At 45.5% G+C, this 72,089-nt stretch overlaps 2 protein-coding genes and 1 pseudogene across 3 annotated transcripts; all 3 read right to left on the bottom strand.

Annotated features, from left to right (window-relative positions):
• Window positions 1-6,645: 6,645 nt before the first annotated feature.
• Window positions 6,646-8,343, bottom strand: LOC123405779 (flavone O-methyltransferase 1-like). Its single transcript, XM_045099340.1, has 2 exons — window positions 7,853-8,343; window positions 6,646-7,539 (listed from the first exon to the last, which is right to left on the bottom strand). Exons 1-2 carry the CDS (start codon window positions 8,236-8,238, stop codon window positions 6,867-6,869), a joined length of 1,059 nt encoding a protein of 352 aa, XP_044955275.1. The 5' UTR covers window positions 8,239-8,343; the 3' UTR covers window positions 6,646-6,866.
• An 18,946-nt stretch (window positions 8,344-27,289) lies between these two features.
• Window positions 27,290-28,986, bottom strand: LOC123404414 (flavone O-methyltransferase 1-like). Its single transcript, XM_045098372.1, has 2 exons — window positions 28,497-28,986; window positions 27,290-28,183 (listed from the first exon to the last, which is right to left on the bottom strand). The coding sequence occupies exons 1-2, from the start codon at window positions 28,880-28,882 to the stop codon at window positions 27,511-27,513; spliced, it is 1,059 nt and encodes a 352-aa protein (XP_044954307.1). The 5' UTR covers window positions 28,883-28,986; the 3' UTR covers window positions 27,290-27,510.
• A 17,442-nt stretch (window positions 28,987-46,428) lies between these two features.
• Window positions 46,429-47,822, bottom strand: LOC123404503 (annotated as a pseudogene). Its single transcript, XR_006611836.1, has 2 exons — window positions 47,423-47,822; window positions 46,429-47,110 (listed from the first exon to the last, which is right to left on the bottom strand). The product of XR_006611836.1 is annotated as a flavone O-methyltransferase 1-like (transcript).
• Between the last annotated feature and the right edge of the window lie 24,267 nt (window positions 47,823-72,089).

Below are 72,089 nucleotides of genomic sequence, written 5' to 3' on the forward strand. Positions count from 1 at the left end.
AAGGGGGCATTGGTACCGGTTGGTGGCACCAACCGGTACTAATGGCTTTGCTATATAAGCCAGCACTTGTGAAAATTTCGTCAGTTCTTCGATCCCTTCGACGACGCCGCCAAGCTGCCCGAGCTTGCCGTGCCTCTGCCGCGTTCCCGACCACGCCGCCCTTGCCCGGCCCGACCACGCCGTCGTCGCCCTACTCCCCGACCATGCCGTCGTCGCCCCTACTCCCCGACCACGCCGTCGTCGCCCTACTCCCCGACCACGCCGTCGTCGCCCCTACTCCCCTACCCGCCCCGTCGACGCCGTCGTCGCCCTTTGCCCCGTCGATCGCCATCGCCCCTGCCCCGACCACGCCGCCGTCGCCCCTGCCCCGACCACGCCGTCGTCGCTGCCCTCTACACCAACGCCGGCGCCGTGCCTCTGCCCCTGCCCCGACCAAGCCGCACCTCTCCTTGGTCTGGCCGGCGCCGCCCACCCTGTCCTGTCCTTTGTTTTTTAGATTATATGATGTTTTTTTTCCAAATTATGTGTATATGTGTGAGCATATGTATGTGTGTATATCTGATTATATGTCATTTTTATAGATTTTTTGTTCATATAAATGATGTTTTTTTTGCATTTTTATAAAAATGTATATATGTATGTATGTTCTCTGTGCATATAAAAGTTAGATTTTTAGTATATTTGGGTACATTTTAGGTTAGTTTTATCTATATATGTTTTCTGATTTAGTACATTTTAGGTTAGTTTCATTTTTAAAAAAGTTTTATATATTTAGGAAAAGAAGGAAGAGAAGGAAGAAGGAAGAAGAAGAAAAAGTTTTATATATGCACAAGTTACATTTTTAAAGAGTATTATACATAGCTAGGAACATAACGAAGAAGAAGAAAAAGAATGAGAGGAGAAAAAGGAAAATAAGAAGAGGAAGAAAGGAGAAGAAGAGGAGAGGAAGAAGAGGAGAAATAAATAAGAAGAGGAAAAAAGAAGAAAAAGAAGAGGCGAAGAAGAAAGTAATAGAGGAGAAAGAAGAAAAAAAATAGATTTCTATTTTTTTCTTCTTTCTCCTCTATTACTTTCTTCTTCTCCTTTTTTTCTTCTTTTTTTCTTCGATTGCTTCTCTTCTATTCCTTTGTTCTTCTCCTCTTTTTATTTCTTTTTTTTGTCTTCTTAATTTTTTATTGGGTATGTCGTTGTCGATATACCCCCTCCCGATCGAACTTCAACACGAGGGGGGTACCGATATACCCCCTCCCCGATAACATTATTTTCCCATGTATTTGTATGCCGCGTCGTTGTCAATATAACCCCCTCCCAGATAACTTCGACATGAGGGGTGGTCGATATATATACCCACTCTCGACCGTGATAACTTATACCACGGGAGCACCCCCCTCGGCCATCTCGCTCGACCAAAACTCTCGAGGACACCCAACGATGGACGGGTATGTCGTTCCCCTCGCTCCAGGTGTCTAGCGTCGTCGCGAATCATCCGGGCGGGATGGTGCCCGGTTATAACGATCTTGGAGATTACTTGCCCGACGATGCACATTTTGATTTCTTGGAGGTGGACGAACACAGATACGTGTACGGGAAGCCTCTCATCAAAGATGAAAAATCTCTAACAACGATGATGCGAAGATTCCGTAATTGGTATATGAAAACCTGCAGAGAGTCTGAGGGGAGGAATATTTTGACGTTCAGAGTTAAAGAGGAGCATGACCTCGTTGGAATTGATCTGTTGAATGTTCCATTTGAGGAGTTCTTCGAGTTTTTCAATCTAAAGGTCCTCGATAAGTCAATGATCCCTTGCTACTTCCTGTAAGTAGTACTACTTCTGTCATTAAGTCTCTGTATATAGGTCAGCTCTTTCATTGCATGTATCTTTAATTATTCTCACTATATTATGCAGATTGAAGATTGCCGAATTGAAGAAAAGACAAATCGGTGATATTGGGTTCATTAACACAAATCTCATAGATGTATATATGGTTAAATTTCAGGCCAAAGATACCGAGGCCAAGCTGCTACAATCGTTTATATTAAATCAAAACAAAGCTATAATACTCTTCCCTTACAACTTCGAGTGAGTGTTACTGTCTTGTGCATATTCGGTTTCCCTTATTAGTCGAGGTTATAGTAATGTAATTGATGAGTTATGCATGCGTCGCAGGTTCCACTATATTCTCCTAGAGATTACGCTTGAGCAGGGACTAGTAACTGTCTTAGACTCGAGACGAAAAGATCCAAAGAAGTACGCGGACATGACTGAAATTCTAGAGGAGTAAGTTAAATCTATCATTATCGCACCATATCGGCAACTTCAATTTGTTCATTTCCTGATATCAAGTAATTGTTTTCTTTGTCTGGCAGGGTTTGGAGTAAATTCAGCTCAAAAAGTCCGGGACTGCCAAAGAAGCTGCAGTTTAGACACCCGAAAGTAAGTACTATAGTAGCATATATGTTCCACGCATCTCCTAGTGATTCAAGCGCTAGTTTCATCAATACCATTTAACATGCTTGCTAATTATCAGTTTGATTAACCTCTATTTCTTGTAAAGTGGTTGTGGCACGAAGAAGGGACTAATTACTGTGGATACTACATTTGCGAGTCCATCCGCCACACGACTTGTGAGCGGGGCTACTCCGAGAAACAATATGAAGTGCGTAAATAATTATATTCACAATTTTATTTTATTACCATCATTTTTGTTCAGTTTCTTTTACTCATATATATGTATTGACCCCCTCTTCAAATTAGATATTTCGGATGCGAGATGAACTCCTAGCACCAGATCGTATGCGAGGAATTCAAGAGGAATTGGCGGCATTCTTTCTTGACCACGTGATCGCTAAAGACGAAGAATACTATGTGGACCTTGCAAGGTTCAATTTTAATTAGAAGATTATATTGTAAAAGATACTTATATTGTATATATGTAGCCAGTAACGTCGGATAGATATACGAGAACTTGTTGTTCGACCAATCTCTCAAAGAGGGAGAGGTGGTCGATATCACTTCTCTTTATATGCATCTGTTCATGACGATCTTCTGTTTCCTTCATTTGCTTAACTAGCTAGCGTGTCTAGTCCTCTCTATACGTATAGTACGTAGCGTCGACAAAGCACGGAGATAAGAAAGGAGACTTCTCTCTATTAATTAGCATGCTAACACAATATATGAAACAACTAAATTAACCAGCTAAAACCCCCAAACCCTCCCCCCCTTTCAAAAAAAAAACAAAAACCCCAGCACCTGATGCTGACGCGTGGATGCCTGTTGTTCCCGGTTGGTGGCACTAACCGGGACCAAGGGGCCTCCTGCCTGGGCTCGCCGCACCGGCCAAGTGGAGGCCCATCTGTCCCGGTTTATGCAAGAGCCGGGACTAAAGGTTTAGGGCATTAGTACCGACACTTTATTCCCGATTCAAAAACCGGGACAAATGGCCCTCGAACCGGGACAATAGGTCTTTTTTCTACTAGTGCCCTCCTGTATATGTGTAATTGTTGGCTTAATATACACTGGTGGAAAAAGGGCCTTTGGTCGCGGTTCGCAACTGCCATTAGTCGCGGTTGCGCAACCGCGACCAAATAGGCGCGACTAAAGGCCCCCCCCCTTAGTCGCGGTTGCTTAAGAACCGCAACTAAAGGCCTGTCCACGTGGGCGCCAGGCGGCCGTCGGGGCGGAGGACCTTTAGTCGCGGTTCTTCTGGCCAACCGCGACTAAAGGCCGCCGCAGGTTTAGGTAGCCCCCCCCCTAAACCTGTTTTCTGTTTAATTTGTATTGTTTTATTTCTTTTGTGCTTTATTTTAATTTTGAAGGAGTTTCACATATTCTACGGTTACAAATTTTATCACAATGGGGCAAATAATATACCATTGAAAGCTACAAAAAATGCAAAACCTTTACAAGTAGTTTTTACAAACTTTTTTCCGTAGTTTTTACACACTTTTTTCCGTAGTTTTTACAAATTCTAAGAACTGAGAGAGGCGCGCGCGCACAGTACCGGCCGGCCGGCGGCGTTGAGGGCGGGCGAGCGAGGCGGCGCGCGCGCGGTGGGCGAGGGAGGCCGGTGATAGCGGCCGGCGGCGCCGTACGTGGGCGAGAGGGGGCAGCGTCGAGGGCGAGGGCGACGGCGGGCGGCGAGGGCGACGGCGGGCGGCGTCGAGGGCGAGGGCGACGGCGGCAGGCCTTCGGCGCGGCAGAGATCGGAGAAGACGAGAAATGGAGGCGACGGTTCGGTCCCTTGTATTTATAGCCCCCCCCCCTTTAGTCGCGGTTGGGGAGGTGACCCGCGACTAAAGGGTAACCTTTAGTCGCGGTTGGCCAGACCAACCGCGACTAAAGGGTTTTTTGGCGGGTTTTTGTGTTCCCGCGCGCAACGACCTTTAGTCGCGGTTGGCCAGGCCAGGCCAACCGCGACTAAAGGTATTTTTCAAAATACTTTTCTTTTTCAAAATCTTAAAAATACAAATAATATATAGGGGATGAGATTTAGTCGCGGTTGGCGTGGCCAACCGCGACTAAAGGCCTTTAGTCGCGGTTGGTGTGGCCAACCGCGACTAAAGCCCCTCACGTGCACCAGCTGGCCACCGAGCGCCCTGGGCCCAGGCCTTTGGTCGCGGTTCGTCTTCCGAACCGCGACTAAAGAATTCATTAGTCGCGGTTCCTACAGTTTCGCGACTTATGGGGCTGGACGGAAGCCTCTTTTTCTACCAGTGATATACATGCAGTAGGAGCATATCCTACTGTCTTACATTAAAAAAAAGAGAATAAACACATAGGGAACATGTCTTCGATCTTTTCCATTTGGATGGAATACCTAACCGTCTTGTGTTTTACATATGATACGTGCACACTTGACACGCGATTAGTTAACATAGTGAGTTGTCATCATCAGGAAAACACTTAAGCTCGAGAATGCCTTAACAGCATCCCAACAAGCGCACGGCGAGCAGCACCGGCGAACGGCGACCCCAGCGATCGTGCGGCCCCGACGAGGTTGTCGTCTACCCTACATCGATGGTGAGCTGCTACGGCAAGCGGCAAAGACGACCGACCACGGAAGGCCGCCGTCTCCCCGTCCCCGCGCGCACGAGCACCTCTTATCCACAGCTCCGCCAATTCCAGCGCAACGTCTTCAGCTCCAGCATTTTGCCAGCTCCGGTGGAGGACGTGCATAACTGGGAAGTCGAGGCACACCCACAAACACAGGGGATGTTGAAACCAACATTTAAATTTTCTATGTGCTTCAACCGACATCATAATTTGCTATAACCAACATCGCATTCTGCTATCACCGGTGCAGCACTTTGCAACATCACCATTATTTTTTGCTACAATCGGCGTTCAAATCATTGTTGCAACCGTTGCTGCATTTTTCTACCGCCAGCGAGGAATTTTGCTACATCTATGATGACAGAGCTTAGACCGGAGACGGTGGCAAGATGTTTTGCTGCAATCGTATTTTAATTTTGCTACCACCCGTGAGGGAATTTGCTACCTCCATCATGGCAGAGTCGCGACCCACGACGAAGGAGACGATAACTTTTACTACAAATGTCGTGCTTTTTTGCTACTGTAGACATGAAGCTCGTCAGCGACCGACGACGACGACAATAACCAACGGCGAGGGGCGGCGACTAGGGACGACCGGTGTTGAGAGGAGATGAGGAGGGGAGGGGAGGCGAGGGGGCGGCGCCCTCCTTCCTCTCCCTTTCTTCCGTGCAGGAGGTTGAAGATGAGGTGTGTGGGAGGAGGAGGATGAGGTGTGTGGGAGGAGGAGGAGAGATTTGACAGCTGCACGCGTGCAAACCGAACGGATCTGGACTGTCTTGGTAAAAAATTGGGCCATCACGCCGGCGTAGAGCGTTGCCCTATTTTATAGTATATATTTAGAACTAAAGAACACTCATGCAACAGTTTATTGGGGCGTTACAGCTTTCGTGATAATCGTGAGCTTTCATGAAGCTTTTTCTATCACCGATTGAAGTTTTTGCATCTATAATTGAACCTTTTTTGTTGGCAATTGCATATTTTTTCGTTGCACGGTATCCTGGTTGAAACTTTTGCATCTATGGTTGAAGCTTTTCTAATCGACAGTTGTAGCTTTTCTGGTTGACGGTTGTAGCTTTTTTCTTTTCACAGGTTCCGGTTGATTCTTTTTTAATATACAGATAAAGCTTTTTCTGTCAACGGTTGCATAACTGGTCGGCCCCAGCTTCAGTCATCTCCGGTTTAAACTTTTTCATGGTCGATTGCAATTTTCTCAGGTGCCGGTTGCAGATTTGCGTGTTACACAAAACTAGTTGTATCATCGATGCAGCAAAAGGTCAACATTGTTTCCAGCAAAATTTACCTTCGGTTTCAAGAAAAAATATGTCCGGTTATAGCACTGTTGGGAGAACAGTTTGAGATGCATGGGGAGGTAAGGCGAATGGAAAAGAGTGACAAGACGAGACGAAGAATAAGCCAAGAAAAAAAGAAAATGCGCGCGGAAAGATAAACTTCAGGCCTATCGAATGCATGTGCCAGTCTATTCCCCGCGTGACAGAGGAATCGAGTGAGGGGCGGCCGGCCGAGTGCTCGGTAGGCCGTCCGTAGGATAACGTTTCTCTATACAGAAATTTCAGCTGCGGAGACACAAAATATTTGAAGACAGTGGACAAATATAGGTTGCTCTTGCTTCCTTATTCCAACACAAGATACAAACATAGACTCTTGAGTTAACACCCGACACGTACGGTCGACTAAAAACAAGCCATGACCAAGAAATCTAACAAAATGGAGGGAATTTTTTTTGTGATTTTTTTTATGGCAAATGAGGTGGTAGAAAGCAGCTGCAGGCTCCCAGTAGAAGTGATAGATCACTCTACTTGGTGTACTCCATTGCCCAGAAGTTCGCAAAGATGTAGCTGGCCTTGACGCCTGTAAACCCTGCAGCCTTGGCTAGCTTCTCGAAGTCCCTGAGGTTCCTTTCCTTGCCGCCGGGGCTGTACGCCAGCAAGCTGGCGTCCACACAGATTAACCCCTGCGCGTTGTTTGTCGCGTCCGGGTTCACTGGCAGGATACATTCCACGTTGATCACCTTACCATGCGCGGGCAGTGCGTCGTAGCAGTTCTTGAGGAGTACCGCACACTCGTCGTCGCTGAAGCAGGGGAGAATCCATTTCATGAGGATGGCGTCTCCGGACGGCACCATCTCAAACATGTCGCCGCCGACGTGTTCGACGCCGGGGTAGGGCTGCGCGTCGGAGATTACGTGGGGAAGGTCGAAGTTGATCCCCTTTATGCTCGGGTACTTCTTGGTGATGGCGTGGATGACGGCGCCCACGCCACCCGCGAGATCCACAAGGGTGTCGATGCCGTCGAAACCAGTATACAATTCGAGAAGCTTCTTGGTGATGATGACCGAATGGTCCTTCATGGCCTCGTTAAAGAGGTGATTGAAGTGATCATCTGTGCCAGCGTAGTCAAACCACGACGCTCCGAATGCCTTGGTGAATGCACTGCCACCCTCAAGGACCGCGTCCTTCATGTGACACCTGCAAATTAATGAATTAACTTCATAAGATATCGCTTCTGATTTATATATGGTAGTTCGACAAGAAAGTATGATTTACATGCATGAAAAACAAATCACTAGAAACTTGTCTTTAAACTGAATATTACTCCCTCCGTTTCTAAATATCCATACTCTAAAACATGTCTATATAAATCCGTATGTAGTTCATAATAAAACTGTAAAAAGACTTATACTTAGAAACGGAGAAAGTAAATTAAATGGATGTTTTTTGTGGCGGAAAACTACTCCGGCTTTACATACTGTGCGTACTGATAAGCGAAAGTAGCTCTCACCAGGCCTCCATGAAGAGCTTGTTCTGGGCAAGGAGGCAGAAGGGCGCCATGGAGACACCGTCCTCGTTGGGAGTGAGCCACTTGCACACCGGCTCAGCGCCATACCTGCGGGACAGGCTCCCGTCTGCGCACTCATCCACTAGGCACGAAACGACCTTGTATGTTGCCAGTACCCGCAGCAACCGATCCACCATGGACGCCGCGTCCGGGTTGGACTCCGCTTTGGACGGAAGCTTGGCCGCTACCTCTTCCGGCGTCAACGTCTTCCCACCGGCGCCCACCAGGGTCTCCAGCAGGCCCAGCTCGATGCAAGTGCGAAGCGTCATCGGCAGGACAGCCGACGAAGCCAGCTGCAGCGCGAACATCAACGCCTCCTCGTTGGCCATGACGCCGGCTGGCTAGCTAGCGTCTGCTGTTGGTAAGCGTTACTGCAAACCTTTGTGGTGAGAGGACGGCTAACTAACACTTGATGATGTTTGACGCTTTGAGTTGGAACGGGGTACTACTTATAGGAGCTTCCGTGGTCCCTCATCACTTCCGGCGGCAAGTGGGGGTGATGTCCAGTCACAGTCGGGATCCTGTTTCTCAACGATGGGTCCAAGTGGGGTTGTTCGAGGGGGCATCCAACGATGGGTCCGATCATGAGATCGGAGGATCTGGCGGTAACACTACTGAGACAAAAAAGACTAATAGTACCATTTGTTTTATCCATATCAGTAGAGCTGCCAGTAGCGTTACGTTAGAATTAAATGGACTTGGTCCATGTACATCTATGCGATGTCTAAAATCCTGGTGGGCTTATTCGACCACAGAAAACATAAGCATGTTAGCTATCCTGAGCTCCCTAAGCAATGTAGATTACTTACTCTCTACTTTACGCGATGATGCAGCGAGCGAAACATGGGTTGGGGGGACGGATAGGTGCCCATCCATGTATGCTACCACGGGCAGCAGGCAACACATAAAGGCATGTACAATATCCTATTTATCTATAATACATTAAGACACATAACCACGAGCAAACATGTTCATATGTGGGGCATATACCCGATCTATAGTATTACTGTAGAGTCTAAATTTTTATAAGTACATTATTACTGTAGAGCCTTAATTTTCATAAATATTTCATACAAAACATAAGGATAATTTACTCAATATTTATTAATGTCCGGAGCACAAAATTGAGAGCATAGTAAATGCATTTTACTACTAAAATTTTATTTAGACTAGTCATAGTGAAGAGTAACATATACTAGTAACATACAAATTTCTTTCATAGTGGACAATAAGACAAGTGTTGTGTCATGCAAAAATTTATTTATTAGATTATAGACTCATATTCTTGGAATATGTCATGTTACAGTAACTAACTAACTTACTCAACTTACCACTCTCATCATTAAGTCATTGCAACATAAGTAAATTTGCTAAGTTGAACTGTATGTTACTCTTGAAGTTACTTTCACTATGGGCTGTCTTACTATTTTATGGCAACTGTAATAATATCAAGAACCTGATCTCGGACAAAAAATTACAACTACAACTATTTGATGAAATTCTATCATTGGTACCTAAAAAATAAAGATATTCTAAGAAACATCTTGTATATTTAATTGGATTTTCTCTTTTACTAGCAAAAGGGCCCATGCGTTGCAACGGGAGAAAGAAATACCACACGACACACGTTCTTAATTTATAAAAAATGTCTATAATTTGAGAATTTATAGTTACGATACAAATAAAGATGGTCTTATCCTAAAAAATGCAGTTCAAAATTTCACGGGTCTTCTATTTTAACACGGCTTGCATGTAGATTTAATACGTACAAAGAATCAGTCAAGTGACTTTCAGTTTCATCTTAATCCTGATTTTGTTGACGTGTTCATCCCCAACCCGAATGAGTACCGGTATGAAAGAAAGACGAAACTTATTTATTAAGATTGCACCCTAGATAGTATTTTTATTAAACGTTTAACAGATAAAATGATATCATATTTAAATTCTACATATTTTTCTAATCAAATTCCATGTATAATATGTTAAATTTGGAGTTACGGTTTAAAAGATATGAGTATTTAAAAAAAATATTTAATATATATCACGAGTTTAATGTCATAAACAGTAAGAGCTTTTCTGTAAAATCACCTCCGTGGGTTTTCCGACGGAAGGGATAGCATCTTTATTATTATTATTAGGTAAAGATTAGTTGTCCAGGAGAAGTTTCCTGGAATTCAAAAAAGTTTTTAACTTTTGATAGCCTATAATGAGTTGTGATACCAGGCACATATTACCGAGTTATCATCAGGACCTTATACCATTCTCCCTCCAATCTTGTATACAGGGGCCAAGAGCTACTCTAATTGGACATGTTAATTCCTTCAGATAAAAGTCATTTTAGGGAATTCTATATAATTTGGGAGAAGTTTTCCTGTGAAGTTTTATTCCCAGTGTCCATAAACATCTTTCCCAAAAAACTGTTTTATTTCTATTTCCCATTAAAATAGCCATCGACTCGCAAGTCAGTTTTATGGGCGACATTGCCCGTCACCATTTCCATGTGAGCTAGATGACCATGACATACCCCTGAGGATAATGCTAGAGAATTTGACATAAATTAAGAAAATATGCTAGCATCCATGCGATGTATAAAATCCTAGTGGGCTGGTTCCACCACTGAAAACATAATATGTTAGCTATCCTGAGCTCCCTAAGCAATGTAGAATACTTATTGTACACTTTACAATGCTTTTCACTGTCATATACATTCAAACAACATATACTAGATACCTATATCTGGAGATCACAGGTCTACTATTCACAATTAAATGCCCCCACATTTTGCTGGACTACCATGCTACTTGGTGTTACAAACACATTATTATGGTCGTGTCCGACATAGATGCATGGTTCAGGAATATCACTATCAATTTTTATGTAGTCCCACATGCTCCAACGTCAGCAAGCATACCAAATGCAAATGAACCACAGAGAACTGGGTATTTAATTGTACAAGAAGCAGGTACCAATGTACTAGTAAGGAGCAAAACAGTGCACTGCACTGACAAATCGTGTGGATCTGCGAACAAGCACGTGAAGATATTTATTTAAAACGAGCCACGCTATCACACGCGATGATGCGGTGAGGGAACCATGCGCTGCGGCGCAGCGCTGTCCCGATCGGGATGGATAGATGCCCACCCATATGTGTGCTATCATCGGCAGCAGGCACACACATAAAGGCATGGACAGTACCAAATTTATTTATCATACAACAAGACACAGAACCACGTGTATACCCGATCTATAGTATCAAGTGGCAGATCAATGCGCTTAAAAAAAGTGGCATATCAATAAGTACATTATTACTGTACATTCTAAATTTTCATAAATATTTCATACGAAACATAAAACTAATTTACCCAATATTTATTAATAACCGGAGCACAAAATTGAGAGCCTAGTAAATGCATTTTATCATTAAAATTTTGTTTAGACTAGTAATAGTGGAGAGTAACATGTACTAGTAACATACACATTACATTGAGAGTCCATAGTAACAAAAGTGTGGTGTCATGCAAAATATTATTTATTAGGTTATAGACTCATATTCAGTTGGGATATGTGATGTTACCATAACTAGTTAACTTACTCAAGTTACCTCTCTCCTCATTAACTCATTGCCACATAAGTAAATTTGCTAACTTGAACTGTATGTTACTCTTGAAGTTACTCCCACTATGGGCAGTCTTACTATTTGATGGCAACCACTATAATATCTAGAATTTGATCTCCGACAAATAATTACAAATTCAGCTATTTCATGAAATTCAATCATTGGTACCTAGAAAATAATGATATTCTAAGAAACAACATGTATATTTAATTGGATTTCCTCATTTATTAATTGTCCAGGAGAAGTTCCCTGGAATTCAAAAAATGTGCTAACTTTCGACACCCTATAATGAGTTGTAATGCTAGACACATACTAAGGAATTATCAACAGGACCTTATACCATTCTCCCTCCAATCGTGTATACAGGGGCCAAGAGCAACTCCAATTGGTCCTGTTATTTCCATCCCGTAGAAGTTTTTTAGGGAATTCTATATAATTTGGGAGAATTTTTTCATTTACTTTTTTTTCCAGTTTCCATAAACATATTTTCCGTGGAGAGAATTAGGGATGAAAACGGAGCGGAAACGGACGGAACTGAGTGCTATCATATTTGTTTTCATATTGTTTTGCAGAAGTGAAAACGAATACAGAAATCCCAAAAATGAATACGGAAACAAATACTACCGGAAACAAACACGGAGCGGATACAAAGCCGATACAGAAATAGAAGTGAGCGTTGACCGGAACTTTAAAACCCCTGGAATCATAGAGTAATACAAACAACAACAAAACATATTGTATTGCTAACATGTGTACAAAATAATTTCATTATGTTAGCAACATATCCTAGTATTGTATTAGTACATGACAATTGTGTATATGGTCTAGCTGAGTACATATATGGTAGTATAAGTTGGGCCTCAAATGATCCATTATGCTCACTGTGTCATTGTGTGTTATTTGATGGTTGGGCAACAAAGCAGTCGTAGGCCTATAGTAAAAATGGAAAATTCCATATTCACGGAAACCGAAAGTTCCATTTCCACCTACGTTCCACCGGAAAACACTCTTCCTTTTTTGTTTCCGTTTTCGCATTAAAAATTCCATTTCCATTTCCGTTTTGCAAATTTTCATTTCCACTTTCATATGTCCTCTTCGTTTTCATTTTTTCTCCGGAAAAACGGAAAGTTTCCAATCCATTTTCATCCCTAGAGAGAATACATCTACACCGATCAAACTAATCAATACATACGTGTATTTAATTCTATAAGAATCTATCATTGTACTAAGAAACAAAACAGTGCACCGACAAATCGTATGGATCCGCAGACAAGCATGTAAAGATATTTATTTAAAACGAGCCACGCTATCGCACGCGATGATACGGCGAGGGAAACATGTGCCGGGCCACCATCCATGTGTGCTATTACGGGCAGCAGGCAAACACATAAAGCATGTACAGTTTTCAATTTATTCATGGTACAACAAGACACAGAACCACGTGCAGGCATATACCCGATCTATAGTATCAAGTGGCGGATCAATGAGACTAAAAAATTTGGCAGATCAATAAGTACATTATTACTGTATATTCTAAATTTTCATAAATATTTCATATAAAACATAAAGCTAATTTACCCAATATTTACTAATGACCGGAAGACAAATTTGAGAGCCTAGTAAATGCATTTCACAACTAAATTTTGTTTAGACTAGTCATACTCTAGAGTAACATATACTAGTAACATACACATTACCTTGAGAGTCGATAGTAACAAAAGTGTGGTTGTCGATGAATACTCACAACATATGCCATAGGTAGGCTAAAGTCGGTGAGAATCAAAGAGACAAAGGAGGGCGCTGGGAACGAGGTTGGTACAAGCATGGAACGCACGATGTATCCAGATTCAGGGCTCTCCGTAGAGATAAGACCCCTAGTCCTGCCGGAGTGTTTGATGTATGGATGGATTACAATGTTGCTCGTGGAGCTGTGTTGGGAGGAGGAAGAGGGGAGCAGCCGGCTCGTCTCTGCCTCTCTCTATGTGGTTGGTGGGTGTGAAGTGTTGTTCGACCGTCCTCCTGCATGGAGGGTGACCGGGGGGTTTGATGTTTCAAAAAGATACCCGACAACGGTGCCAGGAATGCTTCTGATGTCCGTTATGCTGCTGCACAAAAGACCTTCGAGTGGCGCCAGAAATGGGCACGTTGACGACACCAGGAATAATCCTTCTGCGTTGGTGTTCCCTCGAAGCATAGAGGATGATGTAGCACAGCGGAGGTAAGTATTTTCCTTAGTTTGAGAACCGAGGTATCAATCCAGCGGAGGAGTATCTCAAGATCCTGCACAAACACAAAAGCTTGCACCCAACGCTATGAAGGGGTTGTCAATCCCTTATAGATTGTTTGCCAAGTGAGAACTGAAAGCAACAAAGTAAAAAAGCAAAGTAAAAGCGGAGATGTAAACAATGAATGTGAATAGACCCGGGGGCCGTAGTGCTTACTAGTGGCTTCTCTCATGAAAGCAAGTAGACGGTGCGTGAACAAATTACTGTCGAGCAATTGATAGAACTGTGCAGAGTCGTGACGATATCTATGCAATGATTATTTCTATAGGCATCACGTCCGAAACAAGTAGACCGATACTTTCTGCATCTACTACTTTTACTCCACACGTCGACCGCTATCCAGCATGCATCTAGTGTATTAAGTCCGTAAGGATAGAGTAACGCCTTAAGCAAGATGACATGATGTAGAGGGATAATCTCAAACCAATGATAAAAACCCCATCTTTTTACCCTTGATGGCAACTTCTTGATGTGTGCCTTGCTGCCCCTACTTTCATTGGGAAAGGTCACCACATGGCAGAACCCAAAACCAAGCACTTCTCCCATTGCAAGAATCATAGATCTAGTTGGCCAAACAAAACCCAAGACTCGGAGAGACTTACAAGGATATCACATCATGCATATAAGAAATCAGCAAAGACTCAAATATATATCATAGATAATTTGATCACAAGTCCACGATTCATCGGATCTCGACAAACACACCGCCAAAGAAGATTACATCGGATAGATCTCCATGAAGATCATGGAGAACTTTGTATTGAAGATCCAAGAGAGAGAAGAAGCCATCTAGCTACTAACTACGGACCCGTAGGTCTGAAGTGAACTACTCACGAGTCATTGGAGGGGCGATGATGATGATGAAGAAGCCCTCCAACTCCAAAGTCCCCTCCAGCAGGGCGCCGGGAAGGGTCTCCAGATGAGATCTCGCGGAAACGGAAGCTTGCTGTGGCGGAAAAGTATTTTCGAGGCTTCCCTGATTTTTTGCGGAATATTTGGGAATTTATAGGCCAAAAACCTAGGTCAGGGGGCGCCCAGGGAGGCCACAAGCCTGCCCACCGCCGCCTCCCCCCTGTGGCGAAGTGGGGGCTTGTGGGCTCCCTGGAGCCCACCTGGCTTGGCCCAAAAGCCCCCTGGATTTCTTCCGTTCGAGAAAAAATCATTTCGGGGTTTTTCTTCCGTTTGGACTCCGTTCCAAAATCAAATCTTAAAAGAGTCAAAAAACGGAAAAAACAGGAACTGGCACTCGGCAATGAATTAATAAGTTAGTCCCAAAAAGATATAAAAAGGTACATAAAACATACAAAGAAGGCAAGATAACAGCATGAAATCATCAAAAATTATAGATACGTTTGAGACGTATCAAGCATCCCCAAGCTTAACTCCCGCTCGTCCTCGAGTAGGGAAGTGATAAGAATGAATTTTTGATGCTTTCATGCTACCTAGCATAAGTGTCCTTTGTAATTCCTCTTATGTGACGTGAATGTTCAGATCCATTAGATTCAACACAATAGTTTGCTATTGACGTGGAAACAATAATAATTCAAGCAAACTAGCAAAGTAATCATGAACTTTCAAAATAACAAGGCCAAAACAAAGTTATCCCTACAAAAGCATATAGTTTGGCTATGCTCTATCACCACTGCACAATGAATTTAAATCATGCACAACCCCGGTATTGGCCAAGTAATTGTTTCACACCTTTACTTTCTCAAACATTTTCAACTCTCACGCAATACATGAGCGTGAGCCATGGTTATAGCACTATAGATGGTGTGGAATGTGGTGGAGGTTGCAAGACAAAAAAGGAGAAGAAAGTCACATTAATTAGGCATATCAATGAGCTGTGGAGATGCTCATCAAGACCCAGTCCTGCCGGAGTGTTTGATGTATATGGATGGATTACAATGTTGCACCTGGAGGTGTGTTGGGAGGAGGAAGAGGGGAGCAGTCGGCTCGTCTCTACCTCTTTCTATGTGGTTGGTGGGTGTGAAGTGTTGTGCGATCGTCCTCCTGCATGGAGGGTAACCGGGGGGTTTTATAGAGAAACCCGCCGGCCTACAATATGGATAAAGGATACAAGAGTGGGACCCGGCTGGTAGCCTCGCCGGCTGACCAGGGGCCCACGAGAATCTTGTCTTGTCGCTTGAGGGGCCCGACAATTGTGGAGCAATTTGATAAGATCCAGAGGCGGTGCGTGTGGAGGAAGAAGACTGCAGATGGGTTTAAGAGCAATCCCCTAGTAGCCTGGGAATCAGTTTGCCGCCCCAAAGAAAATGGGGGCCTGGGGGTCTTGAATCTCAAGCTGCAGAACGATGCCATGCTCTTGAATATGCTACACAAATTCTACAACCGAAGAGAAATACCATTGGTATCACTAATCTGGAATACACACTATAGTGATGCAATACCCCATGCACGAGATCGGTGTGGCTCTTTTTGGTGGCGCGAGCTGACTAAACTTATGCCGGTGTTCCGAGGAATAACACGGGTCAAGATTAACAATGGGCTCTCGTCGCTCTTTTGGAAGGATGACTGGAACAATGTCGTCTATGCAGAAAAGTTCCCCCGTGCTTTCTCTTTCGCTAGCTCTGAGGATGTTTCGGTTCAGACCTTCCTGCGAACAAGCTCGTTGCAGGAAGTTTTCTCGCTGCCGCTGTCGGAACAAGCGCATGAGGAGCTCAAGATGATGCAACAGGAAATTAGAAGTGTTCAACTAAACCCTAGAGGAGATGACTGGGTGTGTGCCTGGGGAGCTGACACTTTTACGACGGCGGCGTACCGTCGGATCTACTTCGGAGGAGCCACGGTCCCTGCGGCGTTTAATTGGCTGTGGAAAACGAAATGTGTCCCCGAGATTAAGGTATTCGAGTGGTTCTTGTTGATGGACAGACTTAATACGAGGAATATGCTCAAATGAAGGCACTGCAATATCGGGTCTACTTTGGATTGCATGCTATGTGATCAACGGGTGGAGGAAACCCTTGAACACCTCTTCTTCGAATGTCACTTTAGCCAACGTTGTTGGGATATGCTAAACATCAAATGGGCGGATCGACGACATAGGCTGGAGATACTGCAACATCAGAGGACGGCGCACCCGCGAAGCATGTTCATGGAGGTTTTCCTAGTGGCGGCCTGGAGTCTATGGAAAGAACGAAATAAAAAGTGCTTTGAACGTGTAACCCCCTCTTTGGGAGCTTGGCGACGTAGATTCATTACAGACTTCTCCAACCTTAGATATCGTGTGCCTACTAGCAAGGTGCAGATCATAGATAACATTGTTGCAACCCTAGCTGACGCCACCTAATATGTAACTCTTCCCTCCCCACCCCCCCCCCCCACACCACCCACACCACACCCCCACTAGTTGAAAACAGGGCTACCGTTCGGCCCTGGCCAGCCCATTAGTCCCGGTTCTTCAAGAACCGGGACCAATGGAGGGTATTAGACCCGGTTCGTGAGCCTAGGGGGCCGGTCGGGGCCTCGTGGGCATTGGTCCCGGTTCGTGTGGAACCATTTGTCCCGGTTCGAGCCACGAACCGGGACCAATGGTCCTTGCTACTGGCCCACAACCAGTGACTTTAGTCCCGGTTCATGCCACGAACAGGGACAAATAACTTGCCTATATATACCCACCGCCGCGGCAGAGCACTCCATAGTGCTCTGTTTTTGTCAAGCCGGCGAGGGGAGGGTATTTGGGTGCTCTAGTTCACCTCCAATGCACATGAGGTGTTCGATGAAATGCCCGAGCCACATTAGTTAAGCTTTCTCCTCTCGAAACTCGACCTCCGAGCTTCATTTTCAACGAGATTTGTCTAGATTTAGCGGTCCGTCACGCCCCGTCCCCGCCCCGTCTTCACCGCCGTCGATCGCCCGCGCCGATCTCGTCGTCGGCACCACCGTGGTGAGCCTCTTTTTCTTATCTTCTTTCTGAAAGCAAAAAATTCGGACTTCAGATAGATACTTGTCTAATTTACTTACTTCTATTATTCCTTTTTATTATATAGTGCGATGGTTTTGGTATCCGCCCCCATCGGCCCTCGTCCTGTCTATGATTCAGATGTGGTATATATTATCTTTTCATAACTATTTGGTTCATTTATTGTTTATGACAATTATGCCGACCAATGTGACATAGATTTTATTTATCTAGGAGGTTGTTGAACCGGAAATTCCAACCGACCCTATTGTCGATAGGTTAAATTTATTTGAAGAAGAAAAAAATTACTTGAAGGAAAAAATAAGAAAAATTTAGGAGGAGAAGATGATATTGGAGTTGCATGTTGCGGATGTCGTAGATGATCACAAGATCAAGATGGATGCAATGCGGTTGAAGATTAAAAAGATTAGAAAATATGCCATTCATACCGAGGCTTGGTATCATTATGCAGTTGGATCAGTTGTTACCTTGCTTGCGGTTATGATCGCATTTGTTTTTGCATTGAAATGTTTTACATAATTTCAATGTATGGTTTAATTAGATGCTCTTGAGAGCTATATGTTGTTCAATGAGAACTATGTATGTACTTTGGTTTTAATGCTCTCGAGAACTATGTATGTACTTTGGTTTCAGAGTTCATTTCAAATGCTTTTCAACTTCATGGTCTTACAGCTTTAAATGGTGCATTTTGAACACCGAAAACAAGGGAGTTCAAATAAGTTCAAAAAAATTGAAATCCCTTTGTAACAGAAGAGTTTTCATATGAAACCCTAATACTTCGTAAGAGATTGTCCGTTTTGTACACGAAGTGCATCCATTTTTTACCGTAAGCCTCTCTACTTTCTTGCACATTCTATGTGGGTGAAATGATGATACCATGCCAACTTGGAACCTTTTCAGAGTTCATTTCAAATGCTTTTCAATTTCATGATCTTATAGCTCAAAATAATCAGTAAATGCATGAAAAATAACAAATAAAGTCAGAAAGGGTTGTAAATTGATGATGTGTCTTTGAATGGTGTATTTTAAACACAGAAAAACAAGGGGGTTCAAATAAGTTCAAAAAAATTGAAATCCCTTTGTAACAGACGAGTTTCCGTATGAAACCCTGATACTCCGAAGGAGATCGTCTGTTTTGTACACGAAGTGCATCCAGTTTTTGCCGTAAGCCTCTCTACTTTCTTGCACATGCTATGTGGGTGAAATGATGATACCATTCCAACTTGGAACCTTTTCAGAGTTCATTTCAAATGCTTTTCAATTTCATGGTCTTATAGCTCAAAATAATCAGTAAATGCATTAAAAATAACAAATGAAGTCAGAAAGGGTTGTAAATTTATGATGTGGCTTTGAATGGTGAATTTTGAACACAGAAAAACAAGGGGGTTCAAATAAGTTCAACAAAAATAAAATCCCTTTGTAACAGAAGAGTTTCCGTATGAAACCGTGATACTTCGAAGAAGATTGTCTGTTTTGTACACGAAGTGCGTCCAGTTTTTGCCGTAAGCCTCTATACTTTCTTGCACATGCTATGTGGGTGAGATGATGATACCATGCCAACTTGGAACCTTTTCAGAGTTCATTTCAAATGCTTTTCAATTTCATGGTCTTATAGCTCAAAATAATCAGTAAATGCATAAAAAATAACAAATGAAGTCAGAAAGGGTTGTAAATTGATGATGTGGCTCTGAATGGTGCATTTTGAACACACAAAAATAAGGGGGTTCAAATAGGTTCAACAAAAATGAATTCCCTTTGTAAGAGACGAGTTTCCGTATGAAACCGTGATACTTCGAAGGAGATTGTCTGTTTTGTACACGAAGTGCATCCAGTTTTTGCCGTAATCCTCTCTACTTTCTTGCACATGCTATGTGGTTAAATGATGATACCATGCCAACTTCGAACCTTGTCAGAGTTCATTTCAAATGTTTTTCAATTTCATGGTCTTATAGCTCAAAATAATCAGTAAATGCATGAAAAATAATAAATGAAGTCACAAACGATATAAAACAAAATAAATAAGTAATTTGAAACAAAATAATATAAACTTTAATAAAATAGATAAGTAGAAAAAAAAACTTTAATAACATAAGTAAAATTTTTGAAATTAAAATTATCAAAGTATTTTTTGTTCAAAATATTATAAGCAACTTCTAGTATTATTGAAACTAAAATTATATAAAATTCATGCAACTAAAATGATCAAAGTATTTTCTGTTTAAAATCATTAAAAGCAAAAAGAATTTTCTTAAAGAAGTTTTTTTGTTAGAAACTTTAATAATAAAAAGAATTATCAAAAAATAAAATTTAATAAGTAATTATAAACAAAATAAAATAAAATAAATAAGTATTTTGTTGTAAGTAGAAACAAAACAAAGTAAATAAAGCAAAAAAGAAAATAAAAAAACTGGGAAAAAATATAAATTTGCCATCAACTGGGCCACCACGGCCTGAATACGACTAGAAACCCATCCATGGGCCAGGATTCATGCACGCACTAGGCCCAGAAGGCCCATCAGGCAAAGCAGTAGCAAGTAGGCCCGTAAGTCTACAGTGGAGAGGGGCTCGAGAGGGGTGCGGCAGTGTGGTTTATAAACCACTGCGCGCCCCTCTCAACTAGCGAGGTGGGACTAAACTTTGGGCGCGACCCGGACAGCACACGGGCCTTTGGTCCCGGTTCGCGGCACCAACCGGGACTAAAGGGGGTGCATTGGTACCGGTTCGTGGCACCAACCGGGACCAAAGGCCGCCGCTTCCGCACTTTGGGGTTGCTGAAAAGTGACCTTTAGTCCGGTTGGTGCCACCAACCCGGACCAAAGGCCGCCGCTTCCCGCCCTATGGGCTGCTGACAAGTGACCTTTGGTCCCGGTTGGTGGCACCAACCGGTACTAAAGGGGGCATTGGTACCGGTTGGTGGCACCAACCGGTACTAATGGCTTTGCTATATAAGCCAGCACTTGTGAAAATTTCGTCAGTTCTTCGATCCCTTCGACGACGCCGCCAAGCTGCCCGAGCTTGCCGTGCCTCTGCCGCGTTCCCGACCACGCCGCCCTTGCCCGGCCCGACCACGCCGTCGTCGCCCTACTCCCCGACCATGCCGTCGTCGCCCCTACTCCCCGACCACGCCGTCGTCGCCCTACTCCCCGACCACGCCGTCGTCGCCCCTACTCCCCTACCCGCCCCGTCGACGCCGTCGTCGCCCTTTGCCCCGTCGATCGCCATCGCCCCTGCCCCGACCACGCCGCCGTCGCCCCTGCCCCGACCACGCCGTCGTCGCTGCCCTCTACACCAACGCCGGCGCCGTGCCTCTGCCCCTGCCCCGACCAAGCCGCACCTCTCCTTGGTCTGGCCGGCGCCGCCCACCCTGTCCTGTCCTTTGTTTTTTAGATTATATGATGTTTTTTTTCCAAATTATGTGTATATGTGTGAGCATATGTATGTGTGTATATCTGATTATATGTCATTTTTATAGATTTTTTGTTCATATAAATGATGTTTTTTTTGCATTTTTATAAAAATGTATATATGTATGTATGTTCTCTGTGCATATAAAAGTTAGATTTTTAGTATATTTGGGTACATTTTAGGTTAGTTTTATCTATATATGTTTTCTGATTTAGTACATTTTAGGTTAGTTTCATTTTTAAAAAAGTTTTATATATTTAGGAAAAGAAGGAAGAGAAGGAAGAAGGAAGAAGAAGAAAAAGTTTTATATATGCACAAGTTACATTTTTAAAGAGTATTATACATAGCTAGGAACATAACGAAGAAGAAGAAAAAGAATGAGAGGAGAAAAAGGAAAATAAGAAGAGGAAGAAAGGAGAAGAAGAGGAGAGGAAGAAGAGGAGAAATAAATAAGAAGAGGAAAAAAGAAGAAAAAGAAGAGGCGAAGAAGAAAGTAATAGAGGAGAAAGAAGAAAAAAAATAGATTTCTATTTTTTTCTTCTTTCTCCTCTATTACTTTCTTCTTCTCCTTTTTTTCTTCTTTTTTTCTTCGATTGCTTCTCTTCTATTCCTTTGTTCTTCTCCTCTTTTTATTTCTTTTTTTTGTCTTCTTAATTTTTTATTGGGTATGTCGTTGTCGATATACCCCCTCCCGATCGAACTTCAACACGAGGGGGGTACCGATATACCCCCTCCCCGATAACATTATTTTCCCATGTATTTGTATGCCGCGTCGTTGTCAATATAACCCCCTCCCAGATAACTTCGACATGAGGGGTGGTCGATATATATACCCACTCTCGACCGTGATAACTTATACCACGGGAGCACCCCCCTCGGCCATCTCGCTCGACCAAAACTCTCGAGGACACCCAACGATGGACGGGTATGTCGTTCCCCTCGCTCCAGGTGTCTAGCGTCGTCGCGAATCATCCGGGCGGGATGGTGCCCGGTTATAACGATCTTGGAGATTACTTGCCCGACGATGCACATTTTGATTTCTTGGAGGTGGACGAACACAGATACGTGTACGGGAAGCCTCTCATCAAAGATGAAAAATCTCTAACAACGATGATGCGAAGATTCCGTAATTGGTATATGAAAACCTGCAGAGAGTCTGAGGGGAGGAATATTTTGACGTTCAGAGTTAAAGAGGAGCATGACCTCGTTGGAATTGATCTGTTGAATGTTCCATTTGAGGAGTTCTTCGAGTTTTTCAATCTAAAGGTCCTCGATAAGTCAATGATCCCTTGCTACTTCCTGTAAGTAGTACTACTTCTGTCATTAAGTCTCTGTATATAGGTCAGCTCTTTCATTGCATGTATCTTTAATTATTCTCACTATATTATGCAGATTGAAGATTGCCGAATTGAAGAAAAGACAAATCGGTGATATTGGGTTCATTAACACAAATCTCATAGATGTATATATGGTTAAATTTCAGGCCAAAGATACCGAGGCCAAGCTGCTACAATCGTTTATATTAAATCAAAACAAAGCTATAATACTCTTCCCTTACAACTTCGAGTGAGTGTTACTGTCTTGTGCATATTCGGTTTCCCTTATTAGTCGAGGTTATAGTAATGTAATTGATGAGTTATGCATGCGTCGCAGGTTCCACTATATTCTCCTAGAGATTACGCTTGAGCAGGGACTAGTAACTGTCTTAGACTCGAGACGAAAAGATCCAAAGAAGTACGCGGACATGACTGAAATTCTAGAGGAGTAAGTTAAATCTATCATTATCGCACCATATCGGCAACTTCAATTTGTTCATTTCCTGATATCAAGTAATTGTTTTCTTTGTCTGGCAGGGTTTGGAGTAAATTCAGCTCAAAAAGTCCGGGACTGCCAAAGAAGCTGCAGTTTAGACACCCGAAAGTAAGTACTATAGTAGCATATATGTTCCACGCATCTCCTAGTGATTCAAGCGCTAGTTTCATCAATACCATTTAACATGCTTGCTAATTATCAGTTTGATTAACCTCTATTTCTTGTAAAGTGGTTGTGGCACGAAGAAGGGACTAATTACTGTGGATACTACATTTGCGAGTCCATCCGCCACACGACTTGTGAGCGGGGCTACTCCGAGAAACAATATGAAGTGCGTAAATAATTATATTCACAATTTTATTTTATTACCATCATTTTTGTTCAGTTTCTTTTACTCATATATATGTATTGACCCCCTCTTCAAATTAGATATTTCGGATGCGAGATGAACTCCTAGCACCAGATCGTATGCGAGGAATTCAAGAGGAATTGGCGGCATTCTTTCTTGACCACGTGATCGCTAAAGACGAAGAATACTATGTGGACCTTGCAAGGTTCAATTTTAATTAGAAGATTATATTGTAAAAGATACTTATATTGTATATATGTAGCCAGTAACGTCGGATAGATATACGAGAACTTGTTGTTCGACCAATCTCTCAAAGAGGGAGAGGTGGTCGATATCACTTCTCTTTATATGCATCTGTTCATGACGATCTTCTGTTTCCTTCATTTGCTTAACTAGCTAGCGTGTCTAGTCCTCTCTATACGTATAGTACGTAGCGTCGACAAAGCACGGAGATAAGAAAGGAGACTTCTCTCTATTAATTAGCATGCTAACACAATATATGAAACAACTAAATTAACCAGCTAAAACCCCCAAACCCTCCCCCCCTTTCAAAAAAAAAACAAAAACCCCAGCACCTGATGCTGACGCGTGGATGCCTGTTGTTCCCGGTTGGTGGCACTAACCGGGACCAAGGGGCCTCCTGCCTGGGCTCGCCGCACCGGCCAAGTGGAGGCCCATCTGTCCCGGTTTATGCAAGAGCCGGGACTAAAGGTTTAGGGCATTAGTACCGACACTTTATTCCCGATTCAAAAACCGGGACAAATGGCCCTCGAACCGGGACAATAGGTCTTTTTTCTACTAGTGCCCTCCTGTATATGTGTAATTGTTGGCTTAATATACACTGGTGGAAAAAGGGCCTTTGGTCGCGGTTCGCAACTGCCATTAGTCGCGGTTGCGCAACCGCGACCAAATAGGCGCGACTAAAGGCCCCCCCCTTAGTCGCGGTTGCTTAAGAACCGCAACTAAAGGCCTGTCCACGTGGGCGCCAGGCGGCCGTCGGGGCGGAGGACCTTTAGTCGCGGTTCTTCTGGCCAACCGCGACTAAAGGCCGCCGCAGGTTTAGGTAGCCCCCCCCCTAAACCTGTTTTCTGTTTAATTTGTATTGTTTTATTTCTTTTGTGCTTTATTTTAATTTTGAAGGAGTTTCACATATTCTACGGTTACAAATTTTATCACAATGGGGCAAATAATATACCATTGAAAGCTACAAAAAATGCAAAACCTTTACAAGTAGTTTTTACAAACTTTTTTCCGTAGTTTTTACACACTTTTTTCCGTAGTTTTTACAAATTCTAAGAACTGAGAGAGGCGCGCGCGCACAGTACCGGCCGGCCGGCGGCGTTGAGGGCGGGCGAGCGAGGCGGCGCGCGCGCGGTGGGCGAGGGAGGCCGGTGATAGCGGCCGGCGGCGCCGTACGTGGGCGAGAGGGGGCAGCGTCGAGGGCGAGGGCGACGGCGGGCGGCGAGGGCGACGGCGGGCGGCGTCGAGGGCGAGGGCGACGGCGGCAGGCCTTCGGCGCGGCAGAGATCGGAGAAGACGAGAAATGGAGGCGACGGTTCGGTCCCTTGTATTTATAGCCCCCCCCCCCTTTAGTCGCGGTTGGGGAGGTGACCCGCGACTAAAGGGTAACCTTTAGTCGCGGTTGGCCAGACCAACCGCGACTAAAGGGTTTTTTGGCGGGTTTTTGTGTTCCCGCGCGCAACGACCTTTAGTCGCGGTTGGCCAGGCCAGGCCAACCGCGACTAAAGGTATTTTTCAAAATACTTTTCTTTTTCAAAATCTTAAAAATACAAATAATATATAGGGGATGAGATTTAGTCGCGGTTGGCGTGGCCAACCGCGACTAAAGGCCTTTAGTCGCGGTTGGTGTGGCCAACCGCGACTAAAGCCCCTCACGTGCACCAGCTGGCCACCGAGCGCCCTGGGCCCAGGCCTTTGGTCGCGGTTCGTCTTCCGAACCGCGACTAAAGAATTCATTAGTCGCGGTTCCTACAGTTTCGCGACTTATGGGGCTGGACGGAAGCCTCTTTTTCTACCAGTGATATACATGCAGTAGGAGCATATCCTACTGTCTTACATTAAAAAAAAGAGAATAAACACATAGGGAACATGTCTTCGATCTTTTCCATTTGGATGGAATACCTAACCGTCTTGTGTTTTACATATGATACGTGCACACTTGACACGCGATTAGTTAACATAGTGAGTTGTCATCATCAGGAAAACACTTAAGCTCGAGAATGCCTTAACAGCATCCCAACAAGCGCACGGCGAGCAGCACCGGCGAACGGCGACCCCAGCGATCGTGCGGCCCCGACGAGGTTGTCGTCTACCCTACATCGATGGTGAGCTGCTACGGCAAGCGGCAAAGACGACCGACCACGGAAGGCCGCCGTCTCCCCGTCCCCGCGCGCACGAGCACCTCTTATCCACAGCTCCGCCAATTCCAGCGCAACGTCTTCAGCTCCAGCATTTTGCCAGCTCCGGTGGAGGACGTGCATAACTGGGAAGTCGAGGCACACCCACAAACACAGGGGATGTTGAAACCAACATTTAAATTTTCTATGTGCTTCAACCGACATCATAATTTGCTATAACCAACATCGCATTCTGCTATCACCGGTGCAGCACTTTGCAACATCACCATTATTTTTTGCTACAATCGGCGTTCAAATCATTGTTGCAACCGTTGCTGCATTTTTCTACCGCCAGCGAGGAATTTTGCTACATCTATGATGACAGAGCTTAGACCGGAGACGGTGGCAAGATGTTTTGCTGCAATCGTATTTTAATTTTGCTACCACCCGTGAGGGAATTTGCTACCTCCATCATGGCAGAGTCGCGACCCACGACGAAGGAGACGATAACTTTTACTACAAATGTCGTGCTTTTTTGCTACTGTAGACATGAAGCTCGTCAGCGACCGACGACGACGACAATAACCAACGGCGAGGGGCGGCGACTAGGGACGACCGGTGTTGAGAGGAGATGAGGAGGGGAGGGGAGGCGAGGGGGCGGCGCCCTCCTTCCTCTCCCTTTCTTCCGTGCAGGAGGTTGAAGATGAGGTGTGTGGGAGGAGGAGGATGAGGTGTGTGGGAGGAGGAGGAGAGATTTGACAGCTGCACGCGTGCAAACCGAACGGATCTGGACTGTCTTGGTAAAAAATTGGGCCATCACGCCGGCGTAGAGCGTTGCCCTATTTTATAGTATATATTTAGAACTAAAGAACACTCATGCAACAGTTTATTGGGGCGTTACAGCTTTCGTGATAATCGTGAGCTTTCATGAAGCTTTTTCTATCACCGATTGAAGTTTTTGCATCTATAATTGAACCTTTTTTGTTGGCAATTGCATATTTTTTCGTTGCACGGTATCCTGGTTGAAACTTTTGCATCTATGGTTGAAGCTTTTCTAATCGACAGTTGTAGCTTTTCTGGTTGACGGTTGTAGCTTTTTTCTTTTCACAGGTTCCGGTTGATTCTTTTTTAATATACAGATAAAGCTTTTTCTGTCAACGGTTGCATAACTGGTCGGCCCCAGCTTCAGTCATCTCCGGTTTAAACTTTTTCATGGTCGATTGCAATTTTCTCAGGTGCCGGTTGCAGATTTGCGTGTTACACAAAACTAGTTGTATCATCGATGCAGCAAAAGGTCAACATTGTTTCCAGCAAAATTTACCTTCGGTTTCAAGAAAAAATATGTCCGGTTATAGCACTGTTGGGAGAACAGTTTGAGATGCATGGGGAGGTAAGGCGAATGGAAAAGAGTGACAAGACGAGACGAAGAATAAGCCAAGAAAAAAAGAAAATGCGCGCGGAAAGATAAACTTCAGGCCTATCGAATGCATGTGCCAGTCTATTCCCCGCGTGACAGAGGAATCGAGTGAGGGGCGGCCGGCCGAGTGCTCGGTAGGCCGTCCGTAGGATAACGTTTCTCTATACAGAAATTTCAGCTGCGGAGACACAAAATATTTGAAGACAGTGGACAAATATAGGTTGCTCTTGCTTCCTTATTCCAACACAAGATACAAACATAGACTCTTGAGTTAACACCCGACACGTACGGTCGACTAAAAACAAGCCATGACCAAGAAATCTAACAAAATGGAGGGAATTTTTTTTGTGATTTTTTTTATGGCAAATGAGGTGGTAGAAAGCAGCTGCAGGCTCCCAGTAGAAGTGATAGATCACTCTACTTGGTGTACTCCATTGCCCAGAAGTTCGCAAAGATGTAGCTGGCCTTGACGCCTGTAAACCCTGCAGCCTTGGCTAGCTTCTCGAAGTCCCTGAGGTTCCTTTCCTTGCCGCCGGGGCTGTACGCCAGCAAGCTGGCGTCCACACAGATTAACCCCTGCGCGTTGTTTGTCGCGTCCGGGTTCACTGGCAGGATACATTCCACGTTGATCACCTTACCATGCGCGGGCAGTGCGTCGTAGCAGTTCTTGAGGAGTACCGCACACTCGTCGTCGCTGAAGCAGGGGAGAATCCATTTCATGAGGATGGCGTCTCCGGACGGCACCATCTCAAACATGTCGCCGCCGACGTGTTCGACGCCGGGGTAGGGCTGCGCGTCGGAGATTACGTGGGGAAGGTCGAAGTTGATCCCCTTTATGCTCGGGTACTTCTTGGTGATGGCGTGGATGACGGCGCCCACGCCACCCGCGAGATCCACAAGGGTGTCGATGCCGTCGAAACCAGTATACAATTCGAGAAGCTTCTTGGTGATGATGACCGAATGGTCCTTCATGGCCTCGTTAAAGAGGTGATTGAAGTGATCATCTGTGCCAGCGTAGTCAAACCACGACGCTCCGAATGCCTTGGTGAATGCACTGCCACCCTCAAGGACCGCGTCCTTCATGTGACACCTGCAAATTAATGAATTAACTTCATAAGATATCGCTTCTGATTTATATATGGTAGTTCGACAAGAAAGTATGATTTACATGCATGAAAAACAAATCACTAGAAACTTGTCTTTAAACTGAATATTACTCCCTCCGTTTCTAAATATCCATACTCTAAAACATGTCTATATAAATCCGTATGTAGTTCATAATAAAACTGTAAAAAGACTTATACTTAGAAACGGAGAAAGTAAATTAAATGGATGTTTTTTGTGGCGGAAAACTACTCCGGCTTTACATACTGTGCGTACTGATAAGCGAAAGTAGCTCTCACCAGGCCTCCATGAAGAGCTTGTTCTGGGCAAGGAGGCAGAAGGGCGCCATGGAGACACCGTCCTCGTTGGGAGTGAGCCACTTGCACACCGGCTCAGCGCCATACCTGCGGGACAGGCTCCCGTCTGCGCACTCATCCACTAGGCACGAAACGACCTTGTATGTTGCCAGTACCCGCAGCAACCGATCCACCATGGACGCCGCGTCCGGGTTGGACTCCGCTTTGGACGGAAGCTTGGCCGCTACCTCTTCCGGCGTCAACGTCTTCCCACCGGCGCCCACCAGGGTCTCCAGCAGGCCCAGCTCGATGCAAGTGCGAAGCGTCATCGGCAGGACAGCCGACGAAGCCAGCTGCAGCGCGAACATCAACGCCTCCTCGTTGGCCATGACGCCGGCTGGCTAGCTAGCGTCTGCTGTTGGTAAGCGTTACTGCAAACCTTTGTGGTGAGAGGACGGCTAACTAACACTTGATGATGTTTGACGCTTTGAGTTGGAACGGGGTACTACTTATAGGAGCTTCCGTGGTCCCTCATCACTTCCGGCGGCAAGTGGGGGTGATGTCCAGTCACAGTCGGGATCCTGTTTCTCAACGATGGGTCCAAGTGGGGTTGTTCGAGGGGGCATCCAACGATGGGTCCGATCATGAGATCGGAGGATCTGGCGGTAACACTACTGAGACAAAAAAGACTAATAGTACCATTTGTTTTATCCATATCAGTAGAGCTGCCAGTAGCGTTACGTTAGAATTAAATGGACTTGGTCCATGTACATCTATGCGATGTCTAAAATCCTGGTGGGCTTATTCGACCACAGAAAACATAAGCATGTTAGCTATCCTGAGCTCCCTAAGCAATGTAGATTACTTACTCTCTACTTTACGCGATGATGCAGCGAGCGAAACATGGGTTGGGGGGACGGATAGGTGCCCATCCATGTATGCTACCACGGGCAGCAGGCAACACATAAAGGCATGTACAATATCCTATTTATCTATAATACATTAAGACACATAACCACGAGCAAACATGTTCATATGTGGGGCATATACCCGATCTATAGTATTACTGTAGAGTCTAAATTTTTATAAGTACATTATTACTGTAGAGCCTTAATTTTCATAAATATTTCATACAAAACATAAGGATAATTTACTCAATATTTATTAATGTCCGGAGCACAAAATTGAGAGCATAGTAAATGCATTTTACTACTAAAATTTTATTTAGACTAGTCATAGTGAAGAGTAACATATACTAGTAACATACAAATTTCTTTCATAGTGGACAATAAGACAAGTGTTGTGTCATGCAAAAATTTATTTATTAGATTATAGACTCATATTCTTGGAATATGTCATGTTACAGTAACTAACTAACTTACTCAACTTACCACTCTCATCATTAAGTCATTGCAACATAAGTAAATTTGCTAAGTTGAACTGTATGTTACTCTTGAAGTTACTTTCACTATGGGCTGTCTTACTATTTTATGGCAACTGTAATAATATCAAGAACCTGATCTCGGACAAAAAATTACAACTACAACTATTTGATGAAATTCTATCATTGGTACCTAAAAAATAAAGATATTCTAAGAAACATCTTGTATATTTAATTGGATTTTCTCTTTTACTAGCAAAAGGGCCCATGCGTTGCAACGGGAGAAAGAAATACCACACGACACACGTTCTTAATTTATAAAAAATGTCTATAATTTGAGAATTTATAGTTACGATACAAATAAAGATGGTCTTATCCTAAAAAATGCAGTTCAAAATTTCACGGGTCTTCTATTTTAACACGGCTTGCATGTAGATTTAATACGTACAAAGAATCAGTCAAGTGACTTTCAGTTTCATCTTAATCCTGATTTTGTTGACGTGTTCATCCCCAACCCGAATGAGTACCGGTATGAAAGAAAGACGAAACTTATTTATTAAGATTGCACCCTAGATAGTATTTTTATTAAACGTTTAACAGATAAAATGATATCATATTTAAATTCTACATATTTTTCTAATCAAATTCCATGTATAATATGTTAAATTTGGAGTTACGGTTTAAAAGATATGAGTATTTAAAAAAAATATTTAATATATATCACGAGTTTAATGTCATAAACAGTAAGAGCTTTTCTGTAAAATCACCTCCGTGGGTTTTCCGACGGAAGGGATAGCATCTTTATTATTATTATTAGGTAAAGATTAGTTGTCCAGGAGAAGTTTCCTGGAATTCAAAAAAGTTTTTAACTTTTGATAGCCTATAATGAGTTGTGATACCAGGCACATATTACCGAGTTATCATCAGGACCTTATACCATTCTCCCTCCAATCTTGTATACAGGGGCCAAGAGCTACTCTAATTGGACATGTTAATTCCTTCAGATAAAAGTCATTTTAGGGAATTCTATATAATTTGGGAGAAGTTTTCCTGTGAAGTTTTATTCCCAGTGTCCATAAACATCTTTCCCAAAAAACTGTTTTATTTCTATTTCCCATTAAAATAGCCATCGACTCGCAAGTCAGTTTTATGGGCGACATTGCCCGTCACCATTTCCATGTGAGCTAGATGACCATGACATACCCCTGAGGATAATGCTAGAGAATTTGACATAAATTAAGAAAATATGCTAGCATCCATGCGATGTATAAAATCCTAGTGGGCTGGTTCCACCACTGAAAACATAATATGTTAGCTATCCTGAGCTCCCTAAGCAATGTAGAATACTTATTGTACACTTTACAATGCTTTTCACTGTCATATACATTCAAACAACATATACTAGATACCTATATCTGGAGATCACAGGTCTACTATTCACAATTAAATGCCCCCACATTTTGCTGGACTACCATGCTACTTGGTGTTACAAACACATTATTATGGTCGTGTCCGACATAGATGCATGGTTCAGGAATATCACTATCAATTTTTATGTAGTCCCACATGCTCCAACGTCAGCAAGCATACCAAATGCAAATGAACCACAGAGAACTGGGTATTTAATTGTACAAGAAGCAGGTACCAATGTACTAGTAAGGAGCAAAACAGTGCACTGCACTGACAAATCGTGTGGATCTGCGAACAAGCACGTGAAGATATTTATTTAAAACGAGCCACGCTATCACACGCGATGATGCGGTGAGGGAACCATGCGCTGCGGCGCAGCGCTGTCCCGATCGGGATGGATAGATGCCCACCCATATGTGTGCTATCATCGGCAGCAGGCACACACATAAAGGCATGGACAGTACCAAATTTATTTATCATACAACAAGACACAGAACCACGTGTATACCCGATCTATAGTATCAAGTGGCAGATCAATGCGCTTAAAAAAAGTGGCATATCAATAAGTACATTATTACTGTACATTCTAAATTTTCATAAATATTTCATACGAAACATAAAACTAATTTACCCAATATTTATTAATAACCGGAGCACAAAATTGAGAGCCTAGTAAATGCATTTTATCATTAAAATTTTGTTTAGACTAGTAATAGTGGAGAGTAACATGTACTAGTAACATACACATTACATTGAGAGTCCATAGTAACAAAAGTGTGGTGTCATGCAAAATATTATTTATTAGGTTATAGACTCATATTCAGTTGGGATATGTGATGTTACCATAACTAGTTAACTTACTCAAGTTACCTCTCTCCTCATTAACTCATTGCCACATAAGTAAATTTGCTAACTTGAACTGTATGTTACTCTTGAAGTTACTCCCACTATGGGCAGTCTTACTATTTGATGGCAACCACTATAATATCTAGAATTTGATCTCCGACAAATAATTACAAATTCAGCTATTTCATGAAATTCAATCATTGGTACCTAGAAAATAATGATATTCTAAGAAACAACATGTATATTTAATTGGATTTCCTCATTTATTAATTGTCCAGGAGAAGTTCCCTGGAATTCAAAAAATGTGCTAACTTTCGACACCCTATAATGAGTTGTAATGCTAGACACATACTAAGGAATTATCAACAGGACCTTATACCATTCTCCCTCCAATCGTGTATACAGGGGCCAAGAGCAACTCCAATTGGTCCTGTTATTTCCATCCCGTAGAAGTTTTTTAGGGAATTCTATATAATTTGGGAGAATTTTTTCATTTACTTTTTTTTCCAGTTTCCATAAACATATTTTCCGTGGAGAGAATTAGGGATGAAAACGGAGCGGAAACGGACGGAACTGAGTGCTATCACATTTGTTTTCATATTGTTTTGCAGAAGTGAAAACGAATACAGAAATCCCAAAAATGAATACGGAAACAAATACTACCGGAAACAAACACGGAGCGGATACAAAGCCGATACAGAAATAGAAGTGAGCGTTGACCGGAACTTTAAAACCCCTGGAATCATAGAGTAATACAAACAACAACAAAACATATTGTATTGCTAACATGTGTACAAAATAATTTCATTATGTTAGCAACATATCCTAGTATTGTATTAGTACATGACAATTGTGTATATGGTCTAGCTGAGTACATATATGGTAGTATAAGTTGGGCCTCAAATGATCCATTATGCTCACTGTGTCATTGTGTGTTATTTGATGGTTGGGCAACAAAGCAGTCGTAGGCCTATAGTAAAAATGGAAAATTCCATATTCACGGAAACCGAAAGTTCCATTTCCACCTACGTTCCACCGGAAAACACTCTTCCTTTTTTGTTTCCGTTTTCGCATTAAAAATTCCATTTCCATTTCCGTTTTGCAAATTTTCATTTCCACTTTCATATGTCCTCTTCGTTTTCATTTTTTCTCCGGAAAAACGGAAAGTTTCCAATCCATTTTCATCCCTAGAGAGAATACATCTACACCGATCAAACTAATCAATACATACGTGTATTTAATTCTATAAGAATCTATCATTGTACTAAGAAACAAAACAGTGCACCGACAAATCGTATGGATCCGCAGACAAGCATGTAAAGATATTTATTTAAAACGAGCCACGCTATCGCACGCGATGATACGGCGAGGGAAACATGTGCCGGGCCACCATCCATGTGTGCTATTACGGGCAGCAGGCAAACACATAAAGCATGTACAGTTTTCAATTTATTCATGGTACAACAAGACACAGAACCACGTGCAGGCATATACCCGATCTATAGTATCAAGTGGCGGATCAATGAGACTAAAAAATTTGGCAGATCAATAAGTACATTATTACTGTATATTCTAAATTTTCATAAATATTTCATATAAAACATAAAGCTAATTTACCCAATATTTACTAATGACCGGAAGACAAATTTGAGAGCCTAGTAAATGCATTTCACAACTAAATTTTGTTTAGACTAGTCATACTCTAGAGTAACATATACTAGTAACATACACATTACCTTGAGAGTCGATAGTAACAAAAGTGTGGTTGTCGATGAATACTCACAACATATGCCATAGGTAGGCTAAAGTCGGTGAGAATCAAAGAGATAAAGGAGGGCGCTGGGAACGAGGTTGGTACAAGCATGGAACGCACGATGTATCCAGATTCAGGGCTCTCCGTAGAGATAAGACCCCTAGTCCTGCCGGAGTGTTTGATGTATGGATGGATTACAATGTTGCTCGTGGAGCTGTGTTGGGAGGAGGAAGAGGGGAGCAGCCGGCTCGTCTCTGCCTCTCTCTATGTGGTTGGTGGGTGTGAAGTGTTGTTCGACCGTCCTCCTGCATGGAGGGTGACCGGGGGGTTTGATGTTTCAAAAAGATACCCGGCAACGGTGCCAGGAATGCTTCTGATGTCCGTTATGCTGCTGCACAAAAGACCTTCGAGTGGCGCCAGAAATGGGCACGTTGACGACACCAGGAATAATCCTTCTGCGTTGGTGTTCCCTCGAAGCATAGAGGATGATGTAGCACAGCGGAGGTAAGTATTTTCCTTAGTTTGAGAACCGAGGTATCAATCCAGCGGAGGAGTATCTCAAGATCCTGCACAAACACAAAAGCTTGCACCCAACGCTATGAAGGGGTTGTCAATCCCTTATAGATTGTTTGCCAAGTGAGAACTGAAAGCAACAAAGTAAAAAAGCAAAGTAAAAGCGGAGATGTAAACAATGAATGTGAATAGACCCGGGGGCCGTAGTGCTTACTAGTGGCTTCTCTCATGAAAGCAAGTAGACGGTGCGTGAACAAATTACTGTCGAGCAATTGATAGAACTGTGCAGAGTCGTGACGATATCTATGCAATGATTATTTCTATAGGCATCACGTCCGAAACAAGTAGACCGATACTTTCTGCATCTACTACTTTTACTCCACACGTCGACCGCTATCCAGCATGCATCTAGTGTATTAAGTCCGTAAGGATAGAGTAACGCCTTAAGCAAGATGACATGATGTAGAGGGATAATCTCAAACCAATGATAAAAACCCCATCTTTTTACCCTTGATGGCAACTTCTTGATGTGTGCCTTGCTGCCCCTACTTTCATTGGGAAAGGTCACCACATGGCAGAACCCAAAACCAAGCACTTCTCCCATTGCAAGAATCATAGATCTAGTTGGCCAAACAAAACCCAAGACTCGGAGAGACTTACAAGGATATCACATCATGCATATAAGAAATCAGCAAAGACTCAAATATATATCATAGATAATTTGATCACAAGTCCACGATTCATCGGATCTCGACAAACACACCGCCAAAGAAGATTACATCGGATAGATCTCCATGAAGATCATGGAGAACTTTGTATTGAAGATCCAAGAGAGAGAAGAAGCCATCTAGCTACTAACTACGGACCCGTAGGTCTGAAGTGAACTACTCACGAGTCATTGGAGGGGCGATGATGATGATGAAGAAGCCCTCCAACTCCAAAGTCCCCTCCAGCAGGGCGCCGGGAAGGGTCTCCAGATGAGATCTCGCGGAAACGGAAGCTTGCTGTGGCGGAAAAGTATTTTCGAGGCTTCCCTGATTTTTTGCGGAATATTTGGGAATTTATAGGCCAAAAACCTAGGTCAGGGGGCGCCCAGGGAGGCCACAAGCCTGCCCACCGCCGCCTCCCCCCTGTGGCGAAGTGGGGGCTTGTGGGCTCCCTGGAGCCCACCTGGCTTGGCCCAAAAGCCCCCTGGATTTCTTCCGTTCGAGAAAAAATCATTTCGGGGTTTTTCTTCCGTTTGGACTCCGTTCCAAAATCAAATCTTAAAAGAGTCAAAAAAACGGAAAAAACAGGAACTGGCACTCGGCAATGAATTAATAAGTTAGTCCCAAAAAGATATAAAAAGGTACATAAAACATACAAAGAAGGCAAGATAACAGCATGAATTCATCAAAAATTATAGATACGTTTGAGATGTATCAAGCATCCCCAAGCTTAACTCCCACTCGTCCTCGAGTTGGGAAGTGATAAGAATGAATTTTTGATGCTTTCATGCTACCTAGCATAAGTGTCCTTTGTAATTCCTCTTATGTGACGTGAATGTTCAGATCCATTAGATTCAACACAATAGTTTGCTATTGACGTGGAAACAATAATAATTCAAGCAAACTAGCAAAGTAATCATGAACTTTCAAAATAACAAGGCCAAAACAAAGTTATCCCTACAAAAGCATATAGTTTGGCTATGCTCTATCACCACTGCACAATGAATTTAAATCATGCACAACCCCGGTATTGGCCAAGTAATTGTTTCACACCTTTACTTTCTCAAACATTTTCAACTCTCACGCAATACATGAGCGTGAGCCATGGTTATAGCACTATAGATGGTGTGGAATGTGGTGGAGGTTGCAAGACAAAAAAGGAGAAGAAAGTCACATTAATTAGGCATATCAATGAGCTGTGGAGATGCTCATCAAGACCCAGTCCTGCCGGAGTGTTTGATGTATATGGATGGATTACAATGTTGCACCTGGAGGTGTGTTGGGAGGAGGAAGAGGGGAGCAGTCGGCTCGTCTCTACCTCTTTCTATGTGGTTGGTGGGTGTGAAGTGTTGTGCGATCGTCCTCCTGCATGGAGGGTAACCGGGGGGTTTTATAGAGAAACCCGCCGGCCTACAATATGGATAAAGGATACAAGAGTGGGACCCGGCTGGTAGCCTCGCCGGCTGACCAGGGGCCCACGAGAATCTTGTCTTGTCGCTTGAGGGGCCCGACAATTGTGGAGCAATTTGATAAGATCCGGAGGCGGTGCGTGTGGAGGAAGAAGACTGCAGATGGGTTTAAGAGCAATCCCCTAGTAGCCCGGGAATCAGTTTGCCGCCCCAAAGAAAATGGGGGCCTGGGGGTCTTGAATCTCAAGCTGCAGAACGATGCCATGCTCTTGAATATGCTACACAAATTCTACAACCGAAGAGAAATACCATTGGTATGACTAATCTGGAATACACACTATAGTGATGCAATACCCCATGCACGAGATCGGTGTGGCTCTTTTTGGTGGCGCGAGCTGACTAAACTTATGCCGGTGTTCCGAGGAATAACACGGGTCAAGATTAACAATGGGCTCTCGTCGCTCTTTTGGAAGGATGACTGGAACAATGTCGTCTATGCAGAAAAGTTCCCCCGTGCTTTCTCTTTCGCTAGCTCTGAGGATGTTTCGGTTCAGACCTTCCTGCGAACAAGCTCGTTGCAGGAAGTTTTCTCGCTGCCGCTGTCGGAACAAGCGCATGAGGAGCTCAAGATGATGCAACAGGAAATTAGAAGTGTTCAACTAAACCCTAGAGGAGATGACTGGGTGTGTGCCTGGGGAGCTGACACTTTTACGACGGCGGCGTACCGTCGGATCTACTTCGGAGGAGCCACGGTCCCTGCGGCGTTTAATTGGCTGTGGAAAACGAAATGTGTCCCCGAGATTAAGGTATTCGAGTGGTTCTTGTTGATGGACAGACTTAATACGAGGAATATGCTCAAATGAAGGCACTGCAATATCGGGTCTACTTTGGATTGCATGCTATGTGATCAACGGGTGGAGGAAACCCTTGAACACCTCTTCTTCGAATGTCACTTTAGCCAACGTTGTTGGGATATGCTAAACATCAAATGGGCGGATCGACGACATAGGCTGGAGATACTGCAACATCAGAGGACGGCGCACCCGCGAAGCATGTTCATGGAGGTTTTCCTAGTGGCGGCCTGGAGTCTATGGAAAGAACGAAATAAAAAGTGCTTTGAACGTGTAACCCCCTCTTTGGGAGCTTGGCGACGTAGATTCATTACAGACTTCTCCAACCTTAGATATCGTGTGCCTACTAGCAAGGTGCAGATCATAGATAACATTGTTGCAACCCTAGCTGACGCCACCTAATATGTAACTCTTCCCTCCCCACCCCCCCCCCCCCACACCACCCACACCACACCCCCACTAGTTGAAAACAGGGCTACCGTTCGGCCCTGGCCAGCCCATTAGTCCCGGTTCTTCAAGAACCGGGACCAATGGAGGGTATTAGACCCGGTTCGTGAGCCTAGGGGGCCGGTCGGGGCCTCGTGGGCATTGGTCCCGGTTCGTGTGGAACCATTTGTCCCGGTTCGAGCCACGAACCGGGACCAATGGTCCTTGCTACTGGCCCACAACCAGTGACTTTAGTCCCGGTTCATGCCACGAACAGGGACAAATAACTTGCCTATATATACCCACCACCGCGGCAGAGCACTCCATAGTGCTCTGTTTTTGTCAAGCCGGCGAGGGGAGGGTATTTGGGTGCTCTAGTTCACCTCCAATGCACATGAGGTGTTCGATGAAATGCCCGAGCCACATTAGTTAAGCTTTCTCCTCTCGAAACTCGACCTCCGAGCTTCATTTTCAACGAGATTTGTCTAGATTTAGCGGTCCGTCACGCCCCGTCCCCGCCCCGTCTTCACCGCCGTCGATCGCCCGCGCCGATCTCGTCGTCGGCACCACCGTGGTGAGCCTCTTTTTCTTATCTTCTTTCTGAAAGCAAAAAATTCGGACTTCAGATAGATACTTGTCTAATTTACTTACTTCTATTATTCCTTTTTATTATATAGTGCGATGGTTTTGGTATCCGCCCCCATCGGCCCTCGTCCTGTCTATGATTCAGATGTGGTATATATTATCTTTTCATAACTATTTGGTTCATTTATTGTTTATGACAATTATGCCGACCAATGTGACATAGATTTTATTTATCTAGGAGGTTGTTGAACCGGAAATTCCAACCGACCCTATTGTCGATAGGTTAAATTTATTTGAAGAAGAAAAAAATTACTTGAAGGAAAAAATAAGAAAAATTTAGGAGGAGAAGATGATATTGGAGTTGCATGTTGCGGATGTCGTAGATGATCACAAGATCAAGATGGATGCAATGCGGTTGAAGATTAAAAAGATTAGAAAATATGCCATTCATACCGAGGCTTGGTATCATTATGCAGTTGGATCAGTTGTTACCTTGGTTGCGGTTATGATCGCATTTGTTTTTGCATTGAAATGTTTTACATAATTTCAATGTATGGTTTAATTAGATGCTCTTGAGAGCTATATGTTGTTCAATGAGAACTATGTATGTACTTTGGTTTTAATGCTCTCGAGAACTATGTATGTACTTTGGTTTCAGAGTTCATTTCAAATGCTTTTCAACTTCATGGTCTTACAGCTTTGAATGGTGCATTTTGAACACCGAAAACAAGGGAGTTCAAATAAGTTCAAAAAAATTGAAATCCCTTTGTAACAGAAGAGTTTTCATATGAAACCCTAATACTTCGTAAGAGATTGTCCGTTTTGTACACGAAGTGCATCCATTTTTTACCGTAAGCCTCTCTACTTTCTTGCACATTCTATGTGGGTGAAATGATGATACCATGCCAACTTGGAACCTTTTCAGAGTTCATTTCAAATGCTTTTCAATTTCATGATCTTATAGCTCAAAATAATCAGTAAATGCATGAAAAATAACAAATAAAGTCAGAAAGGGTTGTAAATTGATGATGTGTCTTTGAATGGTGTATTTTAAACACAGAAAAACAAGGGGGTTCAAATAAGTTCAAAAAAATTGAAATCCCTTTGTAACAGACGAGTTTCCGTATAAAACCCTGATACTCCGAAGGAGATCGTCTGTTTTGTACACGAAGTGCATCCAGTTTTTGCCGTAAGCCTCTCTACTTTCTTGCACATGCTATGTGGGTGAAATGATGATACCATTCCAACTTGGAACCTTTTCAGAGTTCATTTCAAATGCTTTTCAATTTCATGGTCTTATAGCTCAAAATAATCAGTAAATGCATTAAAAATAACAAATGAAGTCAGAAAGGGTTGTAAATTTATGATGTGGCTTTGAATGGTGAATTTTGAACACAGAAAAACAAGGGGGTTCAAATAAGTTCAACAAAAATAAAATCCCTTTGTAACAGAAGAGTTTCCGTATGAAACCGTGATACTTCGAAGAAGATTGTCTGTTTTGTACACGAAGTGCGTCCAGTTTTTGCCGTAAGCCTCTATACTTTCTTGCACATGCTATGTGGGTGAGATGATGATACCATGCCAACTTGGAACCTTTTCAGAGTTCATTTCAAATGCTTTTCAATTTCATGGTCTTATAGCTCAAAATAATCAGTAAATGCATAAAAAATAACAAATGAAGTCAGAAAGGGTTGTAAATTGATGATGTGGCTTTGAATGGTGCATTTTGAACACACAAAAATAAGGGGGTTCAAATAGGTTCAACAAAAATGAATTCCCTTTGTAAGAGACGAGTTTCCGTATGAAACCGTGATACTTCGAAGGAGATTGTCTGTTTTGTACACGAAGTGCATCCAGTTTTTGCCGTAATCCTCTCTACTTTCTTGCACATGCTATGTGGGTAAAATGATGATACCATGCCAACTTCGAACCTTGTCAGAGTTCATTTCAAATGTTTTTCAATTTCATGGTCTTATAGCTCAAAATAATCAGTAAATGCATGAAAAATAATAAATGAAGTCACAAACGATATAAAACAAAATAAATAAGTAATTTGAAACAAAATAATATAAACTTTAATAAAATAGATAAGTAGAAAAAAAACTTTAATAACATAAGTAAAATATTTGAAATTAAAATTATCAAAGTATTTTTTGTTCAAAATATTATAAGCAACTTCTAGTATTATTGAAACTAAAATTATATAAAATTCATGCAACTAAAATGATCAAAGTATTTTCTGTTTAAAATCATTAAAAGCAAAAAGAATTTTCTTAAAGAACTTTTTTTGTTAGAAACTTTAATAATAAAAAGAATTATCAAAAAATAAAATTTAATAAGTAATTATAAACAAAATAAAATAAAATAAATAAGTATTTTGTTGTAAGTAGAAACAAAACAAAGTAAATAAAGCAAAAAAGAAAATAAAAAAACTGGGAAAAAATATAAATTTGCCATCAACTGGGCCACCACGGCCTGAATACGACTAGAAACCCATCCATGGGCCAGGATTCATGCACGCACTAGGCCCAGAAGGCCCATCAGGCAAAGCAGTAGCAAGTAGGCCCGTAAGTCTACAGTGGAGAGGGGCTCGAGAGGGGTGCGGCAGTGGGGGTTTATAAACCACTGCGCGCCCCTCTCAACTAGCGAGGTGGGACTAAACTTTGGGCGCGACCCGGGCAGCACACGGGCCTTTGGTCCCGGTTCGCGGCACCAACCGGGACTAAAGGGGGTGCATTGGTACCGGTTCGTGGCACCAACAGGGACCAAAGGCCGCCGCTTCCGCACTTTGGGGTTGCTGAAAAGTGACTTTTAGTCCGGTTGGTGCCACCAACCGGGACCAAAGGCCGCCGCTTCCCGCCCTATGGGCTGCTGACAAGTGACCTTTGGTCCCGGTTGGTGGCACCAACCGGTACTAAAGGGGGCATTGGTACCGGTTGGTGGCACCAACCGGTACCAATGGGTTTGCTATATAAGCCAGCACTTGTGAAAATTTCGTCAGTTCTTCGATCCCTCCGACGACGCCGCCAAGCTGCCCGAGCTTGCCGTGCCTCTGCCGCGTTCCCGACCACGCCGCCCTTGCCCGGCCCGACCACGCCGTCGTCGCCCTACTCCCCGACCATGCCGTCGTCGCCCCTACTCCCCGACCACGCCGTCGTCGCCCCTACTCCCCGACCACGCCGTCGTCGCCCCTACTCCCCTACCCGCCCCGTCGACGCCGTCGTCGCCCTTTGCCCCGTCGATCGCCATCGCCCCTGCCCCGACCACGCCGCCGTCGCCCCTGCCCCGACCACGCCGCCGTCGCTGCCCTCTACACCGACGCCGGCGCCGTGCCTCTGCCCCTGCCCCGACCAAGCCGCACCTCTCTTTGGTCTGGCCGGCGCCGCCCACCCTGTCCTGTCCTTTGTTTTTTAGATTATATGATGTTTTTTTTTCCAAATTATGTGTATATGTGTGAGCATATGTATGTGTGTATATCTGATTATATGTCATTTTTATAGATTTTTTGTTCATATAAATGATGTTTTTTTTGCATTTTTATAAAAATGTATATATGTATGTACGTTCTCTGTGCATATAAAAGTTAGATTTTTAGTATATTCGGGTATATTTTAGGTTAGTTTTATCTATATATGTTTTCTGATTTAGTACATTTTAGGTTAGTTTCATTTTTAAAAAAGTTTTATATATTTAGAAAAAGAAGGAAGAGAAGGAAGAAGGAAGAAGAAGAAAAAGTTTTATATATGCAAAAGTTACATTTTTAAAGAGTATTATACATAGCTAGGAACATAACGAAGAAGAAGAAAAAGAATGAGAGGAGAAAAAGGAAAATAAGAAGAGGAAGAAAGGAGAAGAAGAGGAGAGGAAGAAGAGGAGAAATAAATAAGAAGAGGAAAAAAGAAGAAAAAGAAGAGGCGAAGAAGAAAGTAATAGAGGAGAAAGAAGAAAAAAATAGAAAAAAAAAATTTCTATTTTTTTTTCTTCTTTCTCCTCTATTACTTTCTTCTTCGCCTTTTTTTCTTCTTTTTTTCTTCGATTGCTTCTCTTCTATTCCTTTGTTCTTCTCCTCTTTTTATTTCTTTTTTTGTCTTCTTAATTTTTTATTGGGTATGTCGTTGTCGATATACCCCCTCCCGATCGAACTTCAACACGAGGGGGGTACCGATATACCCCCTCCCCGATAACATTATTTTCCCATGTATTTGTATGCCGCGTCGTTTTCAATATAACCCCCTCCCAGATAACTTTGACATGAGGGGTGGTCGATATATATACCCACTCTCGACCGTGATAACTTATACCACGGGAGCACCCCCCTCGGCCATCTCGCTCGACCAAAACTCTCAAGGACACCCAACGATGGACGGGTATGTCGTTCTCCTCGCTCCAGGTGTCTAGCGTCGTCGCGAATCATCCGGGCGGGATGGTGCCCGGTTATAACGATCTTGGAGATTACTTGCCCGACGATGCACATTTTGATTTCTTGGAGGTGGACGAACACAGATACGTGTACGGGAAGCCTCTCGTCAAAGATGAAAAATCTCTAACAACGATGATGCGAAGATTCGATAATTGGTATATGAAAACCTGCAGAGAGTCTGAGGGGAGGAATATTTTGACGCTCAGAGTTAAAGAGGAGCATGACCTCGTTGGAATTGATCTGTTGAATGTTCCATTTGAGGAGTTCTTCGAGTTTTTCAATCTAAAGGTCCTCGATAAGTCAATGATCCCTTGCTACTGCCTGTAAGTAGTACTACTTCTGTCATTAAGTCTCTATATATAGGTCAGCTCTTTCATTGCATGTATCTTTAATTATTCTCACTATATTATGCAGATTGAAGATTGCCGAATTGAAGAAAAGACAAATCGGTGATATCGGGTTCATTAACACAAATCTCATAGATGTATATATGGTTAAATTTCAGGCCAAAGATACCGAGGCCAAGCTGCTACAATCGTTTATATTAAATCAAAACAAAGCTATAATACTCTTCCCTTACAACTTCGAGTGAGTGTTACTGTCTTGTGCATATTCGGTTTCCCTTATTAGTCGAGGTTATAGTAATGTAATTGATGAGTTATGCATGCGTGCGCAGGTTCCACTATATTCTCCTAGAGATTACGCTTGAGCAGGGACTAGTAACTGTCTTAGACTCGAGACGAAAAGATCCAAAGAAGTACGCGGACATGACTGAAATTCTAGAGGAGTAAGTTAAATCTATCATTATCGCACCATATCGGCAACTTCAATTTGTTCATTTCCTGATGTCAAGTAATTGTTTTCTTTGTCTGGCAGGGTTTGTAGTAAATTCAGCTCAAAAAGTCCGGGACTGCCAAAGAAGCTGCAGTTTAGACACCCGAAAGTAAGTACTATAGTAGCATATATGTTCCACGCATCTCCTAGTGATTCAAGCGCTAGTTTCATCAATACCATTTAACATGCTTGCTAATTATCAGTTTGATTAACCTCTATTTCTTGTAAAGTGGTTGTGGCACGAGGAAGGGACTAATTACTGTGGATACTACATTTGCGAGTCCATCCGCCACACGACCTGTGAGCGGGGCTACTCCGAGAAACAATATGAAGTGCGTAAATAATTATATTCACAATTTTATTTTATTACCATCATTTTTGTTCAGTTTCTTTTACTCATATATATGTATTGACCCCCTCTTCAAATTAGATATTTCGGATGCGAGATGAACTCCTAGCACCAGATCGTATGCGAGGAATTCAAGAGGAATTGGCGGCATTCTTTCTTGACCACGTGATCGCTAAAGACGGAGAATACTATGTGGACCTTGCAAGGTTCAATTTTAATTAGAAGTTTATATTGTAAAAGATACTTATATTGTATATATGTAGCCAGTAACATCGGATAGATATACGAGAACTTGTTGTTCGACCAATCTCTCAAAGAAGGAGAGGTGGTCGATATCACTTCTCTTTATATGCATCTGTTCATGACGATCTTCTGTTTCCTTCATTTGCTTAACTAGCTAGCGTGTCTAGTCCTCTCTATACGTATAGTACGTAGCGTCGACGAAGCACGGAGATAAGAAAGGAGACTTCTCTCTATTAATTAGCATGCTAACACAATATATGAAACAACTAAATTAACCACCCAAAACCTCCCCCCCTTTAAAAAAAAAAACCCAGCACCTGAGATGCTGACGCGTGGATGCCTATTGGTCCCGGTTGGTGGCACTAACCGGGACCAAAGGGCCTCCTGCCTGGGCTCGCCGCACCGACCAAGTGGAGGCCCATCTGTCCCGGTTTATGCAAGAGCCGGGACTAAAGGTTTAGGGCATTAGTACCGACACTTTATTCCCGATTCAAAAACCGGGACAAATGGCCCTCACGAACCGGGACAATAGGTCCTTTTTCTACTAGTGCCCTCCTGTATATGTGTAATTGTTGGCTTAATATATACATGCAGTAGGAGCATATCCTACTGTCTTACATTCAAAAAAAAAAAGAGAATAAACACATAGGGAACATGTCTTCGATCTTTTCCATTTGGATGAAATACCTAACCGTCTTGTGTTTTACATATGATACGTGCACACTTGACACGCGATTAGTTAACATAGTGAGTTGTCATCATCAGGAAAACACTTAAGCTCGAGAATGCCTTAACATCATCCCAACAAGCGCATGGCGAGCAGCACCGGTGAACGGCGACCCCAGCGATCGTGCGGCCCCCGACGAGGTTGTCGTCTACCCTACATCGATGGTGAGCTGCTACGGCGAGCGGCAAAGACGACCGACCACGGAAGGCCGCTGTCTCCCCGTCCCCGCGCGCACGAGCACCTCTTATCCATAGATCCGCCAATTCCAGCGCAACGTCTTCAGCTCCAGCATTTTGCCAGCTCCGGTGGAGGACCTGCATAAATGCGAAGTCAAGGCACACCCACAAACAGAGGGGATGTTGAAACCAACATTTAAATTTTCTATATACTTCAACCGATATCACAATTTGCTATAACCAACATCGCATTCTGCTATCACCGGTGCAACACTTTGCTACATCACCATTATTTTTTGCTACAATCGGCGTTCAAATAATTGTTGCAACCGTTGCTGCATTTTTCTACCACCAGCGAGGAATTTTGCTACATCCATGATGACAGAGCTTAGACCAGAGACGGTGGCAAGATGTTTTACTACAATCGTATTTTAATTTTTCTACCACCCATGAGGGAATTTGCTACCTCCATCATGGCAGAGTCGCGACCCACGACGACGGAGATAATCGTGAATAATCGTTAATTGGGGCGTTACAGCTTTCGTGATAATCGTGAGCTTTCATGAAGCTTTTTCTATCACCGATTGAAGTTTTTCATCTATAATTGAACCTTTTTTGTTGGCAATTGCATATTTTTTCGTTGCACGGTATCCTGGTTGAAACTTTTGCATCTACGGTTGAAGCTTTTCTAATCGACAGTTGTAGCTTTTCTGGTTGACGGTTGTAGCTTTTTTCTTTTCACAGTTTCCGGTTGATTCTTTTTTAATATACAGATAAAGCTTTTTCATGGTCGACTGCAATTTTCTCAGGCGCTGGTTGCAGATTTGCGTGTTACACGAAACTAGTTGTATCATCCATGCAGCAAAAGGTCAACATTGTTTCCAGCAAAATTTACCTTCGGTATCAAGAAAAAATATATCCGGATATAGCACTATTGGGAGAACAGCTTGAGATGCAAGGGGAGGTAAGGCGAATGGAAAAAAGTGACAAGAGGAGACGAAGAATAAGCCAAGAAAAAAGAAAATGCGCGCGGAAAGATAAACTTCAGGCCTATCGAATGCATGTGCCAATCTATTCCCCGCGTGACAGAGGAAGTGAGTGAGGGGCGCCGTCCGTAGGATAACGTTTCCCTATGCAGAAATTTCAGCTGCGGAGACACAAAATATTTGAAGACAGTGGACAAATATAGATTGCTCTTGCTTCCTTAGTCCAACACAAGATACAAACATAGACTCTTGGGTTAACACCCGACACGTACGGTCGACTGACACGTACGGTCGACTAAAAACAAGCCATGACCAAGAAATCTAACAAAATGGAGGGAATTTTTTTTGTGATTTTTTTTATGGCAAATGAGGTGGTAGAAAGCAGCAGCAGGCTCCCAGTAGAAGTGATAGATCACTCTACTTGGTGTACTCCATTGCCCAGAAGTTCGCAAAGATGTAGCTGGCCTTGACGCCTGTAAACCCTGCAGCCTTGGCTAGCTTATCGAAGTCCCTGAGGTTCCTTTCCTTGCCGCCGGGGCTGTACGCCAGCAAGCTGGCGTCCACACAGATTAACCCCTGCGCGTTGTTTGTCGCGTCCGGGTTCACTGGCAGGATACATTCCACGTTGATCACCTTACCATGCGCGGGCAGTGCGTCGTAGCAGTTCTTGAGGAGTACCGCACACTCGTCGTCGCTGAAGCAGGGGAGAATCCATTTCATGAGGATGGCGTCTCCGGACGGCACCATCTCAAACATGTCGCCGCCGACGTGTTCGACGCCGGGGTAGGGCTGCGCGTCGGAGATTACGTGGGGAAGGTCGAAGTTGATCCCCTTTATGCTCGGGTACTTCTTGGTGATGGCGTGGATGACGACGCCCACGCCGCCCGCGAGATCCACAAGGGTGTCGATGCCATCGAAACCAGTATACAATTCAAGTAGCTTCTTGGTGATGATGACCGAATGAATTAACTTCATCAAGGACCGCGTCGTTCATGTGACACCTGCAAATTAATGAATTAACTTCATCAGATATCGCTTTTGATTTATATATGGTAGTTCGACAAGAAAGTATGATTTACATGCATGAAAAATAAATCACTAGAAACTTGTCTTTAAACTAAATTCTACTCCCTCGGTTTCTAAATATCTAGACTCTAAAACATGTCTATATAAATCCGTACGTAGTTCATGATAAAACTGTAAAAGACTTATATTTAGGAACGGAGGAAGTAAATTAAATGGATGTTTTTTGTGGCGGAAAACTACTCCGGCTTTACATACTGTGCGTACTGATAAGCGAAAGTAGCTCTCACCAGGCCTCCATGAAGAGCTTGTTCTGGGCAAGGAGGCAGAAGGGCGCCATGGAGACACCGTCCTCGTTGGGAGTGAGCCACTTGCACACCGGCTCAGCGCCATACCTGCGGGACAGGCTCCCGTCTGCACACTCATCCACTAGGCACGAAACGACCTTGTATGTTGACAGTACCCGCAGCAACCGATCCATCATGGACGCCGCGTCCGGGTTGGACTCTGCTTTGGACGGAAGCTTGGCCGCTACCTCTTCCGGCGTCAACGTCTTCCCACCGGCGCCCACAAGGGTCTCCAGCAGCCCAGCTCGATGCAAGTGCGAAGCGTCATCGGCAGGACAGCCGACGAAGCCAGCTGCAGCGCGAACATTAACGCCTCCTCGTTGGCCATGACGCCGGCTGGCTAGCTAGCGTCTGCTGTTGGTAAGCGTTACTGCAAACCTTTGTAATGAGAGGACGGCTAACTAACACTTGATGATGTTTGACGCTTTGAGTTGGAACGGGGTACTACTTATAGGAGCTTCCGTGGTCCCTCATTACTACTGCAAATTTTGTTTAGACTAGTCATAGTGGAGAGTAACATGTACTAGTAATATACACATTACATTGAGAGTCCATAGTAACAAAAGTGTGGTGTCATGCAAAATATTATTTATTAGGTGATAGACTCATATTCAGTTGGGATATGTGATGTTACCATAACTAGCTAACTTACTCAAGTTACTTCTCTCCTCATTAACTCATTGCCACATAAGTAAATTTGCTAACTTGAACTGTATGTTACTCTTGAAGTTACTCCCACTATGGGCAGTCTTACTATTTGATGGCAACCACTATAATATCTAGAATTTGATCTCCGACAAATAATTACAAATTCAGCTATTTCATGAAATTCAATCATTGGTACCTAGAAAATAATGATATTCTAAGAAACAACATGTATATTTAATTGGATTTCCTCATTTATTAGTTGTCCAGGAGAAGTTCCCTGGAATTCAAAAAATGTGCTAACTTTCGACACCCTATAATGAGTTGTGATGCTAGACACATACTAAGGTATTATCAACAGGACCTTATACCATTCTCCCTCCAATCGTGTATACAGGGGCCAAGAGCATCTCCAATTGGTCCTGTTATTTCCATCCCGCAGAAGTTTTTTTAGGGAATTCTATATAATTTGGGAGAATTTTTTCATTTACTTTTGTTCCCAGTTTCCATAAACATATATCCCAAAAAACTGTTTTATGTCTATTTCCCATTAAACAAGCCAACGACTCGCCGGTCAATTTTATGGGCGACATTGCCCATTAGAATTAAATGGGCTTGGCACATGTACAAAATTCTGAAATCTCAAATTGAGCCCATGAATAAAATTACAAGTGGTGGTGTGGTGGTGCTAAAGTTTAGTCCCATACCGCTAGTGGAGGAAGTGTTGGGCCTCTTTATATAGTGAGTTTTCCGTACTACTCTAAGTGTGTGTTGTGAAGAGAAAGGAGAGAACCACATGCGCGTGCTTGCTCGCATCGCCGGGCTCGGGCCGGGCATACGTGTGACATGCGAGTGAATGGTCCGCCAAAATCCGGTCCGATGCCTTGCGGGGGCGCGACTACCTCTTTCTGTTTTATTTTTTATGTCTTGGCAGACAAGTTAATTACTTGTCCGGTAAGTATACGACTTGCAAACCAAGTCGGTTCGGTTTGACACGTGATCGCGACACGGAAACTACCTCGGTCCTCCTATATATACAGCTTATCGGGGTCGGCCAAAGACACAACGAAAACCATCTAGGGTTTGCCTCGTCTCACAACTTGCGCCACCATCCACTAGTAGAAATAAGGGCTTTCGTCCCAGCTCGAAAAACACATTCGTCCCGGTTCCTTTACGAACCGGGACTAATGTTAGCATTAGTCCCGGTTCGAGCGGCAAAGGCGCCGGTCGGGCATTAGTCCCGGTTCAAATGAGACCTTTAGTCCCGGTTCGTGTCTCGAACCGGGACTAAAGGGTTTGGAGGATTTAGTCCCGGTTCGTGTCTTGGACCTTTAGTCCCGGTTCGTGTCTCGAACCGGGACTAAAGGATTTGGAGGATTTAGTCCCGGTTCGTGTCTCGAACCGGGACTAAAGGATTTGGAGGATTTAGTCCCGGTTGGTGTCTTGAACCGGGACTAAAGGGTAGACCCTAAACCATCTAGGGTGTTCAGATTTTTTTTTCTGTTTTTAAATTCTTGTTTGTAGTTTTTGTTTTAAATTGCTTATATCTTTTAGGATATTTGATGTTTCTGATTGATTCTTTTTGCATTAGATTCAAAATTTTGTCTAGTTTCTGTTTGTGCCATTAGTTTTCAAATTTGAGTGGTTTAAATTTGAATTTGTTTAAATTTGCTTCAAACCCAGTTTTTGAATAACTTGAGTTTACAAATAGTTTTTAATTTAATTCTTTTTGCTCCCACTCATGTGTTTGATTGTTGTCACAGTAAGATTTATTTGGTTATTTTTAGAATAATTTATATTAGGATTTGAATTAAAGAAATATTGTTTTGCTTATATAGTTGTTTTAGTCATTTAATTGTTGTTTTTTATTATTTTTAGTTAGTTCTTTCTGTAGATTTTAAGATGTTGTAGTATGGTGCATATTTAATGCACAAAAAAAATCTACAGTTCAATTAATTTTAAAAAAATGCCTTTGTAGCAGATGGGTTTTCGTATGAAACCTTGATACTTTGAGTTTTGTAGAAAATAAACAAAAATGATAAAATCTTCAAAAAATAAACAAAAATGATAAAATCCGCAAAAAATAAAATCCTTTGAGATGTTGTTAGGTTTTAGTGTCTAGTCGGTATAGAAATTTTGAGATATGAATTTTGACCGTTTTTGCAAAAAAAGGAAAAACAAATAAACGGCCATAACTTTTGCGTACGACGTCCAAAAAAATTAATATATAAAAAAAAACTAGAAAAAATTGGTACTCGATTTCACCCGGGTTTGCCCGGTGAAGTTTTCTCACATGCTCAAAATTCCAAATGGAAAAAAAGTTATTTCAAAAAGAAGTTTTTTCCAAAAAAAAAAGAAAAATATTTTTATTTAAAAATATTAGGTTGTTTTCATTGAAATTCACTATTATTGTTACTTATTAATTTTATTTTAATAATTGTTTGTGATTCAAAAAATTAAATCATGTGACATGACATCAAGACCCAAGTTGTTTAGGATTGATAACTTACTATTGTCAGGAAAACAACAAATGCACACTTGGCAACTAGGGGCGATAGAACCAGAAAGTTAAGCGTGCTCGGGCTGAAGCAGTGAAAGGATGGGTGATCGGCCGGGAAGATAGATGGGTGATTAGAGATTAAATTGTCAAATAATTCAAAGATTAGAAAATTGAAATAAAACATAAAAATATTCAAAAATAAAATTGGAATTTTTTTTTTTAAAAATCTACCTTTTCGTGTCAAACAAGAAAAAAAAACAGACGGATCCTTTAGTCCCGGTTCGTAAGGAGAACCGGGACTAAAGATACTCCCTCCGAGGCGGCCACGTGGAGCACCTTTGTTCCCGGCTTGGAACAGGGCCGGCACTGGCCTTTAGTCCCGCCCCTTTATTCCTGGTTGGTGAACCGGGACTAAAGCCCCTTACGAGCTGGGACTAAAGGCCATGTCCCCACTAGTGATCGTAGTCTACCTCATCCCGAGCGCCGACGTCCAATGGCGAACGGGAGAGCAGGTATCCGAAACCAGTCGCCTTTGCGATCCTGTACGGGAGAAGGCGAATTAGGTTTTTGGGAAGTGCTTTCCGCGACTTCTCGCTGCTTCCACAACGCGTCCTACCAAGAAAGTCGGGCGGTGCTGCGTACCGCCGTCTCAAGCGTCGTCTACTTCGTCCCGTCATCGCCAACATTATCGTCAACAACGCGTCTGCACCGAACAAATCAGCTTCCTCTACAAACGTTCGGTACGTGCGTCGTGTTTCCGTTAGCCTGATGAACATGTTAGATGCGTACATGTTTTGCTACACGGTCTTGCTGCTATTCATGTTGTCTGCTGCATCTAGTATGTTAGTGTTTCACATGACATGGAACCGACCTTGGTCCTCCTATATATACAGCTTATCGGGGTCGGCCAAAGACACACCGAAAACCATCTAGGGTTTGCCTCGTCTCACAACTTGCGCCGCCATCGTAGTCTACCTCATACCGAGCGCCGGCGTCCAACGGCGAACGGGAGAGCAGGTCTCCGGAACCAGTCGCCTTTGGGTTCCTGTACGGGAGAAGGCAAATTAGGTTTTTGGGAAGCGCTTTCCGCGACTGCTCGCTGCTTCCACAACGGACCGTCTACCAAGCAAGTCGGGCGGTGCTGCGTACCTCGTCCTTAGGCATCACCTACTTCGTCCCGTCATCGGCAACGTCATCGTCAACAATGCGTCTGCACCGAACACATCTGCTTTCTCTACAAACGTTCGGTACGTGCGTCGTGTTCCCGTTAGCCTGATGAACATGTTAGACACGTACACGTTTTGCTACACGGTCTTACTGCTACTCATGTTGTCTGCTGCATCTAGTATGTTAGAGTTTCACATGACACGGAACCGACCTTGGTCCTCCTATATATACAGCTTATCGGGGTCGGCCAAAGGCACATCGAAAACCATCTAGGGTTTGCCTCCTCTCACAACTTGCGCTGCCATCATAGTGTACCTCATCCCGAGCGCCGGCGTCCAACGGCGAACGGGGTAGCAGGTCTCCGGAACCAGTCGCCTTTGCGATCCTGTACGGGAGAAGGCGAATTAGGTTTTTGGGAAGCGCTTTGCGCAATTGCTCGCTACTTCCACAACGGGTCGTTTACCAAGCAAGTCGGGCGGTGCTGCGTACCGCCTCGTCAAGCGTCATCTACTTCATCCCATGATCGCCAACGTCATCGTCAACAACGCGTCTGCATCGAACACATCTGCTTCCTCTACAACATTGGGTACGTGCGTCGTGTTCCCTTTAGCCTGATGAACCTCTTAGACGCGTACATGTTTTGCTACATGGTCTTGCTGCTATTCATGTTGTCTGATGCATCTAGTATGTTAGATTTCACATGACACGGAACCGACCTTGGTCCTCCTATATATACAGCTTATCGGGGTTGTCCAAAGACACACCGAAACCATCTAGGGCTTGCCTCGTCTCACAACTTGCACTGCCATCGTAGACTACCTCATCTCGAGCGCCGGCGTCCAACGGCGAACGGGAGAGCAGGTCTCCGGAACTAGTCGCCTTTGCGATCCTGTACGGGAGAAGGCGAATTAGGTTTTTGGGAAGCACTTTGCGCGACAGCTCGCTGCTTCCACAACGGGTGATCTACCAAGCAAGTCGGGCGGTGCTGCGTACCGCCGCCTCAAGCGTCATGTAATTCGTTCCGTCATCGCCAACGTCATCGTCAACAACGCGTCTGCACCGAACACATCTACTTGCTCTACAAACATTCGGTACGTGCGTCGTGCTCCCGTTAGCCCGATGAACATGTTATATGCGTACATGTTTTGCTACACGGTCTTGCTGTTATTCATGTTGTCTGTTGCATCTAGTATGTTAGAGTTTTACATGACACGGAACCGACCTTGGTCCTCCTATATATACAACTTATCGGGGTCGGCCAAAGACACACCGAAAACCATCTAGGGTTTGCCTCGTCTCACAACTTGCGCCGCCATCGTAGTCTACCTCATCCCGAGCGCCGGCGTCCAACGGCGAACGGGAGAGGAGGTCTCCGGAGCCAGTCGCCTTTGCGATCCTGTACGGGAGAAGGTGAATTAGGTTTTTGGGAAGCGCTTTCCGCGACTGCTCGCTGCTTCCACAACGGACCGTCTACCAAGCAAGTCGGGCGGTGCTGCGTACCTCCTCCTTAGGCATCACCTACTTTGTCCCGTCATCGGCAACGTCATCGTCAACAATGCGTCTGCACCGAACACATCGCTTTCTCTACAAACTTTCGGTACGTGCGTCGTGTTCCCGTTAGCCTGATGAACATGTTAGACACGTACATGTTTTGCTACACGGTCTTGCTGCTACTCATGTTGTCTGCTGCATCTAGTATGTTAGAGTTTCACATGACACGGAACCGACCTTGGTCCTCCTATATATACAGCTTATCGGGGTCGGCCAAAGGCACATTGAAAACCATCTAGGGTTTGCCTCCTCTCACAACTTGCGCTCCTCTCACAACTTGCGCTGCCATCATAGTGTACCTCATCTCGAGCGCCGGCGTCCAACGGCGAACGGGAGAGCAGGTCTCCGGAACCAGTCGCCTTTGCGATCCTGTACGGGAGAAGGCGAATTAGGTTTTTGGGAAGCGCTTTGCGCGATTGCTCGCTACTTCCACAACGGGTCGTCTACCAAGCAAGTCTGGCGGTGCTGCGTACCGCTTCGTCAAGCGTCGTCTACTTCATCCCGTCATCGCCAACGTCATCGTCAACAACGCGTCTGCATCGAACACATCTGCTTCCTCTACAACGTTGGGTACGTGCGTCGTGTTCCCGTTAGCCTGATGAACCTCTTAGACGCGTACATGTTTTGCTACATGGTCTTGCTGCTATTCATGTTGTCTGATGCATCTAGTATGTTAGATTTCACATGACACGGAACCGACCTTGGTCCTCCTATATATACAGCTTATCGGGGTTGGCCGAAGACACACCGAAACCATCTAGGGTTTGCCTCGTCTCACAACTTGCGCTGCCATCGTAGACTACCTCATCTCGAGCGCCGGCGTCCAACGGCGAACGGGAGAGCAGGTGTCCGGAACTAGTCGCCTTTGCGATCCTGTACGGGAGAAGGCGAATTAGGTTTTTGGGAAGCACTTTGCCGACTGCTCGCTGCTTCTACAACGGGTCGTCTACCAAGCAAGTCGGGCGGTGCTGCGTACCACCTCATCAAGCATCGGCTACTTCGTCCCGTCATCACCAACTTCATCGTCAACAACGCGTTTGCTCCGAACACATCTGCTTCCTCTACAAACGTTTGGTACATGCGTCGTGTTCCCCTTAGCCTGATGAACTTGTTAGACGCGTACATGTTTTGCTACATAGTCTTGCTGCTATTCATGTTGTCTGTTGCATCTAGTATGTTAGAGTTTCATATGACACGGAACTGACCTTGGTCCTCCTATATATACAGCTTATCGGGGTCGGCCAAAGACACACCGAAAACCATCTAGGGTTTGCCTCGTCTCACAACTTGCGGTGCCATCATAGTCTACCTCATCCCGAGCGCCGGTGTCCTACGGCGAACGGGAGAGCTGGTCTCCGGAAGCAGTCGCCTTTGCGATCCTGTACGGGAGAAGGCGAATTAGGTTTTTGGGAAGCGCTTTGCGCGACAGCTCGCTGCTTCCACAACGGGTGATCTACCAAGCAAGTCGGGCGGTGCTGCGTACCGCCGCCTCAAGCGTCATGTAATTCGTTCCGTCATCGCCAACGTCATCGTCAACAACGCGTCTGCACCGAACACATCTACTTCCTCTACAAACATTCGGTACGTGCGTCGTGTTCCCGTTAGCCCGATGAACATGTTATATGCGTACATGTTTTGCTACACGGTCTTGCTGTTATTCATGTTGTCTGTTGCATCTAGTATGTTAGAGTTTTACATGACACGGAACCGACCTTGGTTCTTCTATATATACAACTTATCGGGGTCGGCCAAAGACACACCGAAAACCATCTAGGGTTTGCCTCGTCTCACAACTTGCGCCGCCATCGTAGTCTACCTCATCCCGAGCGCCGACGTCTTACGATGAACGGGAGAACAGGTCTCCGGAACAAGTCGCCTTTGCGATCCTGTACGGGAGAAGGCGAATTAAGTTTTTGGGAAGCGCTTTGCGCGACTGCTCTTTGCTTCCACAACGGGTTGTCTACCACGCAAGTCGGGCGGTGCTGCATACCGCAGCGGTGCTTCGTACCGCCACCTCAAGCGTCGTTTACTTCGTCCCGTCATTGCCAACATCATCGTCAACAACGCGTCTGCACCGAACACATCTGCTTCCTCTATAAACGTTCGGTACGTGCGTCGTGTTCCCGTTAGCCTGATGAACATCTAAGATGCGTACATGTTTTGCTACACAGTCTTGCTGCTATTCATGTTGTCTGCTCCATCTAGTATGTTAGAGTTTCACATGACACGCAACCGACCTTGGTCCTCCTATATATACAGCTTATCGGGGTCGGCCAAAGACACACCGAAAACCATTTAGGGTTTGCCCCGTCTCACAACTTGCGCCGCCATCGTATTCTACCTCATCCCGAGCGCCGGTGTCCAACGGCGAACGGGAGAGCAGGTCTCCGGAACCAGTCGCCTTTGCGATCCTGTATGGGAGAAGGCGAATTAGGTTTTTGGGAAGCGCATTGCGCGACTGCTCGCTGCTTCCACAATGGGTCGTCTACCAACCAAGTCGGGCGGTGCTGCGTACCGCCTCCTCAAGCGTCGCCTACTTCGTTTCTTCATCGGCAAAGTCATCGTCAACAACGCGTCTGCACCGAACACATCTGCTTCCTCTACAAACGTTCGGTACGTGCGTCGTGCTCTCGTTAGCCTGATGAACATGTTAGACGCGTAGATGTTTTGCTACACGGTCTTGCTGCTATTCATGTTGTTTGCTACATCTAGTATGTTAGAGTTTCACATGACACGGAACCGACCTTGGTCCTCCTATTTATACTGCTTATCGGGGTCGGCCAAGGACACACCGAAAACCATCTAGGGTTTGCCTCGTCTCACAACTTGCGCTGCCATCGTAGTCTACCTCATCCCGAGCGCCGGCGTCCAACGGCGAACGGGAAGGCAGGTCTCCAGAACCAGTCGCCTTTGCGATCCTATACGGGAGAAGGCGAATTAGGTTTTTGGGAAGCGCTTTGTGCGACTGCTCGCTGCTACCACAACGGGTCGTCTACCAAGCAAGTCAGGCGGTGCTGCGTACAGCCTCTTCAAGGGTCGGCTACTTTGTCCTATCATCGCCAACGTCATCATCAACAACGCGTCTGCACCGAACACATCTGCTTCCTCTACAAACGTTCGGTATGTGCGTCGTGTTCCCGTTAGCCTGATGAACATGTTAGACGCGTACATGTTTGGCTACACGGTCTTGCTGCTATTCATGTTGTCTGCTGCATCTAGTATGTTAGAGTTTCACATGACACGGAACCGACCTTGGTCCTCCTATATATACTTCTTATCGGGGTCGGCCAAGGACACACCGAAAACCATCTAGGGTTTGCCTCGTCTCACAACTTGCGCTGCCATCGTAGTCTACCTCATCCCGAGCGCCGGCGTCCAACGGCGAACGGGAGAGCAGGTCTCCGGAACCAGTCGCCTTTGCGGTCCTCTACTCGAGAAGTCGAATTAGGTTTTTGGGAAGCGCTTTGCGCGACTGCTCGCTGCTTCCACAACGGGTCGTCTACCAAGCAAGAAGGGCGATGCAGCGTACCGCCTCTTCAAGCGTCGGCTACTTCGTCCCGTCATCGCCAACGTCATCGTCAACAACGCGTTTGCACCGAACACATCTGCTTCCTCTACAAATGTTCCGTACGTGCGCCGTGTTCCCGTTAGCCTGATGAACATGTTAGACGCATACATGTTTCGCTACATGGTCTTGCTGCTATTCATGTTGCCTGCTACATCTAGTATGTTAGAGTTTCACATGACACGGAACCGACCTTGGTCCTCCTATATATACTGCTTATCGGGGTCGGCCAAGGACACACCGAAAACCATCTAGGGTTTGCCTCGTCTCACAACTTGTGCTGCCATCGTAGTGTACCTCATCCCGAGCGCCGGCGTCCAACGGCGAACGGGAGAGCAGGTCTCCGGAACCAGTCGCCTTTGCGATCCTATACGGGAGAAGGCGAATTAGGTTTTTGGGAATCGCTTTGCACGACTGCTCGCTGCTACCACAATGGGTCGTCTACCAAGCAAGTTAGGCGGTGCTGCGTATAGCCTCCTCAAGGGTCGGCTACTTTGTCCCATCATCGCCAACGTCATCGTCAACAACGCGTCTGCACCGAACACATGTGCTTCCTCTACAAACGTTCGGTACGTGCGTCGTGTTCCCGTTAGCCTGATGAACATGTTAGACGCGTACATGTTTGGCTACACGGTCTTGCTGCTATTCATGTTGTCTGCTGCATCTAGTATGTTAGAGTTTCACATGACACGGAACCGACCTTGGTCCTCCTATATATACTTCTTATCGGGGTCGGCCAAGGACACACCGAAAACCATCTAGGGTTTGCCACGTCTCACAACTTGCGCTGCAATCGTAGTCTACCTCATCCCGAGCGCCGGCATCCAACGGCGAACGGGAGAGCAGGTCTCCGGAACCAGTCGCCTTTGCGGTCCTCTACTCGAGAAGTTGAATTAGGTTTTTGGGAAGCGCTTTGCGCGACTGCTCGCTGCTTCCACAACAGGTCGTCTACCAAGCAAGAAGGGCGGTGCAGCGTACCGCCTCTTCAAGCGTCGGCTACTTCGTCCCGTCATCGCCAACGTCATCGTCAACAACGCGTTTGCACTGAATACATCTGCTTCCTCTACAAATGTTCCGTACGTGCGCCGTGTTCCCGTTAGCCTGATGAACATGTTAGACGCATACATGTTTGGCTACATGGTCTTGCTGCTATTCATGTTGCCTGCTACATCTAGTATGTTAGAGTTTCACATGACATGGAACCGACCTTGGTCCTCCTATATATACAGCTTATCAGGGTCGGCCAAAGACACACCGAAAACTATCTAGGGTTTGCCTCATCTCACAACTTGTGCTGATATCGTACTCTACCTCATCCCGAGCGCCGGCGTCCAACATCGAACGGGAGACCAGGTCTCCGAAACCAGTCTGCACCGAACACATCTGCTTCCTCTACAAACATTCGCTACGTCCGTCGTGTTCCCGTTAGCCTGATGAACATGTTATATGCGTACATGTTTTGCTACACGGTCTTGCTGCTATTCATGTTGTCTGTTGCATCTACTATGTTAGAGTTTTACATGACACGGAACCGACCTTTGTCCTCCTATATATACAACTTATCGGAGTCGGCCAAAGACAGACCGAAAACAATCTAGGGTTTGCCTCGTCTCACAACTTGTGCCGCCATCGTAGTCTACCTCATCCCGAGAACCGGCATCCAACGACGAACGGGAGACCAGGTCTCCGAAACCAGTCGTCTTTACGATCGTGTACGGGAGAAGGCGAATTATGTTTTTGGGAAGCGCTTTGCGCGACTGCTTGCTGCTTCCACAACGGGTCGTCTACCAAGCAAGTCAGGCGATGCTGCGAACCGTCGCCTCAAGCATTGTCTACTTCGTCCCGTCATCGCCAACGTCATCATCAACAACGCGTCTGCACCGAACACATCTGCTTCCTCTATAAATGTTCGGTACGTGGGTTGTGTTCCCGTTAGCCTGATGAGCATGTGAGATGCGTACATGTTTTGCTACACGGTCTTCCTGCTATTCATGTTGTCTGCTGCATCTAGTATGTTAGAGTTTCACATGACACGGAACTGACCTTGGTCCTCCTATATATACAATTTATCGGGGTCGGCCAAAGACACACCGAAAACCATCTAGGGTTTGCCTCATCTCACAACTTGCGCCACCATCGTAGTCTACCTCATCCCGAGCGCCAGCGTCGAACGGCGAACGGGAGAGCAGGTCTCCGAAACGAGTCGCCTTTGCGATCCTGTACGGGAGAAGGCGAATTAGGTTTTTGGGAAGCGCTTTACGCGACTGCTCGCTGCTTCTACAACGGGTCGTCTAACAAGAAAATCGGGCGGTGCTGCGTACCACCTCCTCAAGCGTCGCCTACTTCGTCCCGTCATCGGCAACGTCATCGTCAACAACGGGTTTGCACCGAACAAATCTGTTTCCTCTACAAACGTTCGGTACGTGCGTCGTGTTCCCGTTAGCCTGATGAACATGTTAGACGCGTACATGTTTTGCTACACGGTCTTGCTGCTATTCATGTTGTCTGCTGCATATAGTATGTTAGAGTTTCACATGAGACGGAACCGACCTTGGTCCTCCTATTTATACAGCTTATCGGGGTCGGCCAAAGACACACCGAAAATCATCTAGGGTTTGCCTCGTCTCACAACTTGCGCTCCCATCATAGTCTACCTCATCCCGAGCGTCGGCGTCCAACAGTGAACGGGAGAGCAGGTCTTCGGAACTAGTCGCCTTTGCGATCCTGTATGGGAGAAGGCGAATTAGGTTTTTGGGAAGCGCTTTGCGAAACTGCTCGCCGCTTCCAAAACGGGTCGTCTACCAAGCAAGTCGGGCGGTGCTGCGTACCGCCTCTTCTAGCGTCGTCTACTTCCTCCCGTCATCGCCAATGTCATTGTCAACAAGACGTCTGCACCGAACACATCTGCTTCCTCTACAAACGTCGGGTACGTGCGTCGTGTTCCCGTTAGCCTAATGAACATGTTAGACGCGTACATGTTTTGCTACATGGTCTTGCTGCTATTGATGTTGTCTGCTGCATCTAGTATGTTAGAGTTTCACATGACACGGAACCGACCTTTGTCCTCCTACATATACAACTTATGAGGGTCGGCCAAACACATACCAAAAACCATCTATGGTTTTCCTCGTCTCACAACTTGCGCTGCCATCGTAGTCTACCTCATCCCGAGTGCCGGCGTCCAACGGCGAACGGGAGAGCAGGTCTCCGGAACCAGTCGCCTTTGCAATCCTGTACGGGAGAAGGCGAATTAGGTTTTTGGGAAGCGCTTTGTGCAAATGCTCGCTACTTCCACAACGGGTCGTCTACCAAGAAAGTCGGGCGGTGCTGCGTACCGCCTCCTCAAGCGTCGGCTACTTCGTCCCGTCATCGCCAACGTCATCGTCAACACCGCCTCTGCACCGAACACATCTGCTTCCTCTACAAACGTTCGGTACGTGCGTCGTGTTCCCGTTAGCCTGATGAACATGTTAGACGCGTACATGTTTGGCTACATGGTCTTGTTGCTATTCATGTTGTCTGCTGCATCTAGTATGTTAGAGTTTCACATGACACGGAACCGACCTTGGTCCTCCTATATATACAGCTTATCGGGGTCGGCCAAAGACACACCGAAAAACATCTAGGGTTAGCCTCGTCTCACAGCTTGCGCTGCTATCATAGTCTACCTCATCCCGAGCGCCGGCGTCCAACGGCGAACGTGAGAACTGGTCTCCGGAACCAGTCGCCTTTGCGATCCTGTACGGGAGAAGGCGTATTAGGTTTTTGGTAATTGCTTTGCGCGACTGCTCGTTGCTTCCACAACGGGTCGTCTACCAAGCAATTCGGGCGGTGCTGCGTACCTCCGCCTCAAGCGTCATCTAAGTCGTCCCGTCATCGCCAACATCATCGTCAACAACGTGTCTGCACCGAACACATCTGCTTCCTCTACAAACATTCTGTACGTGCTTCGTGTTCCCGTTAGCCCGATGAACATGTTATATGCATACATGTTTTGCTACATGGTCTTGCTGCTATTCATGTTGTGTGCTGCATCTAGTATGTTAGAGTTTTACATGAGACGGAGCCGAACTTGGTCCTCCTATATGTACAACTTATCGGGGTCGGCCAAAGACACACCAAAAACCATCTTGGGTTTGCCTCGTCTCACAACTTGCGCCACCATCATAGTCGACCTCATCCCGAGCGCCGGCGTCCAACGACGAACAGGAGACCAGGTCTCGGGAAACCGTCGCCTTTGCGATCCTGTACGGGAGAGGGCGAATTAAGTTTTTGGGAAGCGCTTTGCGCGACTGCTCGCTGCTTCCACAACGGGTCATCTACCAAGCAAGTCGGGCGGTGCTGCGTACCGCCGCCTCAAGTGTCGTCTTCTTCGTCCCGTCCCGTCATCGCCAACTTCATCGTCAACAACGCGTTTGCACCGAACACATCTGCTTTCTCAATAAACGTTTGGTACGTGCGTTGTGTTCCCGTTAGCCTGATGAACATTTGCGATGCGTACATGTTTTGCTGCACGGTCTTGCTGCTATTCATGTTCTCTGCGGCATATAGATTGTTAGAGATTCACTTGACATGGAACCAACCTTGGTCCTCCTATATATAAAATTTATCAGGGTCGGCCAAAGACAAACCAAAAACCATCTAGGGTTTGCCTCGTCTCACAACTTGCGCCACCATCGTAGTCTACCTCATCCCGAGCGCCGGCGTCCAACGGCGAACGGGAGAGCAGGTCTCTGGAACCAGTCGCATTTCGATCCTGTACGGGAGAAGGCGAATTAGGTTTTTGGGAAGCGCTTTGCGCGACTGCTCGTTGTTTCCACAACGGGTCGTCTACCAAGCAAGTCGGGCGGTGCTGCGTACCGCCACCTCAAGCGTCGTCTTCTTCGTCCCATCATCACCAACATCATTGTCAACAACGCGTCTGCACCGAACAAATCTGCTTCCTCTACAAACGTTCGGTACCTGCGTCGTGTTCCCGTTAGCTTGATGAACATGTGAGATGCGTACATGTTTTGCTACACGGTCTTGCTGCTATTCAAGTTGTGTGCTGCATCTAGTATGTTAGAGATTCACATGACGTGGAATCGACCTTGGTCCTCCTATATATACAACTTATCGGGGTCGGCCAAAGACACACAAAAAACCATCTAGGGTTTGCCTCGTCTCACAACTTGCGCCGCCATCGTAGTCTACCTCATCCCAAGCGCCGCCGTCCATCGGCGAACGGGAGAGCAGGTCTCCGGAACCAGTCGCCTTTGTGATCCTATCCGGGAGAAGGCGAATTAGGTTTTTAGGAAGCTCTTTGCGCGACTGCTCGCTGCTTCCACAACGGGTCGTCTACCAAGCAAGTCGGGTGGTGCTGCGTACCGCCTCCTCAAGCGTTGTCTACTTCGTCCCATCATCGTCAACAACGCGTCTGCACCGAACACAACTGCTTCCTCTATAAACGTTCGATACGTGCGTCGTGTTCCCGTTAGCCTGATGAACATGTTAGACGTGTACATGTTTTGCTACATGGTCTTGCTGCTATTCATGTTGTCCGCTGCATCTAGTATGTTAGAGTTTCACATGACACGGAACCGACCTTGGTCCTCCTATACATACAGCTTATTAGGGTCGGCCAAAGACACACCGAAAACCATCTAGGGTTTGCCTCGTCTCACAACTTGCGCTGCCATCGTAGTCTACCTCATCCCGAGCGCCAGCGTCCAATGGTGAATGGGAGAGCAGGTCTCCGCAACCAGTCGCCTTTGCGATCCTGTACGGGAGAAGGCGAATCAGGTTTTTGGGAAGCGCTTTGCGCGACTTCTCGTTGCTCCCACAACGGGTCGTCTACCAAGCAAGTCGGGCGGTGCTGCGTACCACCGCCTCAAGCGTCATCTAATTCGTGCCGTCATCGCCAATGTCATCGTCATCAACGCGTCTGCACCGAACACATCTACTTCCTCTACAAACATTCGGTACGTGCGTCGTATTCCCGTTAGCCTGATGAACATGTTATATGCGTACATGTTTTGCTACACGGTGTTGCTGCTATTCATGTTGTCTGCTGCATCTAGTATGTTAGAGTTTTACATGACACGGAACCAACCTTTGTCCTCCTATATATACAACTTATCGGGGTCGGCCAAAGACACACCGAAAACCATCTAGGGTTTGCCTCGTCTCACAACTTCCTCCGCCATCGTAATCTACCTCATCCAAAGCGCCGGTGTCCAACGACGAACGGGAGACCAGGTCTCCGGAACCAGTCGCTTTGCGATTCTGTACGGGAGAAGGCGAATTAAGTTTTTGGGAAGCGCTTTGCGCGACTGCTCGATGCTTCCACAACGGGTCGTCTACCAAGCAAGTTGGGCGGTGCTGCATACCGCCTCCTCAAGTGTTGTCTACTTCGTCACGTCATCGCCAACGTCATCGTCAACAACGCGTCTGCACCGAACAAATCTGCTTCCTCTACAAACATTCGGTACGTGCGTCGTGTTCCCGTTAGCCTGATGAACATGTGAGATGCGTACATGTTTTGCTACACGGTCTTGCTGCTATTCATGTTGTCTGCTGCATCTAGTATGTTAGAGTTTCACATGACACGGAACCGACCTTGGTCCTCCTATATATACAGCTTATCGGGGTCGTCCAAAGGCACACCGAAAACCAACTAGGGTTTGCCTCATCTCACAACTTGCGCCGCCATCGTAGTCTACCTCATCCCTAGCGCCGGCGTCCAACGGTGAACGGGAGAGCAGGTCTCCGGAACCAGTCGCCTTTGTGATCCGTTCTGGGAGAAGGCGAATTAAGTTTTTGGCAAGCGCTTTGCACGACTGCTCGCTTCTTCCACAACGGGTCGTCTACCAAGCAAGTCGGGCGGTGCTGCGTACCGCCTCCTCAAGCCTCGCCTACTTCGTCCTGTCATCGGCAACATCATTGTCAAGAACGCGTCTGCACCGAACACATCTGCTTCCTCTACAAATGTTGGGTACGTGCGTCGTGTTCCTGTTAGCCTGATGAACCTGTTAGACTCGTACATGTTTTGCTACACGGTCTTGCTGCTATTCATGTTGTCTGCTGCATCTAGTATGTTAGACTTTCACATGACACGGAACCGACCTTGGTCCTCCTATATATACAGCTTATCGGGGTCGAGCAAAGACACACCGAAAACCATCTAGGGTTTGCCTCGTCTCACAACTTGTGCTGCAATCGTAGTCTACCTCATCCCGACCGCCGGTGTCCAACAGCGAATGGGAGAGCAGGTCTCCGGAACCAGTCTCCTTTGCGACCCTGTATGGGAGAAGGCGAATTAGATTTTTGGGAAGCGCTTTGCGCGACTGCTCGCTTATTCCACAACGGGTCGTCTACCAAGCAAGTTGGGCGGTGCTGGGTACCTCCTCATCAAGCGTCGGCTACTTCGTCCCGTCATCGCCAACGTGATCGTTAACAACGCGTCTGCACCGAACACATGTGCTTCCTCTACAAACGTTCGGTACGTGAGTCGTGTTCCCGTTAGCCCTCGGTACGTGAGTCGTGTTCCCGTTAGCCCGATGAACATGTTAGACGCGTACATGTTTTGCTACATGGTCTTGCTGCTATTCATGTTCTCTGCTGCATCTAGTATGTTAGAGTTTCACATGACACGGAACCGACCTTGGTCCACCTATATATACAGCCTACCAAGGTCGGCCAAAGACAAACCGAAAACCATCTAGGGTTTGCGTAGTCTCACAACTTGCGCTGCTATCGTAGTCTACCTCATCCCGAGCGCCGGCGTCCAACGGCGAATGGGAGAGCTGGTCTCCGGAACCAGTCGCCTTTGCGATCCTGTACGGAAGAAGGCGAATTAGGTTTTCGGGAAGCGCTTTGCGCGAATGCTCGGAGCTTCCACAACGGGTCGTCTACCAAGCAAGTCGGGCGGTGCTGCGTACCGCCGCCTCAAGCATCGTCTAATTCGTCCCGTCATCGCCAACGTCATCGTCAACAACGCGTCTGCACCGAACACATCTGCTTCCTCTACAAACATTCGGTACGTGCGCCGTATTCCCGTTAGCCTGATGAACATGTTATATGAGTACATGTTTTGCTACACGGTCATGCTGCTATTCATGTTGTCTGCTGCATCTAGTATGTTAGAGTTTTACATGACACGGAACCGACCTTGGTCCTGCTATATATACAACTTATTAGGGTCGGCCAAAGACACATCGAAAACCATCTAGGGTTTGCCTCGTCTCACAACTTGCGCCGCCATCGTAGTCTACCTCATCCCGAGCGCCGGCGTCCAACGACGAACGGGAGACCATGTCTTCGGAACCAGTCGCCTTTGCGATCCTGTACGGGAGAAGGCGAATTAAGTTTTTGGGAAGCGCCTTGCGCGACTGCTCGCTGCTTCCACAACGGGTCGTCTACCAAGCAAGTCAGGCGGTGCTGCGTACCGCCGCCTCAAGCGTCGTCTAGTTCGTCCCGTCATCGCCAACGTCATCGTCAACAACGCGTCTGCACCGAACACATCTGCTTCCTCTATAAACGTTCGGTACGTGCGTTGTGTTCCCGTTAGCCTGATGAACATGTGAGACGCGTACATGTTTTGCTACATGGTCTTGCTGCTATTCATGTTGTCTGCTGCATCTAGTATGTTAGAGTTTCACATGACATGGAACCGACCTTGGTCCTCCTATATATACAGTTTATCGGGGTCGGCCAAAGACACACCGAAAACCAGCTAGGGTTTGCTGATCGCACTCTCTAGCGATTATTAGACGAATGCTGATGACAACAAACCTTCCCTTGCAACGACACCAGAACAATGCTGCTAGCACTCCCCGGCAACGGAACTAGAAGAATGTTGTTGATGACCCACCAGCACGTGGGTTCGCAGCAGTTTTCGAGGGTAGAGTATTCGACCCAAATTTGTTGATTCGCACAATGGGAGGTGAGAGAATTCTCTCAAGTATTAGCAGTTGATTTGTCAGATTCAACCACACCTGAAAGATTAGTATCTGCAAGCACAGTAGTAACAGCAAAGTAATATGATAACAACGGTGTCAGAAACGATCTGTTGACGGCACATTATTCCTAACGATTGTATCAATGGCGCCAAGTTGCCGCGTTGACGGAAGTTGTCAGTGTTGGGGAACGTCGCATGGGAAACAAAAATTTTCCTACGTGCACGAAGACCTATCATGGTGATGTCCATCTACGAGTGGGGATGAGTGATCTACGTACGCTTGTAGACCATACAACAGAAGCGTTAGTGAACGCGGTTGATGTAGTAGAACGTCCTCACGTCCCTCGATCCGCCCCGCAAACAATCCCGCGATCAGTCCCACGATCTAGTACCGAACGGACGACACCTCCGCGTTCAGCACACGTACAGCTCGACGATGATCTCGGCCTTCTTGATCCAGCAAGAGAGACGGAGAGGTAGAAGAGTTCTCCGGCAGCGTGACAGCGCTCCAGAGGTTGGTGATGACCTTGTCTCAGCAGGGCTCCGCCCGAGCTCCGCAGAAACGCGATCTAGAGGAAAAACCGTGGAGGTATGTGGTCGGGCTGCCGTGGAAAAGTCGTCTCAAATCAGCCCTAAAACCTCCGTATATATAGGTGGGAGGGAGGGGACCTTGCCTTGGGGCTCAAGGAGCCCCAAGGGGGTCGGCCGAGTCCAAGGGGGAAGGCTCCCCCCCCAAACCGAGTTGGACTTGGTTTGGTCGGTGGGAGTCCTTCCTTCCCTTCCCACCTCCTCCCTTTTTTTTCTTTCTCTTTGATTTTCTTTCCTAGGCTCATAGGGCCCTTTTGGGCTTCCCCACCAGCCCACTAAGGGCTGGTGCGCCACCCTCAAGGCCTATGGGCTTCCCCGGGGTGGGTTGCCCCCCCGGTGAACTCCCGGAACCCATTCGTCATTCCCGGTAGATTCCCGGTAACTCCGAAAACCTTCCGGTAATCAAATGAGGTCATCCTATATATCAATCTTCATTTCCGGACCATTCCGGAAACCCTCGTGACATCCGTGATCTCATCGGGGACTCCGAACAACATTCGGTAACCAACCATATAACTCAAATACGCATAAAACAACGTCGAACCTTAAGTGTGCAGACCCTGCGGGTTCGAGAACTATGTAGACATGACCCGAGAGACTCCTCGGTCAATATCCAATAGCGGGACCTGGATGCCCATATTGGATCCTACATATTCTACGAAGATCTTATCTATTGAACCTCAGTGCCAAGGATTCATATAATCCCGTATGTCATTCCCTTTGTCCTTCGGTATGTTACTTGCCCGAGATTCGATCGTCAATATCCGCATACCTATTTCACTCTCGTTTACCGGCAAGTCTCTTTACTCGTTCCGTAATACAAGATCCCGCAACTTACACTAAGTCACATTGCTTGCAAGGCTTGTGTGTGATGTTGTATTACCGAGTGGGCCCCGAGATACCTCTCCGTCACACGGAGTGACAAATCCCAGTCTTGATCCATACTAACTCAACTAACACCTTCGGAGATACCTGTAGAGCATCTTTATAGTCACCCAGTTACGTTGCGACGTTTGATACACACAAAGTATTCCTCCGGTGTCAGTGAGTTATATGATCTCATGGTCATAGGAACAAATACTTGACACGCAGAAAACAGTAGCAACAAAATGACACGATCAACATGCTACGTCTATTAGTTTGGGTCTAGTCCATCACGTGATTCTCCTAATGACGTGATCCAGTTATCAAGCAACAACACCTTGTTTATAATCAGAAGACACTGACTATCTTTGATCAACTGGCTAGCCAACTAGAGGCTTGCTAGGGACAGTGTTTTGTCTATGTATCCACACATGTAAATGAGTCTTCATTCAATACAATTACAGCATGGATAATAAACGATTATCTTGATACAGGAAATATAATAATAACTATATTTATTATTGCCTCTAGGGCATAATTACAATAGTCAGTTCCCGTCAACGTCGAGTGAACCAAAATTGTAGCAGTTAGCAGCAGTGTAACGAGCAATAGCAACGGCAAGGAACAGCAGTAGTGACAGCAGTAGCAAGTAGCAACAGTGGTAGCAACAGTAGTAACAGCAGCAAGCGACAGTAGTAGCAACAATAGTAACATCAGCAGAGCAAGACAAGTAACAGCAGTAGCAACAGTAGGACAAACTTGTAGGCAATGGGTCGTTGATTTGTTTGGATGATATTCATCATGCAACAGTTATAACACCGAGATATATGTGGCTAGCTCCCGTTCGTCAATGTGATGTAGGCATGCATTCCGTGTGTCGGCATACGTGCTTAGGGTAAAGAACTTGCATGACATCTATTGTCCATCCCTCCCGTGGCAGCGGGGTCCAAAAGGAAACTATGGGATATTAAGGTTCTCCTTTTAATAAAGAACCGAACCAACGCATTAGCACTTGGTGAACACATGAACTCCTCAAACTATGGTCATCACCGGGAGTGGTTCCGGTTATTGTCACTCCGGGGTTGCCGGATCATAACACATAGTAGGTAACTACAACTTGCAAGATCGGATCTAAAACACACATATATTGGTGACAACATAATAATTCCAGATCTGAAATCATGGCACTCGGGCCCTGGTGACAAGCATTAAGCATGGCAAAGTAGTAGCAACATCAATCTCAGAACATAGTGGATACTAGGGATCAATCCCCATCAAAACTAACTCGATTACATGATAGATCCCATCCTATTCATCACCGCCCAGCGAGCCTAAAAATAGATTACTCATGAAAGACGAAGAGCTTCATGGAATTGGAGATGGAAGAAGGTTGATGATGACGATGGCGATGATTTCCCCTCTCTGGAGCCCAAGACGGACTCCAGGTCTGCCCTCCAGATAAAGAACAAGTGGTGGCGGCGCCTCCGTATCGAAAACGCGACGAAAACTTCTCTTTTTATTTTTTTCTGGAACGAAAGAGATCTTATAGACCTGAGATTGGGGGCGGCAGAGCCATTTGGGCCCCACAAGCCTGCCCACCGCCACCAGGGGGATGGTGGCTGAGCAAGGGCTTGTGGCCCACTGGCCCACTCCCTCGGGTGGAACTTGGCGCAGATATTTTTCTTATTTTCCAAAACTGGTCCCCGTAAATTTTCAGGACGTTTGGAGAACTTTGATTTCTGCACAAAAATAACACCAAGGCAATTCTGCTAAAAACAGCGTCAGTCCAAGTTAGTTCCATTCAAATCATGCAAATTATAGTCCAAAACAAGGGCAAAAGAGTTTGGAAAAGTAGATACGATGGAGACGTATCAACTCCCCCAAGCTTAAAACCTTGCTTGTCCTCAAGCAACTCAGTTGACAAACTGAGAGAGAAAGAAAAACTTTGAAAAACTCTGTTTGATCTTGTTGTTGCAACTATGTCTAACTCATAACCAGAATTTCAGCAAGATCACAAGTTAACCACATAAGAAAATGCCACAAAGGTCTCATGGTAAACTAATATCAATGGCATAATTAGCTAACGAGCAAATAATAATGAGTTTCAAATACCAACACTTCAATCAAAACAAGCATGAAGCAATATGAATAGATGGTATCTCGCTAGCTCTTTGTGAGACCACAAAACATAAATGCAGAGCACTTTCAAAGATCAAGGGCTGACTAAACATTGTAATTCATCGCAACGAAGATCCAGTCATAGTCATACTCAATATCAATCAAAAGCAAAGCATAAAAATGACAGAGGTGCTCTCTAATTGGTGCTTATATAAGAGGAGGATGACTCAACAGGAAAATAAATAGACAGAACCTTCGCAGAGGGAAGCATTGATTTGTAGAGGTGCTAGAGCTCAAGCTTTGAAAACAGAGATAATAATTTTGGGTGGCATGCTTTCATTGTCAACGCAATGACCAAGAGTTCTCAATATCTTCGATGCTACTCATGCCATAGGCGGTTCCCAAACAGAAAAGTAAAGTTTTAACTCCCCCACCACCAATCAATCACACTCCACGGCTAGCCGAATCCTCGGGTACCATCCATACTATCATCAATCCGGGGGGAGTCTTGTTTTATAGTTATGTTTTCGATTTAAGCGTGAAACTGGGCATTCCAATTACCGGCCCCTTTCTCGTGAATGACTGTGAATAAACACATGTCGAGCATAACACTCCTAGCATGGAAGATACCAATGGCCCTCTGTCACCACATGAGCGGTTCGGGCATGCAAAACGGATTATTTCTTGAAGGTTTAGAGAATGGCACATGCAAATTTACTTGGAACGGCAGGTAGATACCGCAAATAGGTAGGTATGGTGGACTCTCATGGAAAAACATTTGGGTTTATGGAAGTGGATGCACAAGCAGTATTCCGCTTAGTACAAGTGAAGGCTAGCAAAAGACTGGGAAGTGACCAACTAGAGAGCGACAACAGTCATCAAGATGCAATGAGTTTGACTAACATTGAATGCAAGCATGAACAGGATATAAATCACCATGAACACGAACATCATAGAGGCTATGTTGATTTTGTTTCAACTACATGTGATGGGGTTATAGTCCTAGGGTAGGGTCATAGGCCTGCCCTGTAGGTCCAACCCAAGGACTACCCCTCATAAGGGACAAGGCCCTTAGTCAGTTCCGACTGAACTAAGGAGTTCCCTTCATCCAGTCGGTAATAGATCCTCGACCATCCAGTCGGAGATTAGCATTCGGAGGTTATCAAACTAACCGACTAGATTCCACTCTGTGCATCGTAACCCCCCTAGAGGGAAACGGTCATATGTTTCCATGTGCCTTTATTAGCATTTAAGACGTACGTTACCTGTAACGTAGGCATTTATTCGCCACTACTCCACCCCTGTGCACCGAACCGTTGTGGAGGGCAGCGCACTCTATATAAGCCACCCTCCCCCACTGGTCCAGGGGTTAGCAACTCATTGTATTCCATATTCCACTCGACAACAAGCTCCCAGAGCACTGAGACGTAGGGCTATTACCTCCAGCGCTGAGGGGCCTGAACTCATACAATCTCGCCGTAGCTAAGGCTCTGCCCATCCTTTCGTACCCTACATATCTATTGTCAGACTTATACCCACGACAGTTGGCGCCCACCTTGGGGCCGGCGTCTAAGCGACTTCCGGCGAGTTTGCGACTACATCATTTCGTCATGTCGTCCGGTGGAGATTCGAGCATGGGTCACGAGATCTTCTTCGGTGCTCTCTCCTTCATCGTCGACGATTCGGCATGGCTACGGGACGTCCCTCTCGACGTAGAGGCGCTTCCCCGCTGCGGGGCTACGCACTTCCGTGCCGGTGCCCGCGACATTCTTCTTCTCCAGCAGTCGGCTCTGGTGTCGACTTGCATCGCCGTCACGCGCCGCAACAGGCGGTCCCGCCGTCCGCGGCTCCAGCGTTGGGTGCCACACGCCAGGGCGCGCCAGAACCCGTCTTCACAAGTGGCGGTTCTAGAGTCGGTTGTGGTTGCCCCGCCGTCCCAGCGTCAGACTCGGTTCCGACTACGCGTCCCAGTTTCCTTCCGGGTACGCGGATCGCGGGCCTGCAGCAGAAGTACACATGGCCAACTCCCATGAAGATCCCCGTCAAGCTGGCCGGAATGAGCACGAGATCGGCGAAACGTCCGGCGCGCGTCGTCCACCTCGCCGTTGTGCCAGTCGGCACACTTGGCGGAGCAACGTGGAGTTGTTTTGCACACCCCTCCTCAACTTGGCTGCGGCTGCCAAGATAGTCGATTCCCTTCGGCCGACTGATTCAGAGGCTGGTAGGGGGATCGAGCAAATCCGCGCCCTGTTGCACACGGCGTAGCAGCAAAATTCGGCAGTCTCCAAGTCGCATAACAGGATCCACAATAGTTCTGTTCATGCGAATACGCATCGGTCAGTTCACAACCCTGGTTCTCATCAGCGACACAGAGGAGGCAGCCGTTCCATAAATCCCGAAGATCGTCGCCGTTCACGCACCCCTCCGCGGGGTGGGATCTACGGGCCTCGACATCATGATGATCGGCGTTCAGTTGGCGACACTTACGACCCAAGGCCCGACGCGAGAGGGCATATCGCCCAGCGAAGGGTCGACAGGGGCCGAGCTCATCGCGATGGTTACGACGTTGACCATCCGGGTGGAAGTAGGACCATCGTTTCTGGTCCCGAGTGTTTCAGTCGAGCCATCCGTTCGGCTGACATCCCTCCCAACTTCCGATTGGCGACGGGAATCA

The sequence above is a fragment of the Hordeum vulgare genome, chromosome 1H, assembly GCF_904849725.1.
Source record: "Hordeum vulgare subsp. vulgare chromosome 1H, MorexV3_pseudomolecules_assembly, whole genome shotgun sequence".
NCBI classification, from domain to species: Eukaryota; Viridiplantae; Streptophyta; class Magnoliopsida; order Poales; family Poaceae; genus Hordeum; species Hordeum vulgare.

Bases quoted from the DNA above. Each gene is read 5' to 3' on its own strand.
- LOC123405779 (XM_045099340.1), bottom strand. From the start codon at position 8,238: ATGGCCAACGAGGAGGCGTTGATGTTCGCGCTGCAGCTGGCTTCGTCG. The intron at 7,540-7,852 runs GTGAGAGCTACT...ATTAATTTGCAG, and splicing joins AAGCTCTTCATGGAGGCCTG to GTGTCACATGAAGGACGCGG.
- LOC123404414 (XM_045098372.1), bottom strand. From the start codon at position 28,882: ATGGCCAACGAGGAGGCGTTGATGTTCGCGCTGCAGCTGGCTTCGTCG. The intron at 28,184-28,496 runs GTGAGAGCTACT...ATTAATTTGCAG, and splicing joins AAGCTCTTCATGGAGGCCTG to GTGTCACATGAAGGACGCGG.